This window comes from Panonychus citri, unplaced genomic scaffold, assembly GCF_014898815.1.
Source record: "Panonychus citri isolate SS breed McGregor unplaced genomic scaffold, ASM1489881v1 Contig00065, whole genome shotgun sequence".
Classification (NCBI taxonomy): Eukaryota; Metazoa; Arthropoda; class Arachnida; order Trombidiformes; family Tetranychidae; genus Panonychus; species Panonychus citri.
In genome coordinates, this window is record NW_026515470.1 from 1 (window position 1) to 66252 (window position 66252).

At 30.1% G+C, this 66252-nt stretch overlaps 10 protein-coding genes across 18 annotated transcripts; 2 read left to right on the forward strand and 8 right to left on the reverse strand.

The window, feature by feature from the left end:
• Positions 1-10382: 10382 nt before the first annotated feature.
• LOC128386231 (sorting nexin-5-like) lies at positions 10383-19568 on the reverse strand. 3 transcript variants are annotated; one of them, XM_053345231.1, is made up of 5 exons: positions 19011-19568; positions 18220-18913; positions 11573-11703; positions 11077-11253; positions 10383-10472 (listed from the first exon to the last, which is right to left on the reverse strand). In XM_053345231.1, the coding sequence occupies exons 1-5, from the start codon at positions 19122-19124 to the stop codon at positions 10398-10400; spliced, it is 1191 nt and encodes a 396-aa protein (XP_053201206.1). In that variant the 5' UTR covers positions 19125-19568; the 3' UTR covers positions 10383-10397. The 3 variants fall into 3 exon arrangements, with proteins under 3 accessions (XP_053201206.1, XP_053201207.1, XP_053201208.1); XM_053345232.1 differs by lacking the exon at positions 10383-10472 and adding an exon at positions 10919-10972 and having other exon boundaries at positions 19011-19567; XM_053345233.1 differs by lacking the exon at positions 10383-10472 and adding an exon at positions 10944-10967 and having other exon boundaries at positions 19011-19567.
• Positions 19569-19752: 184 nt separating this feature from the next.
• On the forward strand, positions 19753-24434 carry LOC128386230 (sentrin-specific protease 6-like). 2 transcript variants are annotated; one of them, XM_053345230.1, is made up of 8 exons: positions 19754-20685; positions 21159-21636; positions 21726-21848; positions 21938-22063; positions 22253-22438; positions 22516-22738; positions 22821-22968; positions 23311-24434. In XM_053345230.1, exons 1-8 carry the CDS (start codon positions 20376-20378, stop codon positions 23325-23327), a joined length of 1611 nt encoding a protein of 536 aa, XP_053201205.1. In that variant the 5' UTR covers positions 19754-20375; the 3' UTR covers positions 23328-24434. The 2 variants fall into 2 exon arrangements, with proteins under 2 accessions (XP_053201204.1, XP_053201205.1); XM_053345229.1 differs by having other exon boundaries at positions 19753-20685; positions 22821-24434.
• An 8787-nt stretch (positions 24435-33221) lies between these two features.
• LOC128386228 (probable serine/threonine-protein kinase DDB_G0267686) lies at positions 33222-42077 on the reverse strand. Its single transcript, XM_053345225.1, is given in 5 exon segments — positions 33222-35360; positions 41369-41549; positions 41636-41866; positions 41941-42039; positions 42042-42077. Coding segments are annotated over 5 exon segments (2379 nt in total). The 3' UTR covers positions 33222-33528.
• A 1105-nt stretch (positions 42078-43182) lies between these two features.
• LOC128386235 (28S ribosomal protein S17, mitochondrial-like) lies at positions 43183-44260 on the forward strand. Its single transcript, XM_053345237.1, has one exon. It carries the CDS (start codon positions 43434-43436, stop codon positions 43773-43775), a length of 342 nt encoding a protein of 113 aa, XP_053201212.1. The 5' UTR covers positions 43183-43433; the 3' UTR covers positions 43776-44260.
• A 39-nt stretch (positions 44261-44299) lies between these two features.
• LOC128386234 (sentrin-specific protease 6-like) lies at positions 44300-48751 on the reverse strand. Of its 2 annotated transcripts, none has more exons than XM_053345236.1 (10): positions 48578-48751; positions 48269-48491; positions 46923-48190; positions 46289-46783; positions 45839-46172; positions 45600-45731; positions 45395-45520; positions 45070-45249; positions 44784-45006; positions 44300-44698 (listed from the first exon to the last, which is right to left on the reverse strand). In XM_053345236.1, the coding sequence occupies exons 3-10, from the start codon at positions 47215-47217 to the stop codon at positions 44471-44473; spliced, it is 2013 nt and encodes a 670-aa protein (XP_053201211.1). In that variant the 5' UTR covers positions 47218-48190; positions 48269-48491; positions 48578-48751; the 3' UTR covers positions 44300-44470. The 2 variants fall into 2 exon arrangements, with proteins under 2 accessions (XP_053201211.1, XP_053201210.1); XM_053345235.1 differs by having other exon boundaries at positions 45839-46175.
• Positions 47948-51245, reverse strand: LOC128386232 (sentrin-specific protease 6-like). The gene is made up of 8 exons (XM_053345234.1): positions 50745-51245; positions 49907-50431; positions 49405-49741; positions 49166-49297; positions 48985-49086; positions 48578-48757; positions 48269-48491; positions 47948-48190 (listed from the first exon to the last, which is right to left on the reverse strand). The coding sequence occupies exons 1-8, from the start codon at positions 51031-51033 to the stop codon at positions 47948-47950; spliced, it is 2031 nt and encodes a 676-aa protein (XP_053201209.1). The 5' UTR covers positions 51034-51245.
• Positions 51246-51610: 365 nt separating this feature from the next.
• Positions 51611-54857, reverse strand: LOC128386229 (sentrin-specific protease 6-like). 2 transcript variants are annotated; one of them, XM_053345228.1, is made up of 8 exons: positions 54555-54857; positions 53723-54247; positions 53215-53551; positions 52976-53107; positions 52771-52896; positions 52416-52565; positions 52078-52300; positions 51611-51999 (listed from the first exon to the last, which is right to left on the reverse strand). In XM_053345228.1, exons 1-8 carry the CDS (start codon positions 54841-54843, stop codon positions 51766-51768), a joined length of 2016 nt encoding a protein of 671 aa, XP_053201203.1. In that variant the 5' UTR covers positions 54844-54857; the 3' UTR covers positions 51611-51765. The 2 variants fall into 2 exon arrangements, 1 of the variants encoding a protein (XP_053201203.1); XR_008324882.1 differs by having other exon boundaries at positions 51612-51999; positions 52387-52565.
• Positions 54858-55409: 552 nt separating this feature from the next.
• On the reverse strand, positions 55410-57558 carry LOC128386226 (sentrin-specific protease 7-like). The gene is made up of 7 exons (XM_053345223.1): positions 57233-57558; positions 56865-57150; positions 56666-56788; positions 56463-56582; positions 56174-56359; positions 55872-56094; positions 55410-55790 (listed from the first exon to the last, which is right to left on the reverse strand). The coding sequence occupies exons 1-7, from the start codon at positions 57525-57527 to the stop codon at positions 55569-55571; spliced, it is 1455 nt and encodes a 484-aa protein (XP_053201198.1). The 5' UTR covers positions 57528-57558; the 3' UTR covers positions 55410-55568.
• Positions 57559-57639: 81 nt separating this feature from the next.
• On the reverse strand, positions 57640-60963 carry LOC128386227 (uncharacterized). The gene is made up of 8 exons (XM_053345224.1): positions 60621-60963; positions 59995-60504; positions 59495-59843; positions 59312-59401; positions 59061-59186; positions 58716-58889; positions 58423-58645; positions 57640-58341 (listed from the first exon to the last, which is right to left on the reverse strand). Exons 1-8 carry the CDS (start codon positions 60925-60927, stop codon positions 58162-58164), a joined length of 1959 nt encoding a protein of 652 aa, XP_053201199.1. The 5' UTR covers positions 60928-60963; the 3' UTR covers positions 57640-58161.
• Positions 60964-61849: 886 nt separating this feature from the next.
• On the reverse strand, positions 61850-66227 carry LOC128386236 (sentrin-specific protease 6-like). 4 transcript variants are annotated; one of them, XM_053345240.1, is made up of 10 exons: positions 66067-66227; positions 65774-65944; positions 65478-65700; positions 64282-65394; positions 63855-64173; positions 63664-63787; positions 63448-63573; positions 63099-63284; positions 62805-63027; positions 61850-62683 (listed from the first exon to the last, which is right to left on the reverse strand). In XM_053345240.1, the coding sequence occupies exons 6-10, from the start codon at positions 63783-63785 to the stop codon at positions 62525-62527; spliced, it is 816 nt and encodes a 271-aa protein (XP_053201215.1). In that variant the 5' UTR covers positions 63786-63787; positions 63855-64173; positions 64282-65394; positions 65478-65700; positions 65774-65944; positions 66067-66227; the 3' UTR covers positions 61850-62524. The 4 variants fall into 4 exon arrangements, with proteins under 4 accessions (XP_053201215.1, XP_053201213.1, XP_053201214.1 ...); XM_053345238.1 differs by having other exon boundaries at positions 63855-64176; XM_053345239.1 differs by having other exon boundaries at positions 63855-64176; positions 66073-66226.
• Between the last annotated feature and the right edge of the window lie 25 nt (positions 66228-66252).

The window sequence follows — 66252 nt, forward strand, 5'->3', positions numbered from 1 at the left end:
ACGACAAGAAGATGTAAACAATTGTCAACAGATAATCTTGTTTAGGTTTGTATTTATCGATTGGATTAAAATCAATTCTATTTTCATGTTTATGATTAAAATTATCGTTTTTGTTGCTTGATAGATTGTGAAAATTTGTAAACTTGAGTAGAAGTGATTTGAGTCGCTTTACTCGCCTTTTAAAACAATCAATGTTGCATGGGATTAGTATTATTGATGATGATTGACGTGCAGGTAGGACACACACAAGGTTGTTGAAGTGAAACGAACATATCATTTCGGCATCACTATAACGGAAACATTTTCCGATTTTCTCATGGGAATTACAAACTCACTGAAAAATTCATATTCACAAACAGAGATAGAGAGAGGGAAAGAAGAGAGAGAGAGAGAAAAGAAGAGAGAGAAAGAAGAGAGAAAAGAGAATCAGATGATCAAACAAATGATCACATTTTTCTTCTTGTTGTTATTGTCCGAAATATTGTCATGTATCAGTTATCACAAATTATCGGAAGAAAAAATTGATGTCAAGTCATATTCAAGTTGGATTGTCACAGATTAAGGGATTAAAAGTGTAACTGTATTAATGATAATCCAAAATTCATTGATTTGATCAACTAATGATTGAATGTGTACTCCGAGTATTTTAAAAACAAACAATTTGACAATTGAACTTTTGATTTGATTAGAGTTTATTCAGAAGTTTTTACAGCTGACACAATTGATTTGATGATAAATGTTGAAGATAATCAAGATTCCGGGTAAAATTAAGTGTTGCAAATATAAGAAAAAAAGTAACGAATCACAAAAAAAAGAGTCATACACTTAATCAATAGACAAGAATAGTCAACAAAAATCAACAGCAACTTTACTGTCAAGCTCAATCTTTGGCGGGTAAGCCGAAAATGACAAACAGTGAGAAAGAGCAAATTGAAGAGAGAGAGAGAGAGAGAGAGAGATAAGAGGGAGAGGGGATGAATAATAAGTAAGAAAGAGAGAAAGAAAGAGAAAAGGTGAGACTGAGAATAAGAATTCAGAAAAAGGGAAAAGGAGATAGAAATAGGAGGTCGCTTAAGAGGGGAAAAAGGAGAGCAACGAAAAAAGATGATGAGGATAATAAGCAAAAAGCATCAGTAGAAGAAAATAAGGAGAGCGAGAGTGAGTGAGAAAGAGAGATAGAGAGAGACCAAGAAAGCGAAGAGGAGTGACAAGCCTGTTTGCATGGTTTGGTAACTAGTAAAAAGTTAGATGAAGATGCAAAAGTAAAAAATTGAACAATATTAAAAATAGCTGATTATGTAATGCAATAGATTGGAATAGGATTGAAAAGCCTTAAGAATACGGTTGATGAGAGCGAGAATCATGAAGAATAAGAATAAGAATCGAGAAGAATGAAAAAAATACCATCTCAGGCTCAACTTAATCTATTTGATGTAATACCATTTATGGTCGATAAATTTATCAATATTGTGGAAGAGGTAAAGCCCGTTACACAGAGAGATAAGTGACAGGTCACAATGTTTGTGTCAATCTTTCATCGTCACCATAATCATAATGTCTTCTCGAAAAAATTATTCAATAATATTATCAGAACTTTTTTTTTCTATTAAACAAAAATAAGAGAGAAAAAAAAATATGATAACTAAACTAATAATCGTATCGTTTACTTTAATCATCACCATCATGATAATAAATACTAAGACTGAATTTAAACCGTACGTTTAAAAAGGTAACTTTCTTTTCCTGCATTAACTGAAAAAAGCAATTCAACCATTTACCTTCAAATTACTTCTCAATAGTTAATTTTTTTTGTCTTCCAAAAATCATCATCATCATGAGCATCATAAGGAATCATCATTATCCTCAAGCTGAAAACGTTGCCTAATAACATTAGTTCTGAATCACACACACACAAATCAATATTCAATTGGGAAAAAAATACTTTCAGGTAAGTAAAAGGTTAATAAGAAGATCAAGATGAGGGATGAAGATGAAGATGAAGATGATGACGATTAAAAAGAACAAAAAAACAGTTAAATAACATTTTTCTCAGTCAATTTGATTTGATTGAATCTTTTCATGCTTTACAATGAATGAAGACAAAAAAACAAGACACAAATTAAAGTAAATTAACTTAAACAGTAATCATATTAGGGTTTTTGTTGAGCCATGAAAATGAATTGGAAACATTGACAAAACAATATGACAATATTTACCTTTTAACACTTTGGGTGAATCAAGAATTTCATTCAAAGTTAATTCATGAAAATAAATAGTAATCAAGTTAATCATTATCGTTTAATATCAATCTCTTCCTGATCTTATAGATAATTATCATTAAAATGTTGCCCATTAAAATTAAATCTTCATCGTTATAATTATCGTTATCTTTACGGAAACAATAATTTGTTTCCATGTTATTATTATATTACAATCGTTGTAACTATTATCACCTTTTTTTCACTAACCCATTCATTTATTATTGATTGTTGGCAATTGATTAATTTGGTGTAAAAATCATTTCATCTATTAAATGAATCATATCTACATAGTGATGAAATTGTTATTAATCAAGCGATAATTTCATTCTTTAGCTTCCTTTTTTTTCATCTTCATAATTTAAGGTCATTGAAAGTAACAGTAATCATGTTGATTAAATGATCAAGTTAATGATAATCATCATGAATGATAAATGTTAACAGAATGTATTTTATTATCATTATTATTGTTATTTACTATTCAATGAGTGATTATATCAATACAACTGATTTTTTTTTGCATTTCAATACTACAATCATCATATTTGATATTTGATGATTAATTATAATAACGAATGTTGATTTTAATCATTGAACATTATCATGATTATTTTACCTCAATTAAATATCAAATTGAAACAATAACAATGATAATAATCAATAACCAATAGTGGATTAAATTGAAAAAAACTAAGGTGGGTGATTAGTTTTGATTTCTGATTAACCAGCACGAATTTAATATTGGATTATAATTAATATTAAATATCCTAATGATGCAATAATCATTTTATTGGCGATTTTATCAAGTTTTATTTAATGTTGAGATGTGTAAATGATAAAGGTAAATTGTAAACATGAAAGAAAGGTAAAAGTGAATTAAACAATTTTGATTTTTATCAATTAAACCAAAAAAAAAGATCAAAACAAAAGTTAACCAATCGACGTGTTGACGATAACAAACAAACGGTAAATTGTATGTTACTATTAGCACGTTAATCAAGCACCAACACCAAATTGTAACCAACACTTTGTGGTTGAATACACGATAAGTATCGTGTTCTAAAATCAATCGGCAGTTAGAGTGTTAAGGTTAAGTTAGTTATCGGTCAAAACCAGGAAAGAGATTCAATAAAACAACATGAAATCTGATTGTTACAATTAACTCAAATATCGATAACTAAGGTTTCACTAAATCAAAATAGAAGTACATTTAATTATTGATTAAGTGTCTCAGGTAAAAAAATATACACTCAAAGTCACAATTGTGAATTGTTGAAATAGAATAGATCAAATTAATTGATTCAATGTCAAATTAATTTTCATGAGAAAATAATAATAATCAATTGAAACAGTAGTGTGATGATGATGATCATCATCACCAGATAAAGGTGCTAATGATGCGATGATTGATAAAATCAAAGATGATCTGAGAAAAGATGAGGATGAGTTAACAGATATTGATTGAGCAAAGGATTGTTTACATTTGATAATGGTGAGAATATGAAAAAATATAATGATGATGATGATCATCATCATCATCATGAACATTGAGAATCTATTTGACATAATGTAATGTGTCAATATAATATATATAAGATGATATGGTCTATAAAATTGGCAACTTAAATACTTTGTAATACGATTTCACCTTTTAATTCAATTAAATTACTATTCTTTTATTGTCATCTCTCTCTCTCCCTCAAATGATCATCATTATAATCATTACAATGTTTATTATCATCTTCCTTTTCATCTGATACATTTAACTGCATCTCTCTTTTATTTCATTCAATCTTAATCTTCATCAAATATAAATGTAGTAAAAGATTTAAATCATTTCAAGGTTTACCTGTGAACTTACCTTATCCTCCTCTCCCTCCCTCTTTTTTAATAACAATAAATAATAACAATCATGAAAATAATACAATTTCATCTCCCCTGTTACTCATTGAATTCATTGATGGCAAATTGACAGACAGATAAAAAAAGGTGAACACAACTAAAGGAATCGAGGCAAGGTTACTCTTCCGATTGCGATTCTGAACAACAGTTAACCCATAAAAATAAATTGTTTGATTGAAATAAAGTGATTAGTGGATATTAACTAACATACAAAACTATTGAAAAAAGTAGATTCAAGACAATTGAATTAATAGGTAGATTAGAATAACTTTTCTCTCTCTCTCTCTCTCAATGATCAATCTAATGTTCATCAAGAATGAAAAAAAAATATACCAACAGTAGGTCAAAGTTTTAGTTGACTAAGGATGAACCTTGAAATAAATATAAAAAAAAGTTACAACGTAGTTAATCAATTAAAAGTCCGAATTGTCAACAAGAAAAATTTTGATAATTGTAACAGCAAACAACGAGAAAGAAAAAAAAACTGTGAGCTAGTCGTAAATCGTAATAAACAAAGTAACTCATGAGTTCTGAAGGAAACCGGAATCACGGAGGGGTTAATGTTTCGACGTTGCAATGTCATTTATTCAGAACTTGGATCAGTAAGTTTTTGTCTTAATTGCTACTGATTGTAGTAAAAATTTAGATAAATTCAATGGGAAAGTGAAAAATTCAGTTTAAAGATGATTACTCAATTATCTGAGACTCATATTAAGACAGCTTATGAATGCGATATGAATTTTAAATGTTTCAGTCTCTCTCTCTCTCTCTCTCTCTCTCTCTCTCTCTCTCTCTCTCTCTCTCTCAAAAATAATGGTGTGAGTCATTTCAATCAAGGTGATAATTTACCTATGAAGAAAAAAATGTCTTACTCAGGTAACAGTAAAGATAATTAAAAGAAACGATTAGTGAATTGATAGTAAACAAGAAAAAAACGGTTCCACTTCAGGTAACTCTGGATTTTTATGCATATACAGGTAGAGGGGTTTATCTAATTTCTTGAATTTATTTAAGATAATCTTGTTATCGGAAGAAAGTTCTACCTGCTAATTTGAAAGAGATGAAAAAAAAAATTCTAAATTCAACCGAAAATCTAATAACTCAACTGTATGCAAAAGAGGTTACATGAAAGTGGAAGTAGCATATTGTTGATCATCATCATTGGGAAACACAAATACAAATATATCAATGATTTAAAGGGAAACCCGGAAGGAGAGACACATACACATGATGATCCAGTTGAACTTCACTTTGACCCTTTTCAATGAGTAACTTTTTTCACTTCATTTTCATTTGCAAATTTGGTTCCTCTTCAATCATCTGTTGTTAGTGTAGTAATCGTTAATTACTAGTTAAACGAGGTAAGACCATTAATCAGATTTTATGCAAGAAGTGATAATAATACAATTAACTAAACATGCAAACAATACAATCACACACAAGACTTTGAAAGTTGAAAGAGGTAAAAGTTGAATTAACTAATCAACACGGTTAATCAATTATCATTGTCACTTTCAGAATTAATTCTCATAAATTTTAATCACATTTTAAAATCTAAAATAGTCAATAATCAGATAATATTTACTTTTCTCTTATTATTATCATGACTTGAAAGTAAATGATACGATTAACATGATAAATAGTAAATTAACAAACTTGAAAAAATAAATAAATTACAATAAGAAATAATTAAGAGTAACAATTGAAATCTTTCAACAACCCAAACAATTAACACGCTCATTTAGACTCATTGATTAACTTTAAAGGCCATTTTGAACAAACGAAAACGACATAATAAGATTCAAATGTAAATCATCATAATCATCATACGATTCATTTGATTCTAAGTTCGTAAAGTCAATTGAACGTCATTTTCTGATTGCATGATATGTTACCATGAAACGTAATTCAAGTCAACTATTAAATTACTTGTTATATTTAACTAACTTAAACTAATTTCATTTAATTGTTGATTGTCAAAGTCAATCAAATTATTAACGCATTATGGTGCGTTAATTGTGTTCAATTACTTCATTGATTAAATTAATACACTTCGGGAATGACTTTCGCTACTTGGTTGTAGTTGATACAATAGTTTACTCAATATAAGGAAAACAATAAATTACATGACAATTGTTGATTTGTAATGTAACTGATTAACATTTGTGTTTATGTAACTTATTTAAAATGTTAATCTAATTCAAAAATGCTCTAAACTGTAATCATTGATCATGGTGCAGATTAATAAACAAAACTACTGGTGAAAGTAAATTAATCCATCAATTGAGTTATTTATATACAATCAAATGATAACAATTGGGTTTAATCAGGACCAAAAAAAAGTTTCAATAGTAAACCAACAAAAAACTATAATAATAAACATCGCAAGGAATAAGTTGTTATTTTGATAATTCAGAATAATATGAAAGGGAAATAAGAGATTAATCATTTAACAATAGTACGATGTCCAATCAACGAGTTTATCAGACATTTGATTGTGTTAATTGTCCGAGTGAAAGCTTAATCAAGTTAATCTTGTATAAGAAAATTACGATTTTGTCCAAAAATTATCACAATTACGTTGCAACATGATGATAGTTACTTGATAACTATTGTTTTACCTCTATAGCATTTTTCGAGTCTATTTTTACATGTCCATAGTAGTGAATAGTGTTTATCGTGGAGGAAGAGGAGGTGGTGGTAAATGTTGTTGATTGTTTACCGTAAACAATAAAATAACAACAAAGTTTCACGCACTTAAACAATTGATCTAATCGAAAATTTAATCGAGTTAAAGATTTTTCTAAACTTATCGTCAATTTAGTCTTAATCATCAAGTTATCTGATGAGCGTGACCATAAAAAAGATAACGGATTAAATAGATATCAATAGATGAGAGGAAGAGTTTTAATCTGAGTGTGTGGTTTGCTGATGTGATTATCTTATTTTCAACACCAAAATTATAATCAACATCATCATCAATGGATTATTAAGATTACGATTAAGAAAAAGTAAATGTAACGGAAGTTTACTGGTAAAATTACAGGTAATACAAAAAAAAGAAGTGGAAAAAAGTATTATTAACAATCAAATCGAAAAGGAAACTTAAAGGTCAACAAGGTTGGTAACCTTGTTATTAAGTAAAAGCGATTGGACAAAGTTAATTTTAAATGATTAACCAGCAACAATTGATAAATCATAGAAATACAATTTTGAAATGTGGATAATCACCAAAGTTAAAATTGAGAAATCAATGAGATTAATCTGATTAATCCGTCATGAATTCACTATAATTCATCAAAGGAAAATGACCAATGGAAACTCAGTCTCACTATTGTCAGTTTCATCTTCAATCTATCTCATAATATCTATAGTTTAATAACTTCCGGATTCTTTAATTGCGAAGTTTTATCGAGAACTAATTTATAGTTTCGATTATTGTTTAGTCAATTATTGATAGTATCTAATAAGTTGACCATTTTGTCGTAGCGTAAAATAGTAAGCTAATCATTCAGTTGTGATTATCAAAAAGAGAAATGGAATAAAAAATAGAAAACTAGAATAGACAGTAATTCATGTCAATCTTTGACAATGATGATTAATTACATTGTGATTAAATTGATTGATTAATGTGGGAAAATTTGGGAATTTGATAGAAGAGTTAATTGTTACTATTAATTACATGATAAAGATTGAATTGATGAGAATCATAATTTCAAGTTGAAAAACTATTAACCTAAACCAGTTAGACTAATCAATTAATAGTATTTAGAGTGGTTAGAGAGAGAGAGACGATTATTGAAATCATTAGGACAGGTAAATGAATTGAAACAAGAAATATCACCATGAGGATGAGGATTAATGATGAATATAAAATAATCATCAATAAAAAAACATGAAATTAATGTAACTCAAGATGGAGACAAGATAAGTATGTAAACAATTTAAGTGACCATCGCAATCAATAAATTGTAAGAAATAGTAATAATAAATTGTTACATCGTGACAAACAATCAGGTTTCAGGACAATCTAATTGGTGAATGGTGACCAAGAATATTCAAAAAGAAAACCAATCCTAAAAAAAGTATCATTAATGAACAGCCAACAAATCATAATGGTCAAGATCATTATGATTAACTGATTTGTTAACAGTTAATTGATGACAAATGTTCAACTGGACATTGATTAAGTAACAATGAATGGGAAATAATCAAGGTAACATTAATCAAGATTAGAAATTGATTATCGTGTCGGTTTCATATTGTCTGATTGTGATTAAACCTTTAAAATCATCACTCAACCTCTCAGCTGAAAACCTTATCCTAAGGGGATCCACACCTAATTGTTGTTGTTTCAAGAGGACTCGATTAATTATCAATATAAAGAGCAAAACTAATTATAATGATGACAATTAGCAATCAATGATACGGTAAGTTTTCACCAAAATCGAGTTAATTGCTGATGATGGTCAAGATGAAGTGATACTTAGGTAGAAAAAAACAAAATGTTGATGAATGGTTGATTAGATGATAATCATAAATTGATGATAAAAATGAAGGCAAAAAGGTTATCAAATTAAGATGGAGATGATAAAGATTAGAGGCTTAGAATTTTCCTTTTTTCTTCACAAAGATTATGAAGATTAAGAGAAAATGCTAATAATCAACTGATTATAATAAGAAACTGAATAGGGTGAAATAAGTTTACTGATTGTTAACAGAGTATTTAATTTGCTTCGGGCTTGACCTGATTATTGACCTGATCACACGCAAAGTGTTTGATCAGCAGACTCTATCTCTCCCTCTCCAGTCATCTTCATCTTTTCTGCTTCTGTCTAATTAACGGATATAAGGTAACATGAGGATCGTAGGAGGTCAAAGGATATCAGTATCTCGATCATAATTAACATTAAGTGTGTGGTAAACGTAGAGGCCATTCATTAAAACGCACATACATAAAAACATATGATAGTCATGATTAACCAACACACACATATAATATTAAGTTAATGATAACAGAATCAGTAATAAGTGTATGAGACTTGAAAAGTTTATCAGGCTAATAATGGTGATGATAATATTATGATAGTTGTATCATCATCACCCAAAATTAGATTGTTAAATTCAGGAAAAGATCATTTCAAAAGTTGCATAATTTAATCAATTACAAATCACAAGTTAATCAGAAAAAGCTTAGAAAAACAACTCTACCTGTTGCATCATGTATATTCAATTGAATTCACACAGAGCCACAACACTAAAAACAAGTTACAAACATAAGATTTGCGTTTGCAAATTATTACATCAACAAAAAAATTGAGTGATTTTTACATATTTGACCCAAGAGAGAGAGAGAGAGAGAGAGAGATGAGTATGATTATTAACAAACAGAATTAAATTTTGTATTCCATTAATATAATTTGCATTGATTAAATTTTCAATTTGATGTCTTTAATCAAAATCTATTTTAAGCTAAATCAAACCTCAAACAATAAATAAATTATCGTAAGCAATTTAAATGGTGCTAAAGCGGAAATTGATTTGCAGTAATAGGGAAATAAACAAATTGATATTATCAAAAGTAATAGTTATACCAAATAGATGATAATTTAAAAACAACAATGATTGTTCACTTCAACGGGTTAAGCAAATTGTAATCATCAAGATTAATATTCAACAGTGATGATTTTGTTACTATTTTCTGCAAAATAATTTCTCTGAAGTATAAAAGCTCATGAATTAAATTGTATTAATAATTTACAATTGTTATTGATCAAAATGTATGAGAAAAAGTGTTGATTAGTTCAAACAGTGAGTAAAAGAGGGAGAAGGGGTTGGATTAACTTTCTATTTCTTAAATCAGTTGTATTAATGGCTTAACCATCAAGGATAAGGTGCAAACTATTATATCGGTCAAATAGCCTGAAGAAATGTAAGAATTGATATTAAAAAAAGTTAAAAGTAACAAAAACAGTTACTGATTATCCCTCAGCATTTACCATGAACCCTGTCCATTTAATTATCAAATATAAAAGTTAAAAGTAAAACAACTTGATCAATATCACAATTAAATTGATGATAATGGTTTAAACTAAATTAAATCTTTAACAACAACAAAACCAACAGTTTGAAATCATATTGAACTTTTTTTTGGTTAAAGATTTTAACAGGATAACAGAAATTTAGATTGTGACTGAGAGGCACTTCCGAATTAATTTCCGTTCCTGATTTAGTTTATTAATTGTGATAAAAAAACAATTTAACTAATACGTATACATCTACATCATCATCGTAATCAAATAGGTGCTCAGGCTAAATCACCAATAACGGTAAAAAAGTAAGAAAAATAAAGGAAGAGAATTAGAAAAGTAAATCATTTTTTCGTTGCGAATCGAATAGTGAAAAACCAAATATGAAATTGATTGTTGATAATTGAAAATTTCCGATAATGATTAAAATGTAATTAGTTATAAATTGTAATAATCATTAGTTATTATTGTTAATCATTAAATAGTTTGCAATCATTTTAATACAAATTGGGCTTTTCTGTTGAAATTAAATTTTTCCAGAAAATCAGTTTTCTTGATTATCTTTACTTAAAAATTATGATTAAGTTATGATTTTTGAATTAATTTCAAATTGGAATACAATTGTTATTAACTATCAATGAAACCGATCGTAGTTAATAAACTAATTGTCACTACCGAGAATCATAAAGTAACGTGTTTAATATTAGTGTAGTTATTAGTTAATTATCTGCATTAGAGTTTTGGTCAAGCGTTTTCAATGCAAAAGTAATTAAGTGACCTTTTCTTGTTGAGTACAAACAAAATTTGCAAGTAAATTGTTGGGAATTAATAAATTGATGTAAACCACACGATTTAAGTGTTATGGAAATAATAAAATTAAGACTTACCTCATCTCGTTTGTGGGGTTTTGCTTTATCTAGATTTCTATTTGATTTCTCGTATTCAATCATTAAACCAGTTCGACGATTAAGCATTTCCTTTTCCGTTTCAATATAACGAGACCATAAATCAAAGCTTGATCCTAGAGTGGCTTCATCATTGAAATTGATAACTTCCAGACCTCTCTGTTTAAAAAAGACCATGATAAGCAATCAAAAGAATGATTAAAATTAATTGTTGCTTTGTTATAAATTTTGTACAATGTCAAGTTAATTAAGTAAAAGAAATTGTAATTCATTTCAATTTGTCACCACTAATAAGTGATGATAATCAACAGCAAAATGATCATTAATTTATAATTTATGCTAATTTTAGTTTGTCAACTAATTTAAATGATTTTCATTAACGAGATGAATATTTATCCTTAATATTCATTGACTAAATTAATCTCTGGTTGAATAGTCAAAATGAGATTAATTGATGAGGATGAATATTAATAATTACCTGATAATCATCAATGGCAATTGAGAAAAGGTTTCCAAATTTCATGGCTTGACGATTAGATTGATTCTCACTACTTCCGGGGATATTTAAATTAAGAGTTGTCGATAAATGTGATAGAGATCCACAGAGTTCTAGATAAAGATGAATACAGAAAAATCAACATTAATATAACAGAATTGAGATGATTAACTAATTAGAAACAATCGTAAGTAAACTACTCCTCATGTAAATTAGTTAATTGGTCGAGATTTTATGTGTAGGAGGAAAAACAAATTATTCTTAGACAAGATTTAAATCATATCCTCAGTAGGGTTTAAGGATAATTTAGTTTTTTTTGAAAAAAAGTTGATCACAATTAAAGGGATCAGTTAATCCACAATAAAAGGATAAGATTAGAGTAGTAAATAATAATATCGAAACGGTAAATACTTTTTCCACCCTAAAGAAAGACCCAAGGAAATTTTGATTGATTGATTGTTGATTATAAAATATAGATTATAAAAATTAGAAATCAATTGATCAGGTAAACAACAACAACAACAACATCAATAACCAATTAGATGAATCAATTGTAATTATAACAACGAAAATGATTACAATCAATCGTAAACAATAATTATTGGATTAACTGGATTTACCTTTAAGTTTAATCTCTTTTTTCCAATTATAATTTGGTTAACCTTTAAATCGATTAAAAAAAGAAGACACAAACTAATTTATGGTACAAAAAGTTAATTGTGATTAGGAGAGAAAAAAGAAAACTTTACAATTTAATCAACAATCAAAAGGCAAACAATCTAAAAGTACCAAAAATAGATGATAGTAAATGATTAATCATTTGGATTAGAAATTATTGGAAAAAGTTTTCGAAACTTTGTCAAACTGTAAATGGAGCTATCTCGTAATTAATAATATTTAATTACAATCAATTTAATTGTATAATTACTTTTATCAACAGTCCAAATAATTGATAAGTTTAATTGATAATTTATTGAGATTAAAAAGAGTTGAAAATAAAGTATGAGAAAAAGTGAAATTCAGAACGATAAGATAATTGAAATTATTTGATATTAATTATAAATCGATTATCAGTAATTAAAAAAGTTCAATTAGATTCTGATTGAGAGAAATAAATTCAAATCAATAGTTAATTATTTAGAATGGTCAAAAATAATCATAGTTAAATGATTTACAATTAACAAATAATCAATATCAGTCATTTCCTGATCAATTAAGATAATTTAAATCAAAGAAAATTAATAAAGATCAAGATTGGGATTAAGATCGAGTATCAATAAAGTTTTAATTTTCTTGAACAACGAAAAAGTAATTAATCTTAAGGCCTAACAGGTCACTTTCGGTAATCGTAACTGACGTATCATAATCAAATTGACTGTTCTTTTTTTTTCAACTAATTTAAGTTTATTTTCTCACTTTTTTTCAATTCTTTTTATCATTTCCATTCACTAATTTGACAGAAAACAACAGTTAATTATATTATTAAGAAATGATGAGGAATATAAATACATTACAGATGAAAACATCATCATTATGATAACAATAATGATTGTGCTAATGTAATAATAATGATAACATCGTGATTATAGCAATAAGAGTAGGGACCACACCTTTAATTTGATTTAAATAAGATGCTTTTGTTTTGTAAATATATGATAAGATGATAAAATTCAAACTAATTGACAAGTTTATCGTTTATTATAACATGAAGTACATACTATTCATGATAATTAGTGAGAGTATAATGATTAGATTAACCTAGAGTAAATAGTTGATTGGGATGATGATGATGATGATCAACAATTGATATGAATAATTGATAAAATAACAGCAACAACAATCAACTGGACAATGGTATATATTTATTTGAATGATGATAATACTAATGAATCAGATTCTGTTCATGATCATGCTGATAATAAACATGACAAGATTGAGGAGATTTCAAATAAATTGAAATTAATAATCTATTCCATAAACAATCAATGATATGGTTAACAGTAGGCTAAATGATAATTTAATTTAATCACCATAATTGGTTTAATTATATGCAGTATTTATCCTTTTCAATTTCAATTTCACTTCCTTTAGATCATCATTTGTAAATCGTTTCCGTTTTATCACTTATTATTATTATCATTAATCATCATGATGATATTTCATCTTTAATCATATTCTGTGTGATTATAATTATCTGATTATATAGATTGTTTAAAAACCACTAATCACAATTTACAATTTTTCCCCTTTAAGTAATTCTGATTGATTGATTGTTGTTAATTTAATAATATTAATAATGGGAAGAGAAAGTTTAATGAAAAAGGAAAACGGAAACAGGTAAATTGTGATTTAAAGATTAAGATGTAAGAGTTGATAAGATTAAAATGATTAGCGAAATTGGTTTTACAATTAGAGTGATAACAGTTGGAAATTAATGATTGTGATAGTCATATATCATCAATCAACGGTCACAAATTGTTATTTGGCAAAACAATTAACGTGAAAATTTATCAATCTGATTATATTGACACTCGAAGTGATCAAAAGTCATATCGAGTATTTCGGAATCGAGTAAGATTGTTAGACAAATTGGGTCTTGAAAGTAGAAACGATTTCGATAGATGATAGAAAATGTTTGGATTTTTAGTACCTTCATTGTTTTCCTAATATCATCAGCTGATAGGAGATTTACATGTTATTACATTGAGAAAAATCAATGATTGATGAAACGAAGAGTAAAACTGAAATACTATCAGAGTGTGAAAAGATTGTTATTATTTAACAACAACGTTTTCGGCTTAATTTCTTAACTGAATTAGCTTGACAAGAAAGGTAATTAGTGATTAGTGATTAGAGGGGAAAGCTAATAGAAAGTAAATTGATTGAGATGATGATAAGGATGACGATGATGAGCATGATGAGAAGGTAGTGAAAAATGAAAGAAAACAATTCTCGCAAGTAAAAAGATCATTTAACTTTAGAAAAAGATTAAAAAAGTGGTAAACGAATTAACTTGACATATTAACTTTTTGTTAATTTTTGATGCTTTGTTTTTGTAAACTATCAACAACTATCATCATCGTCATCATCATCATATAAGATGATTGTAATTGAAGGTATCTGAAGATGGAGAGACAATAAACGAAAAAAAAAACAGCGAATGAGCGAAAATATAACGGTAATGATCAATATTGGAATTGAACAAAAAAAGATGAGCAAGTAAAACAATTATTATAATGGTTGGTAATAATAATAGACATGTAACAATTAACAGTTAATGTGGTAATTGCTTATTAGTAGCATTAAAATGGATTAAGAGAAGGATAAAGTTGACTGAGTTTTGTTTAGAGTGAAAAATAGTTGATATTGAAAAAAAAGAGTCACTAAATTGAGAGTCAGGTCAAAATTTCAGGTAATCAAAACAATTATACCATTTAAAAAAAGGTAAATTATTAATTGTCTTAAACCTCAATTGATACTCAATTAGATTTGCAATTGATTTTCAAGTGTATTGATAATTTAATCATATATGCCCAATACATCATCAATTGTAGTAATCACCATTATAATTTGCTAATCAGTCTATCGTGCAGCAATTTAATTAGATTCATCTAAAGTAGACTATATAATAGCTGAGAAATTAAGAATAATGAAATTAAATTAAAATAAAATAGATGCAAATTAAATTGTTGGTGTTACCTTGAAATAATTAAAGACAACTGATATAACTACTGGTTATAATGGTATAGCGATTAACATGATAAGATTAATTGATTAATAATGATTCAAATACAATTAACAGAATGAGTGATGAGAGGCAATGATCTTTAGAGTAACCACCTTCATGATTATTCATACTAATTATCGGTGATATCATAATCATAATCATCACCATTAACCATCATTACCATTATTCTAAGTCAATTGATTAAGGATAAAATTACATTTGATTTAATAAAATTACAAATTAACCATGAAGTAATATTTTAATTATCTGAGTTAATTTGATTTTAATTTCAAAATAAATCATCAATTCAATGGTCAAATACACCAACGGGTGTGTTGGTCAAATGATGAGAATGATAGTAACTCAACTGACCCATTCATTTTATAATCTACTCTGATAATGATTAGTCAAAACAGGGTAAAAATATAAATACGCACACACACAAAATCTTGATTATATTGTATACACAGTAATCAAAATAATCAGAGTGAGTGTTAAATAGTAACAATAACAACGAACAATTAACAACATCATTATTATGTTTTTGTTATTATTATCAGTAAACAACAGAAACCGACAAGTAAATACAATAATACAAAAAAAGGCAATACTGTTAATCTAGGTAATAATAATGACAGTTAATTTAGGAAAAGGAAACTAAGATTGGTGAAACAATTTTGTGGCAAACTCATTTGTGGATTATCAAGATTAACACGGACAAGGAACACTACCCTTTGGATACAATCAAATTAACTTAATCCACCAACCTGCAAAAATTAAAATTGATGTAATTAAGTAACTATTAGGGATGAGTTTATCTATCACATTATATGAAGACTTTTTCTGATTTTAATGTTGGATAACAAAATTGCAATTATTATAAATGTTTATGCATAGATGGTCATCTTTTGTGTCTTCTTAATCCAAGAGACATTTTAATTGTTAAGTTAATTCACTTTATTCACTAATTAATTTTATGATTAAGTTAACCAGTAACTTTTCTGGTGATTTCTTGAAGTGTCAACGGTTAATCTTGACACTTTCAAGAAGATATCAACATGATAATCTTGCAGTTAAGTGATACAATTATTTGGGGCATCATCTACTATTTAAAAACTATAATATGTTATCATGAATGAAATAGTAGAGTGAAAAGAAAGAGCCTGAATCTTATGTTTGAAACTACTGGTCAACAGACTCATCAAATTGTGTAAATAATCAAGCTGATTGTTATCATTTTTTTTAGATGACCAATTGAAAATGGACATTCTCAATGAACCGATAACTTAACAACAGTAAAGTTTGATTGCTGTTGTGTTAAGTTAACCATTTATAAATTATTTTTGATTATTGATGATAATTCATCAAACTAGATTAATATCCTTTTATTTTTATTTTCTGCCCTAAAATTTTCCAATTGTAGAGTAAATTAACTTTTGGAAGTTAATTAAATCTTCAATTTTTCAACAATTACCAACTAAAACTAATAAATTTCTCAACTAATTTGTTACATATAATAATTTTCAACGTGATTATGTTGATAAAAAAACAAAACTATCGAGAGAGTGAAACAAAAATTAGTGAAATGAAAGGTAAAAATTGAACTTGATTCTCACAGTAAACACTGCACATCAAAGCAATTAACTAATTGCAATTAATTAGATTGTTAAATCTCATATAATGAGAAGAGGGTATTTAGGAGGGTATGAGGTGAACTGTAGGGTGGTATCATCATGTTCATCAATAATTATCGTTATGATCAACAGAATGACAAGTTATCCGATTACAATTAGAAAAGTGATTTGTAATTTAAATCAAGGTAATAATCAAATAACAATAATAAGAAATCATGAGTTGATTATATTTATATTGTATTAATTAAAGAATCACAATTATAACAAAGATGATGATAAATTCTAATCTAATTTTGTATAATCAACTTTACTCTCTCACCGTCCAACAGGATATTGCCCTCAGGTAATTTATTGATTCTACTAATAATTTTTCTTAATTATCGGTGCTCACTTGTTTATCATTCTCTGTCACATTATCGATTGGATGTTAACTTTTCTCAAGAAATGGATAAGCTAATCATCATCATCATTAGTATAATTAGATTCTGATTAACTAACAAACTCATTATTATTATTATTATATTTTACTTATTTTAATTCAATATATATTTTAATGTCCACCTTCATCATCATTATCAGAATGATAATCAAATACAATCATTATCATTTTGACATTTTCTTTTTTTCTTCTTTAAATAAACACTGAATTTATACCTTTGGCTATCCAAATGTATTCGTCTCAAGGTGAGATACAATAAGATGATAACAAATTGTATCAATTATAAGTTTCTGATTCAAATATAATTATAAATTGTTCATAATTATGGATTCAGTTTAGAAAAAAATAAAGTTTCTCCAATCAAAATATTACTAATTCTTTACTCAATCAAAATCATCAATAAAAATAATGCTTTTAGATGAATAATTATTTCATCTACTATGATGATGATTGGGTATTAAAAAAAAAATCCGAATCGATAATCAACAAATCACAATCATCATTTTCCTGAGTTGCCAAATAAACCAGAAACTGTCAATTTGATCAATCAAAAGTTGATCAAGTTACCTACTTCTAATTACAATTCTAATATGATATTCTTTACATGGTAAATCTTTTCGATAGAGAGAAAAAGTGAGTGAGTTAGTGAGAGAAAACAATGAAGGGCGTTTATTAATCTGGGGCGTTTTCTGTTGAGTGTATTAATTTTTGTCTCCACTAATCAGGGTGTTAAGGGGAAGAGGGGAAAAAGAATTGATTTAAATATGTAATTAGGTGAGATGAGAGAAAAAACAATAAATATGAGGTAATGAATAATGGATAAACTTACTTAATCTTGCATTGATAATCGAATTAAAAGCTTTGGAAGTTGATTTAATCGCATGGGAATATTGGTTGGCCCAGTCTCTTTCTTTTTGAAAATATTCTTCACAATCTTTATGTGTTGACCTTCCTCGGGAATCAATGTTTTCAGATAATTTACCCAATATATTTGAAGATTTGGGTAATTTAACTCTTGGGGGTGGATTAAGGGAGCAAAGAAATTGTTCCCAAATCTTATCATGGCCGAAAATTGGATGATTAAGAAGTAATCTTAAATATTCTTGGATTTGCCAGCAATCTTTGTACCATTCATCACCGATTAGAGTTCTTGTATTGGGACCAAGTTTTTCTCTACTCTTTTCTTTAGCATGTAAGGGATTGGTCATTGATTCTTCGGGTAATGGTGGCATAATTAAACCATAACCAGGAGCAACTGATGCAGTTAAACTTTGATTCAATTGTTGAAGATCATCATATATCCTTTCAACTTTCCACTCTTTACCAGAAGATTCATCCATTAAAGATGTTGTGGTCAGTTTATAAATGACACTTTCACCATCTTTTGTTATACTATTGGTTGACACTTTAACTTTATATTTTGGTCTAAATGGTTCTTGGGCTACCTCTGAAGAAGAGCTTGTAGATACATTGGAAACAATTGAAAGTGATTGAGGTGATTGACGATCTTCCGGATAATTTTCCTGGAAAAAAACACAATCAAGAAGAAAAAGAAAAAAGAAAACAAAAATTAATAGATAATAACACTTAACATATTCACATTAACTAATTAAATCTTACCTTAGATGGTGATGGTTGTTTCTCATCGTTTTTCAAACCCACAGGATCTTCAAGTGAAATATTGGAAACATTTACCGGTTCAATACTAGCGATTGCAGAATCAATAGTATCCATATTAGACAGAGAAAAGAATAGAATTTTTCGGTTTTCTTTTTAGAATAAAACAAAAATTCGATTCAGAGGTAAACTAAGCAATAGAAAATAATCAACTGGTTGTTGACACAATCAAAAGTAACAACAATCCAAAGGATTAATAGACAGTTAATAAAAAAAAGGAAATGTTAATCAAAAGCTAAACAACAAAAAAATTAATCGAGGTACAAAATCAATAAAAGTAAACCATTAAAATGAGAAGAGAGAGAGAAAGAGAGACAGAGACAAAGAATAAAAAAGAGAGAGTGAGAGAGAAAAAAGTATCCAAGGTTAACAATGTAACAATAGTCGTTTGATGGGATCGGTTAATTAATTGGTGAGTAACAACAAATGAAAATCAATGTAAATCACAATAATTGAAATTAAATCAACGAATAGATCACGAACCAAGAGAGAGAGAAAGAGAGAATAACATTGAGAGAGAAAATAAATCCAAAGAGAAAAAAATTTTGCTCCATTTGAGTTACTGTTCCATAGAAACACCAGATGGAAGCACATCGAAAGGTAAACATATGTTCTGTTTCCATGGTAACAGTAAATCTCCGGTCGGGAAAGAAAGAGAAAAGAAAGAGAAAAAGAAAGCGAATCTTTTTGATGAAAGGAAAAAAAGAGAAATATTTTCATTTTAATTCTTCTGTGTTTATGTTGTTTTCTTGTGAATAATTTTTTTCTCTTACCAATTATCTCAACTCTCTGAATTTCTCCTGAAACTTGATTACGTTCAATCAATGGTTTGGTTGTGAATGGATGAGACAATTTTCATCGACTAATTTATCTTTCGCTCTGAAAAAGAATCGTTTTCTTTTTCTCTTTTCCATTTGTGTTTCTTTCTTTCTTTCTCTCTCTCTCTCTTTCTCTTTCTCTTTCATATTTTTCACAGCATTTTCGCCTCTTTGTTTGCATCATTTTGTCTACTTTTTTTGTTGTTTTGTTTTCATCTTCATCCAATCAATGAGGATTTAATTTATTTACAGAACAAATAATTTAAATCGCAAGTCTAAATGAACTTCTAAGAAAATTCTAAAGAAGAAAAAATTACCTGTCTACTAATTGGTTCTTTTTTCTTTCTTTACCTCTTTCTCTCTTTTTTTGTGTCTTTTTTTTCGGTTTTCTCTCTCAACTTCTTTTTTCTTCTTCCTGTTTTCTACTTTTAATTGTTCCAAATTCTCTCTCTTTTCCTATAAACATCTTAATCTTCTGTACGACAATTTAATGTCTCACATGGAGGTTAATCAAACTTTATCAGTTTACAATAATATTGTCTACTTTGGTGTTCATAAATTTTGCTGTGATGAAATTCGTTTAATTTCAGCTGGCATTAAATTTTCCCAAGTTTGTCAAGTCCAAGAAAGATCTCGTTTCAACATCACCATTCCACCAATTGATATAAAAAAGGCCTATTTTGACAGTAAAACTGGTGAGAATTTGTCAACCCTGATCACAGAAACTAATCCTGATTCTGGAACTAAAATAAGCAGCGCATTGAAACTAAAACCTAATCAACATGATACAAACACTCAAGGTAATTATTTGTTTTCTTCTCCCTCTCGCACTTGTCTTACTTTGGCTGTTCTCTAATGATTGTCCTTCCATCGTTTATCGCGATTAACTGTCAAAATCTCTTATAAATATTTCGTACGATTGTGAAAACTCACCGTTCAAATTATGATTTAGGTTAGTGATTAACTGCCATCTCTTGACATCTCTTTCATTTTCTTTATTTTCTAATCTCACTCACCATTTATCATGCGTTTGCCTCTCTTATATTTACTGTCTCGTATTTTTAACTAACATTTAGTAGCCGCATGCTTATTTTTTTCTTCCCCCTAATCTAATACTCTTCATGGAATATTAGACAACTTGAAGGATTTGAGCTTTTCTTTTTTGATCCTCTGTCGCTGTTTTCTTTTGTCTTACACTCTTATTTCATCTTATTTTTTTTATTAATTTTCTACTCTGTGACTTTTTTCTTCTTCTCTTCAATTAAACTATTAGGATCGATTCGTGTTCTTGTTCAATTTAACGGACAAGGTGAAGAAATTTACAAAATATTGGAAGGATATTTTTCCGTCTTTAGCCAAGTGGATTGGAAACTTGAGAGAGCCCTATCGCGAAGCGTTCTTAAATACCTTGATTTCTTGATCAATTATTCTCAACAACCAACACCAGATTTGGAAATTTCTGCCAGCAAGGAGAACGACGAAAAGACAACACAATCAATCCTGTGTAAATCGAAAAAAACATATTCAAGTTTACCACAATCAACGAATACAACAACATCATCAATGTTCTCATCTGCCCTTAGATCATCTTCTCCACCTTCTAAACAGTCTCCTATCCTGGTTAAGAATAAAACGAACGTTTTAAGGCCCAAATCAGATGAATCACCTTCCATAATTGATATTGAAATCGATAGTGATGATGAAGATGACACTGAAAACCAGCGTAGTTTGAATGGCTCAATATCTAATAAGTAAATGACTTTAAGCTGCGTTTAATTTGTAACAAGCTCTATGGCTTATTTTTAACTGTCATTCTTATAATTCTTTTATTTTGACCCAGTGATGACCATCTCTTCAGTTACCCACCCGATGAAATTGATCGTATCTCAATCCACCAATCGGATCTTGCTTGTTTGGAACAAGGGCAATATTTAAATGATACAATCTTAGGTTTCTATCTTAAGTAGGTTATTTTTTTATCTATGGAAACATAATAACCTTAATTCGTCTCTGTCTTACTCATGTTGATCTCTTTTTCTCTTCTTTTCATAGATACATCGAAAAAGACTTGACAGCGCCAGATATTGCCGAAAGAAGCTACATATTTAGTACATTTTTCTATTACAAGCTCACCCACAGAACTCGAGTATCGGAGACTCAAACTCAGGACAATCAATCGTAGGTGTCACCTGAATTTGTGTACCTGTTGATTTAATGTTGGTCAAGTGGTGATTTCCTTATTTGCCAATGACCAACAGCCAATCAAATAAAAATTATTGGTTTTCCGTAATTATGGCCTTTTGGTCATCTAATCGGCATTGATAATCTGATACTTAATTGTTTATTTATTCTCTCCTATCTATTCAGGCTTTCTGATAAATATTACAATAGAGTCAAGAATTGGACAAAAAATATTAATATATTCGAAAAAGACTTTATAATTATCCCAATTAACAAATCCTGTCATTGGTTTTTGGCAATCATATGTTATCCAAGGAAGGTTCCATTCATGGACGAGATTTTACCGATAGAAATTGAAAAAAATCCAAAAAGGTATTAGATTAATTTAACCAGTTCAATTTGAGATACATTTCTAATCCTTTTGAAATTGCGTCTCTCTCTCTCTCTAGACCTTGTATACTTTTCATGGATTCACTTCAAAGTGCTCATAGTAAATGTGGATTAGCTGCACCAATTAGACACTTTCTAACCAAAGAATGGGAATCAAAGAAAACGACAAAGAAAAATTTTAGTAAAAGTGTAATGCCTGATATTTATCTCAAGGTGCCTAAGCAAATTAACTCCTTCGACTGTGGTCTCTATGTGCTACAATATATTGAAAATTTCTTAAGAGTAAGTTAATTTGAAGGTCAAGTAAACTTTTTCTCCTCGCCAACACAAATTAATTTATCTTTTTATCCTTAAACATTTCCAGAATCCTGATTATTTACTTGAAAGAATTTGCAAAGATCCTGCTATCAATCTAGAAGATTGGTTTTCTCTTTCACTGGTCTCTTCTAAGCGACGAACAATTAAAAGATTGATTAAACAGCAACGAGAAGCAGGCGAGAATAAGAAAAATGGTAATTGTGAAAAGATGGAAACTGATGATGATAGTTGATGACTGATTTTCTTCAAACTAATTTCGGTCAAATAAACCGCATCAAAATAAGTTTGACGTCAAATTTTCACTAACCGGGGAAATTTTCATGATTAACTCTCCCACTTATTAACTCTGCTCATCATGGAATAATTTTCAACCGTCTTCCCGAAACGATTAACCTCTTAAATCACCGATTAATGATATCCAGTGTCAATAACTAACATCTAAATCACTGCGGACCAACATTCAATATACTGATGACTGACACTCCCTTGCTCTCTCTCTCTCTCTATCTTTTTCTTCATCCATCTCTCTATTTCAGACTCGATTCTCTTTTGATTATGTCCATCGTAAATACGTGTTGTATTGTATCCGAATTTGTCATCTTTAATTACGCTATCAAGAGACATTAACATAGCTATACATCTTTACTATCATCATCGCCGTCATCATCACCATCTTTCACAATTGATTATATATAAACATAAACAACCATCATCAAAATGCATCATAACAACAACAACAAATCTCTTCGTCATCATTGGAAATAATTTAAAGAAAAACGTTGAAGACGTTTCGTTCATTACAATCAAAGATTCATCACTGTGATTCACATTTAATCCTATGGAATTAAGATTAAGAGATGATATTTATACATATATAAATGATCGGAGGAGCTACAATATTATCTTCAATTAGCTAATTGTAAACAATCATAAATCTAAATTATATCGATTGAAAAAATTATATTGAACTTTCTATAACATTTGCCTGTTGAGTTATATTAGGATTAAGCTGAAATGACCTCAAACAAGCTGGACAGATTAACATATTTGGATGATCCTGTTGCCATTTTTTGTAATCCACTCGGAGATATGTCAAACCGATTACTGTTGAAATTAGAAAAACAATAAAATACATAATGATAAATGTTACAAGTAACTTGTTCCATTTTGGCAATAGAATCGGATTAGATTGTTGATATTGAATAAAGCCGAGGAAAACAGTGTAATAGCCAATGGTCAACATGAAAGAAGTGGAAATGATTGAACGATATCGATGATTCTGTTTAAAATACAAGCGAAAAGTTGGATGATTTGGTCTAATTGTAAATTCGGGAGAATATGATTGACAATTTGGACACCGATAGCCACCCAAAGTACGAATACCAATCATAATCAGTGGATTAAGAGAGAGGATTAAGCGATTGTTAAAAAGAAAAAAAAAGAAAAGAAAATCGATTAACTGTTTAGTGACACAATTGGAGAAATATCTTCTGAACCATTTATATAAACTTTTGTGTAATAATTTCGTACCAAAAGATTTAAATTAATTAATCATCAGGATATTTAATCTACAATTAACATCATAATTTAATTATAATCTCCTGTTAATTGATTGTTACACTAAAAGAAACAATGAAAAGATTGTATCTGTTATTGACAAGTTAATGTTTTCGATTTAATTTCTTACAATGTAAATTCATCCATTTAGAAATTAATCCAACACCAGTGAGAAGTTAAATTGTAATGTTTTCGGTAACAAAGTGATTAACTCTTAACTCTATCACATTGAGAAAACTAATCTTATCAAATCTATTATCATCTCGACATCAAGGAACAGGATAAATGACAACAATTGACAATTCAATTGCAGATGAGACAAGAAGATGATTTAATAAACGATTATGTGTATAAAGTGAAAGGGGTTTCGAAGAGGAGGGAGAAGAGAGAAAAAAATGAAACAAGAAAAAAATGTTCTAAGGAAAAGTTCTAAAAGAAGAATCGAAAAATCGACGAAACGTGTAAAAGGATTATTTCTCTTTAACCGGTTGTTTATGTGAATTCGAAAGTGGTTCATGCAAATGACTCGAAATTCCCTTTATCCGATATTCAATCAGCCTCTTTTTTTTTCGAAAAAAACAAAATTTTCAACTTGATTTGCCTTCGTTTCTTTATGCAAGAGTGAATTTAGTCAATTGATAAACTGTTAGTAAATAAACAACAACAGAGCGAGTGAGAGTTAGAATCGCCCTAAGGGCAAAAGCATTTTCTTTATGCAAAATGTTTTACTTTTTTTTTTGCTTCTTTTTTTTCACAGATGAAAAGAAATCTATTTGTTTTAAATATTCAATTCTAAAAGTTAATTGTAATATATTTAGATGGAAGAAGAGTTTTGTTGATCAACAGATTAATCTAAATGAAAATTGATACAATTTGCGATGAAAACAAATTGAGATTAAGCATCAATTGAATTTTCTTATGATGAAATTGATTCTCTCATTTGTGTCGATTAATGAAACAATTACTTTTAAATCTTATCGAGGTTCTTTTAATACCTTTCTTAGGGTTTCGTCTTAATAACACAGGTAAATCTTGAAGATGATCAAAATCACCTCTTTAGCTTTGAATGAGCAGCTTTCATGGTGATAATATTAATAATAATTCATGAAATCACATTATATAGATACGATTCTAGGATATAAGATATTGAAAGAAAAGACAAGAAAAAAAAACCATGAAGTTGATGAAACTTTTATCATGATATTTATCATGGTGAAAGTTATTTGATATCAAGTATACAAAGCAAGAAAACTAATAATCTTTGGATTCTCCCGATGATAATACTGTTAAGTATTAATACCTCATTGTTAGTTTTGTATTATCATCATTAATATATTAAACTTTTCCCCCTTTTATTGTTATTATATTTATCATACATTCTTGAAATTCCCGCTTTTCAAAAGTCTATCAGTTTAACTAACTAATCAACTAATCAACTTCTTGATTGTATAAGCAGAGAGAATGAAATTCAATACAATAGGCTGGAAACAATTAACTCTCTCTCTCTCTCTCTCTCTCTCTCTCTCTCTCTCTCTCTCTCTCTCTCTAAGAGTTTAATTTTCAACAGTTAATGAAAAAATTGAAGCTCAACTAAATATAATTATAGTTAATAAATTGTAGTTATTAAGATTTTCTCAATACCCTCAATAAGGTTGAAAAGTAAATTCCTCTCCTGATTATCATAACAATAACTAATCAAGATTAACTCCCGACCAAACATAATATATTCAATCTTAATTGTTAATATCGATTGATAGAAATAAATTTTGATCGACTTGTATCAACATTTACATTTTTAATATAGATTGTCAGCATTTATCATGGAAGAAAACTTGGAATTGAAACTTTTCCTCAGATTATAAAAATCATTCCAAATGATTAGCAAATCGATTCTCAATGCTTATCATTAACACGTTATCATCATTATCATCTATCTGTCTATTAAATTAACTGATTGAAAGATGAAAATTGTAAAAAAATATAAAGGTAACAATCAATGAAACTGTTTAAAGCTCTCATTGTATTCAAATAATTGAGCAACTACGATTGATTGATAATCTTTTTGTTTGATTGTTGTTATTTCAATTATTTTCTGTCAACAATCAGATAGTAAATATAATATTTCATTGAAGATGATGATCAGTAAAAAGTGATAACAATAATAATAATAACGTTTTTTATTTTTACTCACAAATTGTATTGAAGAAAAACAAATTATTCAAACATATTGGTTGATTATCATCACCATCATCATCTTCATCATCAATTGATAAGCAACAATCAACAACAATTTACAAAACAATATATACATTTATATAGATATTTATTTGATTGAGATAAGGACAATTTAGCTTTTGTTATCAATCAATGGACAATATTATGAGCACGTTAAAAACCACCATTGAAACCAAAGTGTAAAACTTTTCCCGTGTCTCAATCAACGTGCCAAGTAAATTTGATAATAATCAAAAATCCTCTTCAATATCATCATCATCTTATACAATTAAATGGATGCGATTATTAAATTAAACAATCGTACACATTAAGTGAATTAAAATCGAGATGATTGATGAAAAAAAGTTACTAAAGTGTTTTGTATTTACTATTGTTATCAAAGTCTTCATCTTGTTTTGCTTTTTGTGTCACATTCAAATTTGTCGATATTCAATCTCACTCACTCCCAATGGTTTTATCATCATTCTCACCTTTTTAGATTCATCAATTATCATCACAATTATTGCTCTCTTTTGTCATCTTCCATTCATATTTATCATGTTAACAAAGTCCATCTTCCGTTTTTTTATTAATAATACAAGTTTATTATTATACTCGTGGTATATTAAACTCCTCTCTCTCTCTCTCCATCTTCATCCGCTTTATCATCATTGGCTTCCATCATCCACTCAATTTATTTATCATCATCATCATCAGTTGTATAATTTTAACTTAAATGTTTCTTATGAAAGGATATCCTAACTTTTCATTCATTCATCGTCACCATCATGCTAATGGTGGTTAGCAATTAGTCAACTAAATACAATTAGAAACAAAGATAATTGGTTCAGTCAATACTTTGAATTGTAATTAGATTGAATGAATATTTCGCTCGTGCTTCGATTGGTATTATTGACCAACAAGAGAGAGAGAGAGAGAAACTGTTGAAAATTAAACTCTTAAGAGAGTGAGTGAGAGAGAGAGAGAGAGAGAGAGAGAGAGAGAGAGAGAGAGAGAGAGAGAGAGAGAGAGAGAGAGAGAGAAAAGTTTTTTTTTTGACAAAAAGAAAAACTTTCTGATCTCATTGACACTTTTGGATCTATTTGTTAGGATAAAAAAATTGCTCGAAAAAGTAAAAGCACTTAAAAGGTTCAAAAGTAATGCCAACATTGTGGACTGGACTTAAATCTTTACTGTTTATTAGTAAAAAAAACTTTCGTTTCTTTTTCTCAAGTGGTCAAGTCATAGAAATATATACAAATATCAACAACAAGAGAAAACAAATTGAACAATAATCATAATTGTCAAGAAAAAAAATGAAGAAAAAAAACTCAAACATTGAAACTTAATGGAAAGGAAAATGATATTTTGTTTTGTTATCCAATTTATCAAACGATTATCATCATCATCATCATCATAATAATCAATTGATATTATGGATTAAGAAATAAAAACTGGACATGCGAATAAAAGTTTTCTAGTAAAGTAGTTGTCACAAATTGTCACGCCTTCTCCTATCCTAATAATAGTGAGATGATAAAATCTCACTCCCTGTTATCCTAATCACTAATCAGTTGATTGATAAATGAAAACCTATTTAACACCTTAGACCACTTTCACCCTCGAGTATATCACCAAAGGCCATCTAAAGATCATACCTAGTGTCCAAAATGTTGTAATTGTAAAGAGTGATGAAGATAAAAAAAAGTAAAGTTGAAAATGTTACTGAATGAATAAGTATAAGGAAAAAAAACTAATCCATAAACTTGAATGTTGATCTTGAAAGGTTATAAATAGCAGGAATTATTATATAAATAAGTAATCAATGCATATATATATATATAAACATAATCTATGGTTAAGTAGCTGTATCAGTAGAAATGAGCATCCATAATGATCAACAATTAACCTATTCAAACGTATTGTATTATTCAAATCCACTTGAGTTGCAAACATTTTTGTTTCATTTTGAGAAAACCTTTGTACCTTTAAGCTTTCAAGTGGACATTATATTCATATAATATAATATTATCCAGCTAATTTTGATTATCGTAAAAAATATCATCCATTTTTTAGTTGTTGCTGTTTGTTGTTTGATAATTGTCCACCATAATGGTCAAGGCTATTGAGGAAAGATTAACGAAATCGTTACGATTTCTTAACTATAATAATGATAAAACTTGTCTCTTTGTTGTAATTGTCTCCATTGTCATTTACATGGTTATTATTGTCCATTAAAAGTTATTAGTTTGCATATTATCATGATATTATTATGTGTTATTCAAGGATAAGATTCTGGGTAAGATTTTTTTTTCATAGTACATTTTGTATGGAAAAGTTTATATTAATATAATAAGATTTTTTTTATTACTATTAATATGGTCTTTTATGATCATTATTATTATGATGATGATCGTTGCCTCTTATTTGAGATGAACTCCCATGGTATTGGGTAAGGTATTCATATTATCACCATGATTATGAATGATTCAGTCTCAAGGAATTTCAATCGTCAGATTATTTTGCATTATTATGATATTAATAATGTTAGTATTTTCTATTCTCTCGCTTATCAATCATGGATGATGATATTTCAGCATCAACATTTTCTCGAGTTTATCATGTCTCTCTCTCTCTCTCTCTCTCTCTCTCTCTCTCTCTCTCTCTCTCTCTCTCTCTCTTATTTGTCAAGAATTCTATAAGTAAAAATATTCTTCAAGTTATTTGAAATAAATCAATAGAAAAAACGAAGACGAAAAAAAAAGAAAAAGCAAAAAAAAAGAATAAAAAAGAAAATTTTCCAATCAAAATCAATAATGTCCACATACTCATAGAAAGTCCTGTTCTCACTAACTGACCAATACATGATGCTAATCAGGGTGAAAATATAGTTCCATTAGCTTTGATTATAGAAGAAAAAATCTCTCTCTAATCTGAAAGATCGTAAGTTAATCAAATTAACATGATAACAATTTCTGATATTGGAAAGTGATAAAGTCTCTGATGGTTAACTAAAGCAATAGGGGAAAAAATAGTTCGATGTTGGAAATTTGATCTTGTCAGATTTTCTGATGAACTTTTTTGATATTTTTCTTCTTCTTCTTCTCTAAATTGAATAGTTTGGACACAGAATATCAAATATTAAAATATAAGATAAATCGCTATTCGGTTCATGATATTAGGTTAACCGTGAAAAATGTGATTCTATGAGTTTGATTGTTGTCAAGAATTAAATTGTTTGTTGTTAATAACAAAAGAGAATTTATTTTATTTTCGTTATCCTGATGATAATAGAGTGATTTTGACATTTGATTGTTTGACAAGAATCTTTGTGATAACAATTATCATCATTTCCTTTTATGATTAACTTTCTCCTTTTCTTTTTGTACTGTGTGATTGTCAGAATTATCAGAATCAGAATATCTTTTGTTCATTGATATTGAGATGAGAATCACCATGTAAACCCTTTACTCATCTGATTTTTTTTATATATTAAATGAATAAATCCCAAAGACAATGGAATAGTAAGAAGAGAGGAAAGTAAAATAAAACTTCAATCAGATAATAATTCAAAGTTTTACCATGAAGAAAAAATAAGTTCATTCACTCATGAGTTTTTCCAACATCATTATTATTATCACCAACTAATTAATACGATTATTCAACATATTATTTGATTATAACCACAAAATTGTACATTATGAGTCAATTATTATTCAACATTTTGTTTAGTATATTTTTCACGGTTTTATACTTATTTTAATTTCTCACAATTGAGCGTTGATTATTTGGTTATTGTCCTTGTTGATTGTGATTAGTTATGACAAGGGAATTGACAATAAATTTAAATAGTTTTCGCTAATTTGATCCATGAAATTAAATCAATTGTATATTAAACTTAATCAAATTAAATTATGATTAGTAAATCTTTCAACCGATATTTCAATATTTTCTCAGTTTATATAATATACTCGAAGAAGAAGAAGAAGTGGAATAAAAAGTTCTAAACCTTTGGAACTTTTGATGGACTCGAACTTTTATATCTTATAGAAAATTCATCTTACCATGAGATTCTCAGAAGTTCATGATTCGTTAGATGAATGCTTCAAGCTAAGAACGAAAACCAATAACTTTAAAAAGAAGAGAACGAGATATTATTCTTGAATAGATGAGAAAAAAATCTCCATTCAATGACCATTAAAAGTTGAGAATACTGATAAAAAAAAGAAGAAAATGAAAAATTGGAATCGAATACATTAAACATTAGAACCAAATAACCTGTAGTATAGGTGATTCCATATGAAGATGATAATGATAATGCTCGATATGATTTAATATATAATATCTATTTGGGAATGGATAATATACAAAAATGGAAAATAAGAAGAAGAGGAAAAAAATTCTGACTAAAGTATTCTCAATATTATCATTCTGCTGTGACTGTGTGTTTTGTTTCCTTGTCAGAAACATTCAAAGTCATGGTAAAGAAGGCGAAGGAAAAATAAAATAATAATCTGAAATTTAGATTAACCTTTGAAGCGGCTATTGCCTGGGAGGACCAGTTGAAATATCATCTATGATAATAATAATAATGATAATAGTCAATATAACAGCAACAAAAGTCAAACCAAATCTAGAGCATATCAAGAAACTCAATGGGAGTGATGATGATGATGATGATGATCAAGTGGGAGGTGGAAAGGCGTTAACATGGGAATGGATATGGGAACAAGTTAAAGTGTCCATAAGAATCGAGAATAGCCCTAACAATGATAACTATTTTATTATATATCGAGAAATACATATTATCATCATCATCAGAATATTTTTTTTTGCGAAGTTCTTAAGGTGGAGATAATTTTATGGGTTCGGTGGGATAGGAAAAGAAAATGTTCTTAAGGTTATTTACTAATATATATATTTTTTGTTCTCAAATAACAATTGGTAAAACTCATAAAGATTAAGAATTGAGAGAGAAAAATCATATATAGTATTTATGTGTATTATTTTTATTATCATGTGTCGACGGTGGGGCACTGAATAAGAGAGAGTGGGAGGAGGAATATATTCAAAGCTTATTCTCTACAATTTTATAGGATGAATCCAGCATTCGGATATATATAAATGTCTCTGAATGAATTCTGTATACTCGGTTATTTGCTGAATATTTCACTCTAACCTATTGTTCATATACTTTTTCGATGTTCATGTTATTAGTTATTATCAGAATTTTCTTCATCATTTTTATCATCATCTCTCCTGTTTCTTTACTCATTGCAATTATATCTTCCAACTGATAATATACTCACTTGCTTACTCTCTCTCTCTCTCTCTCTCTCTCTCTCTCTTCTCTCTCTCTCTCTCTCTCCTCCCTCTTTGATGGATTGAATATTTCATTGGAATGTCAAATACTTACTCTTAAAGTTATCATTATCATCAATATTATTGTACCAACAATAGTTTAATGTGTGATTATGAATATAAGTTTGTGTTTGTTTTTTTCCTTTCACTATTTAATAGTTGATTGAGTTTCAAGATAAATGATGATAGATTAAGATTCTTATTACTTGGTGTGAGATATTGAGAAATAGGATGAAAGAGACGAGAGGATGAGGAAGAGAAAGAAAGAGAGAGAGAGAGAGAGAGAGAGAGAGAGAGAGAGTTGAGGATGACGAAAGAAAACAAAGAAAATTGTGTCAAGAATTTTTTTCTTTCGATTATCATTTTCGTCATGGATAAATATTAATTTTTCAATTTTCTTATTGAAAATAGTATTGATGTTATCCTTTATGTTACCTAACCAATTGGTTTACTTGATAGAGTTTCTTACAATGAAATGATGATAATAAGATGATTGTGATTAAATTAAAGGTTAAAATAGTTGAAGTTGAATTGATGAGATTGAAAAAAGATGAGGATGCTACGAAGTATGTTATTAGAAAAGGATAAGAGCTTATGGAAAGAAAAGAAAAGTTATCATTCGTTGGAAATGATTCAGTGATTCTAACATAATAAAGATGATAGTGTTATTATTATTTTCGATTGGTGAATACAAATAGAGCTCGTTATTAAGGCTGGGAGAGAGAGATAGAGAGATAAACATCGACTGGTTAGAGTATTGACGGTGATTAGAATATGATAATAAAGATGACAATAGGATGAGCTCAGGTAAAAAAGGGAAAAGGTAAATGTATTTAGTTATGGTTGATAAAATAATCTCAATAGATAAGTTTGTTGCCTTTGGAGATTTACCTTTAAACATTTTCTATTGTTATAAAGTAGAGAGAAAGATTTTCATTGATTATTATCATTGACCATTTATCTCATCAATAAACGATAATGAAGGATTTTTACATCAGATATCAGGTTGTGTCCATCTTAATCTCTCTCACTGACCGACGACCTCCCATGGATAACGAACAGTCCACATAATCAACTTACCGTCACCTTAGAACGCGTTTCATGTTGACCTTTTACAAAACTGACCATTCAAACTGCACCATAAGTAAGTTATGTTATTTATGTAGACATTTTGACCTTAAGCTGATATTTGGGGAGAGATGTGATATGGCATTGATTATGAGAAACTTTTTCATCGAGTTCATTAATAATATTATTATCATAACTAATTGTTTGAAGAATTGAAATGAGAAACTGTTTTTACATCATTCTGAATTGAAACTGAACTTTATTTGTGAACTTTAGTTGCAACTACTACTTTTTGATGAAGTTGCTTCTCTTAGTATGTACACTTTTGAGCTAATTAGTGTTAATGGTTACATTTTAATTTAGTTTTGATTAATAATAATGATTAAAGATTATGGTGATTAAGTTAAACAACAAAGGTGAGCAACATTGGAAATACAAATTGGGTTTGCAAGAGAGAGAGAGAGAGAGAGAGAGAGAAGGGGGGAAATTTGAAACTATTGTCAACTAAAGTTTGACAGTTTTTGTTTTGTCAATTTATTGTATTAATTAGTTTTCTAGTCGATTAATTTATTTGAAAGGGAAGATGTTGATGCGTTTGAAGGTGATGAGGATGAAGATGATGGAGATAAAGTATTAGCATTTGGATGAGCTAATGATGGTGTTGACGATGAAGGAGGTGGAGGTTGAGGTGATGTGGAGGTGGGAACATTTTTTTCTTCTAAAATCCAATCTGATGTATTTCGTCGTGACGGAGATGACGAATTTTTAGTTTTATTGAAATTTTGAGAGAGAAGATGAGGAAGGGCCATTAGATCGTTTTGTATTCGAAGTGAGGCCATTCGAGCCGAGTAATTTGGTGAACTTATCGGAGGGCTCAAGGAGGAAAGTTGATGGCTAGAGACTGGAGTAGATCCAAAGAGTGGATAACTGTTTGTTGTATTGATTGCTGATATTGTGGAGGATGAGGAAGTTGGTGAAGTTGATCCCGAGGACACGACCACTGCCGCTGCCGCAGCAGCAGCCGCCGCCGCCGCTGCTGCTGAGGGGAAACCTGGAAAAAGGTTTGCATAAGGTGAGCCAACATTGAGAAGAGTCCGTTGAAAGGGTGACAATGAGGGATGAAGAGATGCTAAATGATGAAGCCCTCCGGGAGAAACAGGTGATTGATTTGGTTGTTGTGACTGTTGCTGATTGGATGAAGATCGTCTATGATGATGATGATGAGAATGAGAATCTCGATGATGAGGATGATGAGCTGAGGGTGAAATTAACAATGGTGATGTTAATGAACTTTTATCTTGTCCAATGAAACTTTCAGCTAATCCTGGAATCAAATGATTGAAAAATTGTGATGGTGATGTTGTTGTAGTGGTTTGATGTTGCTGATTATTTTGTTGTTGTTGATGGTGATGTTGATTAGATGAAGGATTCTGTTGTTGCTGATGATTATGATGATGATGATGATAGTGATGAGATGGAGGAGGAGGAGGAGGAAGAGGAGGGTGAGATGATATTCCTGCTGCTGCTGTTGTTGATGAGGATGATGAATGATCTTTCAATAAGTTTGTTGATGACATTTTATTTGTTGATAAATCTCGAGGTGAATTACCATTAACATCAGATGAAGATGATTCCAGTTGAGATAAACTATTTTCATCAATATTTTTACCACCGGTATTATTGCTAATGTTATTGATATTATTATTAACATTGGTAGCATTGTGACGTGACTGATGATGATTATGATAATGGTTACCTATTGAATTATTATTATTATTATTGTTTGGTGATAAATCTGAAGGTGATGTTGATGCTGATCGTTTAGCTGAAATAACTTCAGGAGTAACATTAACAGCCATTGAACTGAACAATTGTTTAATTGCTGTAACCTCATCACCTCCACAACTTTCCAATACTTTGATTAGTGTTGATTGTTTATGGAAAGGAAAAAGTTCTGATAATATTTCGAGAGTTGAACGTTTAGGTAACCGATCCAATGGTTTATTATTATTACTATTAACACTGTTGGAGCTTTTTTTTGAACGTTCGTCGAGTTTAATTTGTTTACAGTTGTTGTTGTTTTCTATCATTGATTCTGTTTCCATTGGTTTAGGAGATGAAGATAAATCATCTTCATCATCATTTGTATTATCTGTTAGTCCATTTTGGACAATAAAGGGTTGACCAATAGTAACATTTTCTACACCTTTAACAGGCATAAGTGTTGAATGGTTTTTACCTTGTTGTTGATCAGGAAAACCAGGTAAATCTTCAGATTCACTTCCTTGTTCATCTGTTTCATCATCATCAGAATCACCGCTAATATTACCAATCGGTTCACCGGCAGAATCGGATAAACGAGGCCGTTTATTGGGCAAAGGCCAATCTGTGTAATTACCGAGAAAATAAAATTATCAACATTTCTTTAAGGCAAATAAATAGATAAATCATCAAGTTATCGATATAATATTATAATAGAAAGTGTGAAAATCAATGATAACAATTAATATCCATTGGAAATAAATAACATTTGAACCATTTTCAAAAGCAATTACTTTTGATTAATGATTAAAAATGATTATTAAATATATCTTTAAATTGAATATGAAATTGTGACCATTATTTATTGATAATATTAGCTTAGTAACCAAAGAGGAGATGATCAATAATGATAATATTTTTATTTACAATGTGATAATAATAATCAACATCTTATGATATTGATAACGATAATGGTGCTAATAATAATGCTAATAACAACAACAAACTCACAATGATAATGATATTATAAGAGGGATGAATGATTTGTTAAACATGAAAAGTTAATGGTAGTAAAGTAGTGGTCAAGCCGATGTGGGCCACCCCACACAAAAGTGAAAGGGATAAATGACCAAGTAAACAAAATGATCACATTGTTATTTATGTTCATCATAAAACTTTTTTCTTGCCTTCTTCTTGTGGTCAAGAGTATTCAATTGGTCAAATAAAGATATTGGAAAGGAAACAGTTAACGATAACAATGATATCCTTTTCCTTTCACCTCTTCCTTTTCATCATCATCATCATCATTATCATCCTCCACATTCTCACTCACTTTACTCTCATAAAGGTATCTTCTTCACCAACATCTCTCTCTCTCTCTCTCTCTCTCTTCTCATTTTATAAGAATCAATATATTCATTCAGGGATGGAAATTTTTTTTCTCTTCCAAAGTAAACATTTTCTTTTATTTTCTAATAACTTATTATATGTTTGATATTATATTTTTAATTCATTATATATTATTATTGAGAAAGTCTCATGCCTTTGACCAATCGATTTGTCCATCATATATTGACAAAGTAAAACCTAACAATCCTATTATGACCCTAGGTCATTATCATTATTTATTGTTGTGGTCATTGTTGTTATTACTTATCAATAAGTGTTATGATTAGTGATGAAAGGCAACACTGTAGGAAGAAAAAAAAACTTTAAATGTAATAAAAATAACTGAATTTTGAGTAAAATATTAAGATGACCTTAGTAATGGTCAAAAGGTTAAGAGAGTGTAAATTGTTGCTCATTGATAAGTAAGTCTTAATCAAACTAACTTATCAATAATTTGTCACTGATTATTATTAATATTAAAGATAAGTAATCATAATCACACCAGTATAACTAATTGATGAGGAAAGTTTTTTTTTCCAATTGATTGTATTAATAGTATTTACTGTAAATGTATTAGAATGAGAAACAATCAAGCATAGATACGCATTTAACAAACGTCAATCAAATAATCAAATGAATCCAAATTAAGATAAAAAAAATGTTGACACTGATTGTGACAAATGATTATAATCATTCAAGTTTAATAATAGTTGAAAAGTTAACAACAATAACAAGAAAGTGACAAAAAGTGTATCCATTTTATTTTCAAGGTGCCAACATGAGTGCTAATCATAAAGGCAACAGGATAAGCATATGAACAAAGGATAATAATGATAATTGTATCAAAAGATCATCCATTTCTATGGAGTAACTTTGGAAGAAAAAAGTTACTTAAACTTTGATAATAGTAAATGAAAGAGGAGTGATGATGATGATAATGTGTCGATTTGTCAATGATGTGTATTGACGCTAATCCAATCATGTGTATCTCGCACTCGAAGGGAGGGATAGAAGAAAAAAAGAAGCATTTTCAATGTTTCACCACAAACAAAGTTTTCTTCTTCTTCTTCCTTTCCCATTTTTACCTTTTACCTGGATTTTTACTCTATTTTGGTGTCACCCCCTCGTCTCTGTCATAACCTTTACCACCTTGAAAATGCAAATACAATTGATCACAATGATAACTTTATAATAGCACATGAAAGAAACTGTCAAACAAAAATCAGCACGTTAAGATGATTCCATTGACAAATCATTGTTATTATTACATTTTTTATTTTGTCATAATCGTAATAATAACAATCAATAGTAGTATGTGTGTCCACATACATTAGAGAGAGAGAGAGAGAGAGAGAGAGAGTAAAAGTTTCTCCTCATTAGAAGATATTAAGTTTTGAATGAATTAGAACGAAAAAAAGTTCGATTTTTTTAATATTTGTCTCATAATAATGATTTTATTGATACAATGGAAATGTCATTCTCATAAATATATAAGAAAAGTAAAACAGTTTCGTGATTGACTGATAACTTTTACCTTGTCAAGACCAAAGATGTAACAATGACAAAAAATATATTAATAGTAGACGCGAGTCAAAGGTATTCAATGGTATTATTATTATGAATCTTATTGTTATCATTATTGAATTAAAATTAAGCCCTAAAGGCATTTTTCATGGTACCTCCACAGGAATATAGAGAGAGACTAATGAGTCCTAATGGTTGAAAATTATTCATACATTATCAATATAAGAATAAGATGCTTCTCAATGAAGGAAAATACTATTTCAAAATTTTATCAACCTGATGATAACTTTATCAATTTGATAACAAAATAACAAATATAAGTAATAACCATTAGCTATTATTATCTACCTGTAAATAATTTCCAGGTAATCTATTTATGTAGATCTATGTCTGTGTGTGGTGTTGATGAGGATGATTCTATTTACCGGATTGATTGAAAGAAAATCCTTCTAATTGTATTTGTGCAATCAATTGATCAACGTAAACCAAGCACATATAAACTCAACAGTGTGTTTGTTTATTGTCATTTGATCGTCTTGATTTGACAAACTAATAATGATAATAATAGATTGAAAAGTAGGAGTGATGAAGGTACAGTCGTGGTGATTTTTTCTTCTGCAGGCCTAACCTCATAAGTATATATACAAAATTACCATTGATTTTTAATGCTATTATTAGATTGATGATAAATGTGTCTACTTGTGTGAGCCCTGCAAATGTTTAGCAACTGTATTTTAGAGCCTTGAATATTAACAATGATAACATGATAATAGTAAAGATGACAAAAGACATGACAATGTATTTTTTATGCATGAAGATAAAAAGCAAACTACATATACAACTGATAGTATTATAATCATCATTATCATCATCATCAGCATCTTCATCGTCAGTTTAACAAAGATATTATTATTAGCATTTAGATCACATTATCAATTGGTTGGTTTAAAGCTCAATTAGGGAGTTAAATTGTTAACAATGAAGAGACACAAATTAAATCAACCCAATCTCATCCGGGAATCTCACTAATACTATTAACAGGTAAAAGGAGACAAGGGGAAGAGGTTAGGAAGATAAAGAAGATAAAAAAAAAGGTAAGCTTTAAGTTCATTCAAGTAGTTGGAATACACTTACGGTTCTTTTAATCATTTCTTTATTTTTCTCTTTCTTTACCTTTCGTCCTCATCATCCTAATCATCATCTTCTCATCTTGCACAAGATAACACATTGTATTCATTATTATGTGTATTTGTATGGGCACAAATAGTTACTATAGTAAAATGCTGAATATTGTACTTGGATAGACGAGGGTATTCATTGTAAGTTATTAGAGTATATCATTGATTAGTATGAAAGGTAAATTGTCATAGAAAAATTTATGAACTCACAAGAATAAGTCAATTAGGTTAAATTGTTAATTTCAACATTTCTCATCCTTTTACTACGATTAATTCAACTGATAGTAATTTGACAGAGTTATAATGAAGATGATTATCATAATGATCATGATCACATATCATGTAGATTTAAACAGCTTAACTTTTTGGTTACTTGATTAACTTAATCAACTAAAGGTAAATGCGATAATCGTTGGACATTGTATTCACCCATAGTTATCAATTGATCTTATGGATACATTTTTAAATATCCTTAATTTTCTGATTGTTGTCATTCATTGACATATAATAGATTGTAAAGAAAAAAGGTAAATTCAAAGTTTCCGTTGACTTTGATAATACAATTTACCTATGGAAAAGGTCAAGAGCTTTTCTATTAGCTTACTACTGTTTTCTTTTGCTGCAAAACAAAACAATCACTTCCGTTTCCTTATATCTTGGACTTTATATTACATATGGATACAAAAAATACTCTTATTGTCATTTATTATTACAATTGCAAGGACAAAACGACTACATCAAGTATTTATTATTATTATATTCAATTGATGAGGATAACAAATATTGTATTTAAATTGTTGTTGAAGTTTATTTTCATCTCATGCAAATTGTGTTAATGTTTTCACTTTAGTTGTTGATGTTATTTAAAAGTATCATTGACACACCTTTGATTATCTCGTTTAAATATTCAAATTTTGTGTGCTGATTGAGAAAAAAATTTATAAACAAAGTGACCAATGGCCGAAAAGTTATTTATTTACTGGAAAATATTGACTATATAGCTAATTAAAGTGAATCAATTAATTGACCATGAAACCGATGTTTGTACAAGATTTTGCTTTGATTGTTGTCTTAAGATGTATTGATTACAAGTAGTGGTCAAGTTAAAGTGAAACCTTTTGACCACTATCATAATCAATGACCCTTTTATACTTGATGGGAATCAAGAAAATCGGACAATAGGACATGAGAATTAATTTTGTTTCAAATTGTCCGAATGGTTTAATGATTGGACACTTTGTTTGTGTACAATTTCAGGTCTAAATTCAATCAATAGGAGAACAGTTGAAAAGCCATCGAAAGTAATAACAACAATAATAATGATGATGATGATGAAAGAGTGAGAGAGAAAAAAAAAACTTGATGACAATAATATAAATGAAAACGAATCGACAGAAAATAATATCAACCTCTTATCTGAAAGGAAAATGTGACAAAATCAAGTCTCTTATGTGTAGTTATTATTATCAACTTCGAATGATACTTGAAAATGTTACAACAAAAAGAAAACTTCCTTCGAGTTCTGAGTGTCGAGAATTTTTGTAAGTTCGTAATGTGATTCATGTCAAATACAGTTGAGAAATCGAGATGATATATTATACATGGAACTATGTGCTGATGATGGTAAAGAGGAAAAGGAAATGATGAGAATAAGTAGAGTAGAAAAAAAGTTCGACCTTACATATTATTTATATGGTAAATTTGTATCAACAGTTTTACCAATTGAATTATTTTCAAGTAACAACATCAACACGATTTTAATAATATTAATCATATTGTATCATTAATTTGAGAACCAGCTCAACAATTTAGCTATGGTTGACATTGGCAAAGTTAAATTGAATGGTTACACTTTCAGAGAGAGTGAATCATTTTATCATCACTATGATAATATGTAAATGACTTTCTATGATAATCTGTTATTAACATTGGCACATAATATGACCACAGGCGCTTAAACGGTTAGGGAAGTGGAAAGGGAAAACTAAAAAAGTTATCCAATAGTTGATAGATAATATCAAATGAGATTAGTGATGGTTTTCAAAAGCAAATACATTTATCTCAATGAAAATCTTGATGTGATTATGGTAAATGCTTTCATAATGATATCTAATGTTTGGATACAGATTAGCATCGAGTTAGATGAATTACATTTTCGAAACAATTTATGAATAAAGTTGATTAACTTTTTTTCTCTTCTACTATTGAGTGGAAACAAGATTCTATCGTTTTTTTTAATATCTTCTTGGAATATTTGAATTCTGTGATGATGAAAAAGGTTTTCTAAAATAAAGTAAATAAAATATTCAACTGACAGGAAGATTAATCAACTTTTCATTAACAATTAATGATCAAAGAGCTTGTGTTTGTATTAAATGATAGCGATAAGCTTGAGATATATTTTCTTAATGGATTATTAATATTTTATGCTGATAACTTTGTGTTAATCTGTATTGGGTTTTAATTGTAGTCATTGATTTTAAATACTCGTGGGATTAAGTTTGACTTTTGAATTGAATTAGATTAATACTGTGTCTCTTACCTGGTGTATTGTTATGAGTTGGACTAGATGGTTCTTGGCTCTTTACTCCGGTTGTGTTTCTTACATGAAGATCCATGGGCTCTTTTTTACATGAAGACTTCTTTTCTTTACGATTCACTTTGGTTCCATTTGATGATTCATTCTGATTTTCTTCATCGCCATTTGATTTACTATTATTTGCCTAAAGAGAGAGAGAGAGTAATTGTTATTAGGATGATTAGATGAGTTTCTCTGGTCGGTTTCTTTTTCTTTTGTGTTTAAACTCACTGGTACTTGGATGATCTGGGCCATTGCGGCGGAAAATGTTAGTCCCGCTCGGTGCATGGCCATTATACCTTCGTGGCAGCCATACAGCATTGATAATTCTCGAGCTTCGTTTTCTTCTTGGGCCTGTTGCCGTCGAAGAGCAACCTGAGCGGCCATAACTCGCTGACGTTCAGCAATAAGAGTACATTTTGCACAAGAACAATCTTTCCATCGACAATAACGTTTGTGTCCCTTGGATAGAAATCATTTCACGAATTAGGATTTGTCTCTTTTTTAGCTCACTCGATAAAATAAACTATTCTTACCTTTAAAGCTGAGACAACTCCATGGTTTCGACATCGAGCACATTTAGGTGTACGTTGATATCTTTCAGCGGCAGATCTAAGCAACAAAGCCGATGGACTTGCCGTTGAACTGGACTTGTGGGTGATGAACTATCCATTATTCAAATTGATAACTGTTACAGATTTGAAAGCTGAAAATTACTTAGATTTGAAACTTTTTCGTATATTAAAAAATTTTGATAATCACAAAACTTAAAAGTTAAAATAAAGCAAATTTAATCATAAGATGATAACTATATGGATGAAAAAACACTTTAATCACAATTAAATGTTTTCACTTCGACGGGACATTTGCAAGTAACTATAAGAGATAAATATTGAATGGAATACACAAATTTTGTTTGATCGAAACTTATTTTCATCTATGAGAATACTAGAGAAAGTAATAGTGGCAATAGCGAGAGAGAGAGAGAGAGAGAGAGAGAGAGAGAGAGAGAGAGAGAGAGATATTTACTCTCGAAATAATATCATATACTCTATCATTGTTATTACTTCAATAGAATATTATTATTCGATGAAAATGGTGATGCGCGAAAAAAGAACCAATCATATTTGGACATTCGAGTTATATTGTTAGAACATGATTCTCATTGGCTAAGAAGACAACAGTAACTATTACTTCAACTGTAGCAATTATCATTTTAAATAAACATTCGAAAATCAATCCGATCGCAATTAATTAACCAATCTAATCCACTTCACCAAAAATAATCGCCCAACAACTTTCACGGTCTAAAATCACTATTATATTACAGCATTTCTCAGTGACTTTCGCCGAGTTCTAGTTCGAGAACTAATTAATCGAGTTCTCATTTGGTTTAGTCAATCCAATAGATGGCACATTTTTCACGATGAGTTTTCATTGACTTTCGGAAGTTCTCAATTCATTTGGTCAAGTTCTCGATGAGTTTAGCCAATTAGCCTTTACATTGAGTAAAAAATTAAACTTTTCCAATTCAATTCATTTTTAATTATTTTTTTACCTTTTGAAACAAAGACTATTATAGGGATTGATTTTTATTCATTAATTTTTGCTATGATTTTCACAGTTAATTGTTGATTAATTACGTCAACAATTGATTCTCATTTGTTTTCCCAAATTTAATCAAAAGGCAAAACACTAAAGAAATTTGATTGATAAATATTTAATCATTCCGATACTTTTTTTACTCTATTAACAGATAATCTGTAACATTAATTAATTTATCTTTATTAAAATGATTTACTAATCAAATTTAATTTCTAAAAAGTGAAAACAATCAAACTGATTAAATCAATTGATTGTTAACCTTTTACTCTTTTGAAATGAGCGCTTAATGTTCACCCAACTTGTTGTCATGGTTACGGTTGCTGTTTGTTTTTCTGAGTTCATGTTGACAATTTAATTTGATTTTCTTTCGTTTTAATTGTTTAATTATTGGTTTTGTTTTGTTTGTTTCTTCATTTTTACAGAAATGTCTCTTTTGATGGGAAAGGTGTGCGAAGCTGTGGGCAAGAATATTGTTCGTGTTGCTATTCCTCAATTGAAGTTCGATTCATTTCTTGTTACTCATTTCAGAGATTCAAGTGAATTACATGCGTTGGATAAAAAAGGAGAGTCAAAGGTTGGCGATTGGGTGCTTGTCTCTAAATTACCAGAGAGGATCAGTTTAAAGGTCGAACATTCTGTTGAACAAGTGGTCTATAAATGTGGGCACATAATCGATCCATTAACGGGCAAAAGATGTTTCCAATACCACTACGATGAAAGTGGTTCAAAAGAAAATCAGAATTCTAGTCCAAATGAAAAACTGTAGAGGAAACGATTGATTATTGATTAAAATCATTGGAATCATTTGAATATCATCCTGCCGTCTTCATCTCTCGGTGCAGCAACATCAGGTAATCATATAGCCAAAGATAGATTAACATCAATAGAAATTCGTGATTTATTACGTACAGAAATAGATAAAGAGTAATGGACCAATAAAAGCCCAAACAATCACATCACCGTAACCATTACACCAAAGATATTTAAAACAAGCTCATCCTCATAACCATTTAAAGGTTAATCGGGTGATGGATCGCCAGATTCAATAAGAATTAGGGTGAAACCTTTGGTCTTCCTTCGAGGATCCCTCTTAAACCGGGTGGTTACAATGATCCTAATTCACCTTTATCAATACCAACAACTGATAATAGGAATGAAATAATTAACAATTGACAGCTAAAACATCAACTATTCAATCAGATACATATGAGTTACGAGTTGGACTGGATGATTCTTGGTTCTTTACCTCGGTTGTGATTCTTAAATGAAGATACATCGCCTCTTTTTTACATGAAGATTGTTTGATTGATAAGATTTGAAACTTTTTCGTTTATTAAAAAGTTGGACAATCACAAAACTTTAAAGTTAAAATAATGAAAAGTTCATTATAAGATGATAACTTTATGGATAAAAAAACACTCTGATCACAATTGAATGTTTTCAAGAATTAGTAAGTAGAAGTTAATCAGTATCAGAAGAAGAGGAAGAAGAAGAAGAAGAAGAAGAAGAAGAAGAACTGCAATTATCAATTTCGCAAAGACTTTTTTTCTTGATTTCTTCAGCTTTTCGCTGTTGTTTGATCAATCTTTCGATTGTTCGTCGTTTAGCCGAAACCAGTTTGTGAGAGAACCAATCCTCTAGATTAATAGCCGGGTCTTTGTAAATTCTTTCAAGTAGCTGTTCAGGATTCTGAAAATGATCAACGAATGATACGAATTAATTTATGTCAGCAACAATAAAAAGTTAACTCGAAAGAATTAACAAATTAACTTACTCTTAGGAAATTCTCAATAGATTGTAGTACATAGAGACCTGAGTCGAAGTGATTTGTTTGTTTAGGCACCTTGAGATAAATATCAGGCATTACCCTTCTACTAAAATTTTTCTTCGTCGTTTTCTCTGACTCCCATTCCTTAGCTAGAAAGTGTCGTAATGGTGCAGCTAATCCACATTTATGATGAGCACTTTGAAGTGAATCTAAGAAAAGTATTCGAGGTCTAGAGAAAGAGATATAAAGTAATGAGTTTCAAAACTGATGATGAATAAAATAAATCTAATACTTTTTAGCACTTTTCTCATTGAATGCAACTTCGTCCAGGAGAGGAACTTTTCTTGGATAACAAATGATTGCCAGAAACCAATGAAAGGATTTATGAATTGGTATAATTAGAAAGTCCTTTTCGAAAATGTTCACATTTTTTGTCCAATTCTTTACTCTATTGTAGTAACTATCAGAAAGCCTGAAACCAAAAGGATCGAGTTACTAAAACTGATTATCATTTTATTCACTGTTGACTTATTACAGTTGAAAAAGAGAACCTTCGAAGAAAAAGCTCGATCAACAGTACATAAGTCATCAGGAATGAGAATTCAACTCGTACGTACGTTTTTGCACCCTGGGTTCTAACCTCTGATATTTGAGGTTTATGGGTGAGATTGTAGTAAAAAGATGAACTGAAAATGTAGCATCTTTCGGCGATATCTGGGGATGTCAAGTCTTTTTCAATATACCTATGAATCGAAGATAATGTGATGAGTATTAGTAAAAGATTAAGCCTATGATTAATGTTCAACGATAAAAATGGCTTACTTAAGATAGAAACCCAGGATTGCATCATTTATTTGTTGCCCTTCCTCCAAACAAGCGAGATCCGACTGACGAATTGAGATATGTTCAACTTCGTAAATGGGAATAGGTGGATAACTAAAGAGACGATCGTCACTAGATAAAGAGAGGATTATTATATAAATTATTAATACACAATAAGAGCGATCACCAAAAAGCTAACAAAACTCATCACCGCTCAATTGTGATCTAGAATAAATTACCAATTTGATACTGCGGCATTTGAGTTTCCAATTTCATCTTCACTGTTCATCTCAACAATGGAGGTCGTTTCATCTATTTTCGAATTCGAGGTCTTCTTTTTACTCTTAGCCAATTTAGGAGGAAAAGGTGATTTAAAAGTGGATGAAGACGTGGATGATGTTGCTGTCGGTTGTTGAGAAGAGTTATTTAATAAATCGAAGTATTGATGAGCACTAACAGATAGATTTCTATCAAGTTTCCAAGTGACAGTATTAAAGATGGCGAAATACTCTTCCAATATATTTCGAATTTCTTCATTCTTTCCGTTCAATTGCACTGCCACACGAATGGTTCCTTCTGTCACAATTAGAACCAAAATTGGTAAGAATATTTGTATTTCTTATATTCTATGTGTATGAGTTGCTAAAGTGAATAAGAATTGAACAAAGAATAATGAAATAGATACATACCTTGATTCCGTTGTATTTGTAAGGCTTCGCATATTTTGAAACTCGAACTTGGAACGGTTTCTATGATCAGGGTTAAAAATTCTGTTCTATCGAAATAGGCTCTTTGTATATCAATGGGTGGAATGGTAATAGCCAAACTCGGTCTTTCTGGTGCAGATACTTGAACAAACTTAATACCTTTTGAGATTAAATGAATCTCTTTACAGGTGAATTTATAAATGCCGAAGTAGACAGAATTGTTGTGAACTGATAAAGTTTGATTAATCTCCATGTTAAACACTGAATTGTCGTAATTTGGACTTGAAACATTCGTTTTTCGTGTTGATGATTGTTGAGAATGATTGTTTAAGAAATCAAGGTATTTATGGACACTTCGAGATAAAACTTTCTCAAATTTCCAAGTCAATGAAGTATAGCACGAAAAATATTCATCCAATATTTTGTAAATTTCTTCACCTTGTCCGCTAAATTGAAAAAGAACACGAATGGGTCCTCCTGGTTGAATTGAAAAGAAAATCACAATCACAAAATTAGAGAAAATAAAAGCAAACAAGAGAAAGAATTTGAAACAAAGAAACAATGGTGATATTAAAAAAAAGCTCTTTATCATTAAAGTTAAAGGTAAGAGAAATACCTGAGCTATCGTCTTGATTGGGTCTTATTTTCAATGCGCTCCTTATTTTAGTTCCAGATTGAGGAACGGTGTCAATTATCAGGGTTGACAAATTTTCACCGGTTTTACTGTCCAAATAGGCCTTTTGTATTTCAATTGGTGGAATGGTGATGTCGAAACGAGATCTTTCTTGTAATCGGCCAACTTGGGAAAACTTAAAGCCTGCTGAAATTAAACGAATTTCATCACAGCAAAACTTATGAATACCGAAGTAGACGATGTTATTGTAAATCGACAAATTTGGAAAAACAGACATTAGACTTCAAATCGTCTTTAAGACAATGTCTTATAAGAATGACTGTTTGAAACAACACAAAGAAGCAATTTTCTACAAGAAAATCTCAAGGAAAACAAGTTGAGAGGGAAGAACGAGTTCCAAAAAAATCCAACTCATTGATGAAAGTTGAGCCTGCAGAAGTGATTAAAGAGTGTAACGTAAGGGTGATTAATCCTGCAAATAATTAGCGGTTAGTTTGATTTTCCAAAAAAGATCAGTTTAAAGGTCGAACATTCATACTCTCTTCAACTTCTGCTTTAAACATTATCTCCAGCGTTGGATTGGCGTATAAAAATAGATCACGATTGATTAATCAGTAACAAATTTAGTTGAATTTTAATTTTTGATCAACAATATGGTTGCTATCACAGTCATTGACTTACAGCCATTGAAAATATTCAACTACTCACTGGCTGAGGATTCTGAACGGGTGGATTTACACTCAAAGCAATTGAATCAAACAAATAAACTTGTCAATAACGAAGATAATTTTAAGATAGTTTCGTTTACAGTAACAACTATTGGTTAACGAGATTATAACAATATTATGATGTTAACTGATTGACGATTGAATATGTATTATTCCCCTTTCGTTTGGGAAGAGTTTTGGAAATTCATGATAAACAGAGTATATAAATGAAAGAAATGGTCATGAAAGAATCTCTGGAATTTTGATGTACTCATTTAGGTGCAGTTGATTCATAAAGAATTAGTAAATAGAAATTTCGGAATCAGCAGAAGAATAAGAGCTAGAAGAAGAAGAAGAAGAAGAAGAAGAAATTTCATCATCCGTTTCGCAAAGACTATTTTTCTTGATTTCTTCAGCTTTTCGCTGTTGTTTAATCAATCTTTCAATAGTTCGTCGTTTAGCCGAAACCAGTCTGTGAGAGAACCAATCCTCTAGATTAATAGCCGGGTCTTTGGAAACTTTGTCAAGTAAATGATCAGGATTCTGGAAATAATCAACAATGAATGAATTAATTTAGGTTGCAAACAAGAAAAAGTTAATTCAACTTTAAAATTAACTTACTCTTAGGAAATTCTCAATGCATTGTAGTACATAGAGACCTGAGTCGAAGTCATTGTTTTGCTTAGGCACCTTGAGATAAATATCAGGCATTACACTTCTACTAAAACTTTTCTTTGTCGTTTTCTTTGACTCCCATTCCTTAGCTAGAAAGTGTCGTAATGGTGCAGCTAATCCACATCTACTATGAGCACTTTGCGTCGAGTCCATGAAAAGTATACGAGGCCTAAAAAGATCCGAAATTTCAGGATAAGATATCATTGAATTAGACATGAATTTCAAAACTGTTGATGAATAAAATAAATCTAATACCTTTTAGCACTTTTCTCATTGAATGCAACTTCGTCCAGGAGAGGAACTTTTCTTGGATAACAAATGATTGCCAGAAACCAATGACAGGATTTATGAATTGGTATAATTAGAAAGTCCTTTTCGAAAATGTTCACATTTTTTGTCCAATTCTTTACTCTATTGTAGTATCTATCAGAAAGCCTGAAAATATTGGAGAGTGGATAGATTAAAATTGGATAGAAAAATGAAGAATGAACAATTTTTAAGCACGATAACACAAATGACAGAGTTGCTGAAATTAATTATCATTTAAGCTACCGTTAAAATAGCGAACCTTCAAAGAAAAGACTCGATCAACAGTAAATACATGTAAGTCAACAAGTATAAGAGTTTAAATCGTACGTACGATTTTTGCCCTGCGTTCCAACCTCCGATGATCGAGGTTTATGGGTGAGATTGTAGTAAAAGATGAACTGAAAATGTAGCATCTTTCGGCGATATCTGGGGATGTCAAGTCTTTTTCAATATACCTATGAATCGAAGATAATGTGATGAGCATTAGTAAAAGATTAAGCCTATGATTAATGTTCAACGATAACAATGGCTTACTTAAGATAGAAACCCAGGATTGCATCATTTATTTGTTGCCCTTCCTCCAAACAAGCGAGATCCGACTGACGAATTGAGATATGTTCAACTTCGTAAATGGGAATAGGTGGATAACTGAAGAGACGATCGTCACTAGATAAAGAGAGGATTATTATATAAATTATTAATACACAAAAAGAGCGATCACCAAAAAGCTAACAAAACTCATCACCGCTCAATTGTGATCTAGAATAAATTACCGATTTGATACTGCGGCATTTGAGTTTCCAATTTCATCTTCACTGTTCATCTCAACAATGGAGGTCGTTTCATCTATTTTTAAATTCGAAGCCTTCTTTTTACTCTTAGCCAATTGAGGGGGAAAAGGTGATTTAAGAGCGGATGAAGACGTTGATGATTTTGCTGTCGGTTGTTGAGAAGAATTGTTCAATAAGTCGAAGTATTGATGAGCACTAACAGATAAATTTCTATCAAGTTTCCAAGTGACAGTATTAAAGGTGGCGAAATACTCTTCCAATAGATTCCGAATTTCTTCATTCTTTCCGTTCAATTGCACTGCCACACGAATGGTTCCTTCTGGTACAATTAGAATCAAAAAACGTATAAATTGATAAGAAGGTAAGTAGCTTTAGATAGATTTAAGAAAACAATCAAAGCTAAGTATCTATTATATTCTATCAAGTGTATTAGATCCGTAGAGTGAATAAGAATTTCACAAAGAATAATGAAACAGATACATACCCATGTGATCACCTTGATTCGGTTTTATTTGTAATGATTCGCATATTTTGAAACTCGAACTTGGAACGGTTTCTATGATCAGGGTTGACAAATTTTCACCAGTTTTCCTATCAAAATAGAGTTTTTGTATATCAATTGGAGAAATGGTAATAGCCAAACTCGGTCTTTCTGGTGTAGATACTCGAACAAACTTAATACCTTTTGAGATTAAATGAATCTCTTTACAGGTGAATTTATAAATACCGAAGTAGACAGAATTGTTGTGAACTGATAAAGTTTGATTAACCTCCATGTTAAACACTGAATTGTCGTAATTTGGACTTGAAACATTCGTTTTTCGTGTTGATGATTGTTGAGAATGATTGTTCAAGAAATCAAGGTATTTATGGACACTTCGCGATAGGGCTCTCTCAAGTTTCCAATTCACTTGGCTAAAGACGGCAAAATATTCTTCCAATATTTTGTAAATTTCTTCACCTTGTCCGTTAAATTGAACAAGAACACGAATCGATCCTCTTAGTTCAACTGAGAAGAAAAAAAAACAGAGTAGAAAATTAGTATAACAAAGCGATGAGATAAAAGATAGAACACAAACAAAAGAAAAGCTAAAACCACTCCAGATAAATTATATCCCGAGAATTGTATTACAATTAAGGGGAAGACAAAAAAATGAGCAGTTAATTGCTAAATGGGCGTAAACATACGAGACATTAATTGTGATAGAAAAAAAAACAAAAGTCAAGTGGGAAGTGACAGTTCACCGAGATAAACTGTGGTGGAACAAAAATTAGATAATAACCAAAATATCACTTTGGTGATATTAATAAGAGAGAAATACCTGAATTAGCAGATCGATTAAGTTTTAATATTTCACATATTCGAATCCCAGATTCAGGAACAGTTTCTGTGATCAGGGTTGACAAATTGTCTCCAGTTTTACTGTCAAAATAGGCTTTTTTTATATCAATTGGTGGAATGGTGACATTGAAAAAAGACTTTTCTTGGATTTGACACACTTGGGAAAACTTAATGCCCGCTGGAAGCAAACGTATTTCTTGACAGCGAAATTCATGGACATCAAAGTAGACAGTGTTGTGGAAAACTGATAAAGTTTGATTAACCTCCATGTGAGATATCAAATTGTCGCAATCAAGATGACAAGAAGAGAGAATAAGGAAACATCAACAGTGTAAAACTGGAAGAGAAACAAGTTGATAAGGAAGAACGAGAATAAAAAATAGAAACGATTGCTCGATTGTTGAAGAAAAGAAAATGATTGACTGAAGATTGAATATCAAAAAATTCAGCTCATATTTGGAAAAATTGAAAATCAATTCTAATTTAGAATCTATAAAGTATTGATTATAAATAATTACGGAATTGTTAATAAAAAGGATTGAAAAAAAGCTAAAAAGGAAAAAAAAATTTCTCCCGCGAAATTTGAAAGATCGATTTTTTTGTGAATTTCGATCCATCAAAAACTAAGAACGGAACTTCTGTGAGAGGAGCATTTTGCACCATAATTTCTTCATCTTTTCTCTAAAAATTTTTCTCGTCAATTTAATAAACTCGTTAAATTGAAGAATAACAACTTTAATAGAACAACAAATGGATTTTTGAAAATTTGATTTTCTTCTCTCTTGAAAATCCTTTCGGTTCATGATTAATTCACAGCATAGTTGTTTATGTACATCATTTTCTGGTCTTATTTACAATTAAATCTCGATTATCATTTAATACCTTAGTCTAATTATTTACACTTTCGTTCGATCAAATTTTTGATTGTTCGTCGTTTAGAAGAGACCAGAGAAAAAGAAAACCAATCTTATAGATTAATAGCAGGATCTTTGTGGATTCTTTCAAATTTCGGAATCAGCAGAAGAATAAGAGCTAGAAGAAGAAGAAGAAGAAGAAGAAGAAATTTCATCATCCGTTTCGCAAAGACTATTTTTCTTGATTTCTTCAGCTTTTCGCTGTTGTTTAATCAATCTTTCAATAGTTCGTCGTTTAGCCGAAACCAGTCTGTGAGAGAACCAATCCTCTAGATTAATAGCCGGGTCTTTGGAAACTTTGTCAAGTAAATGATCAGGATTCTGGAAATAATCAACAATGAATGAATTAATTTAGGTTGCAAACAAGAAAAAGTTAATTCAACTTTAAAATTAACTTACTCTTAGGAAATTCTCAATGCATTGTAGTACATAGAGACCTGAGTCGAAGTCATTGTTTTGCTTAGGCACCTTGAGATAAATATCAGGCATTACACTTCTACTAAAACTTTTCTTTGTCGTTTTCTTTGACTCCCATTCCTTAGCTAGAAAGTGTCGTAATGGTGCAGCTAATCCACATCTACTATGAGCACTTTGCGTCGAGTCCATGAAAAGTATACGAGGCCTAAAAAGATCCGAAATTTCAGGATAAGATATCATTGAATTAGACATGAATTTCAAAACTGTTGATGAATAAAATAAATCTAATACCTTTTAGCACTTTTCTCATTGAATGCAACTTCGTCCAGGAGAGAACTTTTCTTGGATAACAAATGATTGCCAGAAACCAATGACAGGATTTATGAATTGGTATAATTAGAAAGTCCTTTTCGAAAATGTTCACATTTTTTGTCCAATTCTTTACTCTATTGTAGTATCTATCAGAAAGCCTGAAAATATTGGAGAGTGGATAGATTAAAATTGGATAGAAAAATGAAGAATGAACAATTTTTAAGCACGATAACACAAATGACAGAGTTGCTGAAATTAATTATCATTTAAGCTACCGTTAAAATAGCGAACCTTCAAAGAAAAGACTCGATCAACAGTAAATACATGTAAGTCAACAAGTATAAGAGTTTAAATCGTACGTACGATTTTTTGCCCTGCGTTCCAACCTCCGATGATCGAGGTTTATGGGTGAGCTTGTAGTAAAAAGATGAACTGAAAATGTAGCATCTTTCGGCGATATCTGGGGATGTCAAGTCTTTTTCAATATACCTATGAATCGAAGATAATGTGATGAGCATTAGTAAAAGATTAAGCCTATGATTAATGTTCAACGATAACAATGGCTTACTTAAGATAGAAACCCAGGATTGCATCATTTATTTGTTGCCCTTCCTCCAAACAAGCGAGATCCGACTGACGAATTGAGATATGTTCAACTTCGTAAATGGGAATAGGTGGATAACTAAAGAGACGATCGTCACTAGATAAAGAGAGGATTATTATATAAATTATTAATACACAATAAGAGCGATCACCAAAAAGCTAACAAAACTCATCACCGCTCAATTGTGATCTAGAATAAATTACCAATTTGATACTGCGGCATTTGAGTTTCCAATTTCATCTTCACTGTTCATCACAACAATGGAGGTCGTTTCATCTATTTTCGAATTCGAGGTCTTCTTTTTACTCTTAGCCAATTTAGGAGGAAAAGGTGATTTAAAAGTGGATGAAGACGTTGAAGATTTTGCTGTCGGTTGTTGAGAAGAGTTATTTAATAAATCGAAGTATTGATGAGCACTAACAGATAGATTTCTATCAAGTTTCCAAGTGACAGTATTAAAGATGGCGAAATACTCTTCCAATATATTTCGAATTTCTTCATTCTTTCCGTTCAATTGCACTGCCACACGAATGGTTCCTTCTGTCACAATTAGAATCAAAAAACGTATAAAGTGGTAAGAAGGTAAGTAGCTTTAGATATGTTTAGGGAAAGAACAATTAAAACTAAGTATTTATTATCTACTATCAAGTCTATGAGATTCGTAGAGTGAATAAGAATTGAATAACGAAGAATAATGAAACAGATACATACCCATGTGATCACTTTGATTCCGTTGTATTTTCAATGCTTCGCATATTTTGAAACTCGAACTTGGAACGGTTTCTATGATCAGGGTTGACAAATTTTCACCAGTTTTCCTATCAAAATAGAGTTTTTGAATATCAATTGGAGAAATGGTAATAGCCAAACTCGGTCTTTCTGGTGCAGATACTTGAACAAACTTAATACCTTTTGAGATTAAATGAATCTCTTTACAGGTGAATTTATGAACACCAAAGTAGACAAAGTTGTTGTGAACTGATAAAGTTTGATTAGACTCCATGTTAAAAACTGAATTGTCGTAATTTGTACTTGAAACATTCGTTTTTCGTGTTGATGATTGTTGAGAATGATTGTTCAAGAAATCAAGGTATTTATGGACACTTCGCGATAGGGCTCTCTCAAGTTTCCAATTCACTTGGCTAAAGACGGCAAAATATTCTTCCAATATTTTGTAAATTTCTTCACCTTGTCCGTTAAATTGAACAAGAACACGAATCGATCCTCTTAGTTCAACTGAGAAGAAAAAAAACAGAGTAGAAAATTAGTATAACAAAGCGATGAGATAAAAGATAGCACAAACAAAAGAAAAGCTAAAACCACTTCAGATAAATTATATCCCGAGAATTGTATTACAATTAAGGGGAAGACAAAAAAATGAGCAGTTAATTGCTAAATGGGCGTAAACATACGAGACATTAATTGTGATAGAAAAAAAAACAAAAGTCAAGTGGGAAGTGACAGTTCACCGAGATAAACTGTGGTGGAACAAAATTAGATAATAACCAAAATATCACTTTGGTGATATTAATAAGAGAAATACCTGAATTAGCAGATCGATTAAGTTTTAATATTTCACATATTCGAATCCCAGATTCAGGAACAGTTTCTGTGATCAGGGTTGACAAATTGTCTCCAGTTTTACTGTCAAAATAGGCTTTTTTTATATCAATTGGTGGAATGGTGACATTGAAAAAAGACTTTTCTTGGATTTGACACACTTGGGAAAACTTAATGCCCGCTGGAAGCAAACGTATTTCTTGACAGCGAAATTCATGGACATCAAAGTAGACAGTGTTGTGGAAAACTGATAAAGTTTGATTAACCTCCATGTGAGATATCAAATTGTCGCAATCAAGATGACAAGAAGAGAATAAGGAAACATCAACAGTGTAAAACTGGAAGAGAAACAAGTTGATAAGGAAGAACGAGAATAAAAATAGAAACGATTGCTCGATTGTTGAAGAAAAGAAAATGATTGACTGAAGATTGAATATCAAAAAATTCAGCTCATATTTGGAAAAATTGAAAATCAATTCTAATTTAGAATCTATAAAGTATTGATTATAAATAATTACGGAATTGTTAATAAAAAGGATTGAAAAAAAGCTAAAAAGGAAAAAAAAATTTCTCCCGCGAAATTTGAAAGATCGATTTTTTTGTGAATTTCGATCCATCAAAAACTAAGAACGGAACTTCTGTGAGAGGAGCATTTTGCACCATAATTTCTTCATCTTTTCTCTAAAAATTTTTCTCGTCAATTTAATAAACTCGTTAAATTGAAGAATAACAACTTTAATAGAACAACAAATGGATTTTGAAAATTTGATTTTTTCTCTTGAAAATCCTTTCGGTTCATGATTAATTCACAGCATAGTTGTTTATGTACATCATTTTCTGGTCTTATTTACAATTAAATCTCGATTATCATTTAATACCTTAGTCTAATTATTTACACTTTCGTTCGATCAAATTTTTGATTGTTCGTCGTTTAGAAGAGACCAGAGAAAAAGAAAACCAATCTTATAGATTAATAGCAGGATCTTTGTAGATTCTTTCAAATTTCGGAATCAGCAGAAGAATAAGAGCTAGAAGAAGAAGGAGAAATTTCATCATCCGTTTCGCAAAGACTATTTTTCTTGATTTCTTCAGCTTTTCGCTGTTGTTTAATCAATCTTTCAATAGTTCGTCGTTTAGCCGAAACCAGTCTGTGAGAGAACCAATCCTCTAGATTAATAGCCGGGTCTTTGGAAACTTTGTCAAGTAAATGATCAGGATTCTGGAAATGATCAAGAATAAACAAAATGAATCGATTTTTTTGAAACAAGAAAAAGTTGACATAACCTTCAAATTAACTTACTATGAGGAAATTCTCGATACATTGTAATACAAAAAATCCAGAGTCGAAGTCGTTAATTTGCTTAGGCACCTTGAGATAAATATCAGGCATTACACTTTTACTGAAGTTTTTATTTGACATTTGAAGGTATTCCCATTCTTTAGTTAGAAAGTGTCTTATTGGTTCAGAAAATTCAAGCTCGCTATTAACTATTTGAGCTGAGTCCATGAAAAGTATACAAGGTCTGGAGAGAAAAAAATTTCAATAGGATTAGATATGAATGTCTCATTGAAGAGATTATGAAATCAATCTAATCTCAATACCTTTTGGGACTTTTTTCGATTTCATTAGGTAGAATCTCATTCATCGATGGCACTTTTCTTGGATAACATATGATTACCAAAAACCAATGACCAGATTTGTTAATTGGCATGATTATAAAATCTTTATGGAAGATATTGACATTTTTAGTCCAAGTTTTCACTCCTTTGTAGCATCGATCATAAAGTCTGCTTAGATTTGTGAGAGAAAATATAAAATTACATGGAAAATTATTAAAGGTGTAAGATAATTGCTAATCATTAGATGACACAAAAGGATATTCGCTCGTACAATTTGCTATCCTGAGTTTGAGCCTTTCGCTTTCTTTGGGTGAGCTTGTGATAGAAAAATACACTAAATATGTAGCTTCTTTGGGTGATGTCTGATGCTGTTAAGTTTCTCTCGATGTACCTGTGAAAAGAGGAGAAACAAGATGAACATTAGTGATTCGAACGGAGGCTTTGATTGAGAATTGAAAGATAATTAGCACTCACTTGAGATAGAAACCTAAGATTGTTTCATTTACATGTTGTTCTTCGTCCAAACAAGAAAGATCCGATTGGCGAATTGAGATACGTTCAGTTCCATCGGGTGGATATCTGAAGAGAAGATCATCACTGGAAAAAAGAATTATAAAAATGACAATTAAGAATAAGCTTTAAAGCTAAGTTAAGTTAGAGTTAAGATAATCACTTAGTTGATGTCGAGCCTTTTAAGCGACACTGGTTTTCAACAGGGTCATCACAATCGATTTCAATGATGGAACTGGTTGATTTTGGTTTTGAAACATTCGACCGCAGTGTTGATGATGATCGTTGAGAATAATTGTTAATAAAATCTAAGTATTCCTCGACTCTTCGACACGGAGTTATCTCAAGTCTCCATATTAGTGAATCAAAGGAGGAAAAACTGTCTTCAAATAAGAATTCAAGGTCTCCCTTTTCATCGTATAATCGAACACCAACAAGAATGGTTCCTTCTAATTACAGTATTGAGAAGCACAAAGTATCAGAAAAAATATAAGAAAATAAGAGAAAAATCAGAGAAGATCAATTAATTACCTGTGTAATCACTTTGTTTCGGGTCTATTTTTAGCGTTTCTCTAATTATAATTGCAGATTCAGGAACAATTTCCAAGACCAGGATTGAAAAATAATCATCACTTTCATAGTCAAAATAAGCTCGATGTATATGTGTTAGTGGAATGGTGATGTTAGAACGAGATCCTTCTGATGAAGACAATTGAAAAAACTGAATACGTTCTGAAATTAAACAAAATTGATCACAGAGAAATCCATGAACACCAAAGTAGACAGAATTGTAGTAACTAGATAAATTTAAACGAAAATCTGACATGATGTTTTCGCATTTAAGATGACAACAGAAAAAAAAACGAATAAGAAACAATTACATTGTAATACAATGTAGTTGAAACAGAAAGAGATCTGGAATCAAGAAAGAGTAGCAAAAGCTAATCGATTTTTGAAGAAGAAAAATCGGAAGAGATCGACGTTCAAAATATCGATTCAATTTATTAATAATAAAGAGTTAGAACGGAACATCTCAATATTTCGTCAATAACAAAATGTATCGAATTTAAATTAGACACTGAGTTGAAAAGGTCAGTTTTGTTCATGTGAAAGTGTCAAAGTAAATCACTTTTGTACCGAATACTTAATAGAAATTGTAAGCAGTTTAGCTCTTAATTAATGGTGGATTAATATCTTAGATTAACTTTTTCATTGTTTCTTTTGCTGTAAAAATTAAATAGCAAGATTATAATTAAATTACGATATCGATTAACCATCTTCATTGATTAATTCATCTTAATCAATTGGTACGAAATTATCACACGAAAGTTAATATAAATGGTGCAAAGGTTTTTCTAAAATTGTCAGTGAGTTAATTATGAAAATTTCCCCGATTGATGAAATTTTGATACTCTGTTCGAGTGCAATTGATCCGAAATTAGTTAGAAGAAAATCAATTATCAACTATCATCAGTTTCCATCGTTTCACACTCATTTTTCTTATTCTCGCCTGATTTTCGCTTTCGCTTGATAAAACTTTCAAGTGTTCGTCGCTTAGAAGAGATCAGTGCCTGAGAGAACCAATCTCTAAGATCAATAGAAGTATCTTTGTGGATTCTTTCGAGTAAATCATCAGGGTCCTGGAAATAATCGAATAAACAAAATGAATTAATTTGAGTTGTCGAAAAGAAAAAGTTAACTCAACTTTCATATTAACTTACTCTCAAGAAACTTTCAATATATTGTAGTACATAAAGTCCAGAGTCAAAGTCATTGTTTTGCTTAGGAACCTTGAGATAAATATCAGGAATTGAAATTTTACTAAAACTTTTCTTTGCCATTTTCATGGATTCCCATTCCTTGATCAGAAAGTGCCTGATTGGTGACGTACATCCCTTTCTACACTCATTTCCTTGCAGTGAATCCATGATCAGCATGCATGGTCTAAATAGAGAAAAATTTTAAGAGGATCAGAGATGAATTTCAGACGAATTTGATGTAATTAAACAATTACATTTTTCTTTTCCTTTCAATCGAGCCAACGAATGGAACTTTTCTTGGATAACATATGATTACCACGCACCAATGACAGTTCTTTTTGTTAACTGGAATAATTAGAAAGTCTTTTTGGAAGATGTTAATATCTTTCGTCCAATTCTTTACTCTATTGTAGTATCTATCAGAAGGCCTGGATAAATTTGTAAGAGAATTGATAAAATTAAACAAAGTCTCAAAGATTATCAATTCTGATTAGACGAGAAAAAGTTATTGAAGTTAATTATAATCTGATTGACTGTTGACTATTGGCAGATAAGAACCATCACTTGACCAACAGTCTCAAAATTTAGGTTGCACGTACGTTTGACAGTCCAAAGTTTCAACCTCGTTTGCTTGAAGTCTATGAGTGAGCTTATGGTAGAAAAATGGACTAAATATGTAACTTCTTTCGGCAATGTTTGGAGCTATCACGTCCTTTTCGATGTATCTGCAAGAGAGAGAGAGAGAGAGAGAGAGAGAGAGAGAGAGAGAGAGAGAGAGAGAGAGAGAGAGAGAGAGAGATGACATTGGTGCTTGAAATAATTGAAGTTTCCAGTATTGGAAATTACTTACTTAAGATAGAAATCTAAGACTGTATGATTTAGAGACTGTCCTTCCTCCAAACAAGCGAGATCTGATTGACGGGCTGGGGAATGATAGTCACTAAGTAATGAAGAAAATTACATGTATTAAAATAATAATCAAGAATGATCTCTAGAACTCATCGTAGATTAAACGCAGCTTAGAGTAAATCACCTATTCGGGCTCGTTAAGTTACGATCAGTGGCATTTTCAGCACCACTATTTATTTTGCGCCAAGTAATAGTTGTCGTTTCATTTAAATTTGATATTATTGATTCGGTCTTGAGCCCAATCTGAACAGGAATTTTTTTAGATGCAAGAGGTGATCCAAAGGTTGATGATGATGTTGTTGTTGGTTGTCGAGAATAATTGTTTAAGAAATCAAAATATTGATGAACACTTAGAGATAAGGTTCTGTCAAGTTTCCAAGTGACAGAATTAAAGATGGCAAAATATTCTTCCAATATTTTCTGCATTTCTTCACTTTTTCCCTTCAATTGTACTGCGATACGAATGGTTCCTTCTAATTGTAAATTGGACAAGAAACAATCAACAGGGAAATAAAAGAAAAGATTAAATTATCAAAGCTAAATTATAATTCAATAGTGTATTAGATTCATAGAGTGAATATGAATTAAACAAGAAGTGATGGAAAGTTGCAGAACGAAGCATACCCATGAGTTCACATTGATTCGCTTTTATTTTTAATGCTTCGCATATTTTGAAACTCGAACTTGGAACAGTTTCTACGATCAAGGTTAACAATTCGGTTCTATTATCGAAATAGGCTCGTTGTATATCAATGGGTGGAATGGTCATAACAAAATCTGGTCTTCCTGGTGAGGAAACTCGAACAAACTTAATGCCAGCTGAGATTAAACAAATTTCTTTACAGGAGAATCTATGAACACCAAAGTAGACAGAATCGTTGTGAACTGATAAAGTTTGATTAACCTCCATGTTAAACACTGAATTGTCGTAATTTGGACTTGAAACATTCGTTTTTCGTGTTGATGATTGTTGAGAATGATTGTTTAAGAAATCAAGGTATTTATGGACACTTCGCGATAAAACTTTCTGAAGTTTCCAAGTCAATAAAGTATAGCACGAAAAATATTCATCCAATATTTTGTAAATTTCTTCACCTTGTCCGCTAAATTGAACAAGAACACGAATGGATCCTTCTAATTAATTGAGAAAAGAACACAAAGTAGAAAATTAGTACAAAAAATAGTCAAAAAGTTTGGTAACAACCTTTGAAGATGATCAAAGTGAGTGAGAGAGAGAGACAAATACTTACCTTGAGTGTTTTCATGGGCTTGATTAGGTTTTATCTGTAATGCTTTGCATATCTTAATTCCAGATTCAGGAATAGTTTCCGTGATCAGGGTTGACAAATTGTCACCAGTTTTACTGTCAAAATAAGCTCGTTGCACATCATTTGGTGGAATGGCAACATCGGAAAATGAGAAATCTTCTAGTCTTAATACTTGGATGAACTTAATTCCTCTAGGGGTTAAACAGACTTCTTTACAGGTGAATTTATGAACACCAAAGTAGACAGAATTCTTGTAAACTGTTAAAAGTTGACCGTCCATGTGAGACATCAAATTGACAAAGACAAAAAAGAGAATTTGAAACAATCAAAAGTAATAAAAACAGATAAGAACGATGAAGACTTATAGAGAGATCTAAACAATACAAATATTGTAGCAAAAAGTTTTCACTATAAACCAGAAATTCTGGTCCAGAACTTTATCTAAAACTTTTTCGTTCCAATTTGTCAACAAAAAGTAAACACTTGACTTAAGTGACTGAACCAATAAGCAGTTCGCTTTTCTCTCCCGCGAAACTTAAAATCGAATAATCGATTTTTTTGTGTGAATTTTGATTCTTTGAAAAATCTATGAACGGAATATGAGAGAAAAAACTTTTCCATTTTCCCGTTTCTTTAAATGACACCTAAAATAAATTTCGATTGATTAATAATTTTAATAGAATGTTAATTTTTGACCAACAATTAAGTTGCCATCATAGTGATTAGCAATTTAACTTGCCAACTTAATTGGTTTCTGGACAATTGGGTTTTAATTCTGAGAAATTGAATCAAACACATTAACTATTCAATAACAGCTACTGGGTGACAAATAATATGTTGTTTTTTTGAGTATGGCGTTTAAATCTAAATACTAACTTACAATAACTTTTTTTTCTGCTTATTTTTACAGTAATTAGTTGAAGTTTTTTTATATATAAAATTTTCGAAAATTGGACATTCTATCGAAAAGTTACAGAGGGTTTCATAAAATAACAAAAAGTGCGATTAGATGATTACTATTTAGTGTATAATCTATTTCAGGGTGTCATAATACGCTAAATAGAAGTATCTATCGTTATTGATCTCAATTTTTTACTTAAAGTTCCGAGAAAATGAGTTATCAGCTAATTAAGTGCTCAATTTGCTTAAATTTCAGGTTTTTTTCATGATTTTAACTATCAAATATTATTCGCTGGCCACCTTTGGAGCCTTGAGGCACTCACCCTGTAGATTGAAAATAATTTTGAAAGGAAGGATATCTAACTTGCAAGTCTAGTGCTTAATTCGTTACTAAAATTATTAGGTTGGAATCAAAGATAAAGAAGTTACAGGGTATTTAAAAAAAACAAGGTATTATTTGTCACCCAGTATTACAATCTTTTCATTGTTTCTTTTGTTGTAACAATTAAATAACAAGATTATAATTAAATTTTGGATTAACCATGATACTGATAATTGATTCATCTTAATCAACTAGTACGAAATTTCTAAACAAAATGTGAAATAAAGGACGTAGCATTTAGCAAGTTAAAAACGGGAGCTGATAATGTAGCTTAATCTTACCTGAAAATGAAGATAAAGCTGATGATTAGATAATGAAGATGGACAAAAATACCTATGTGGTAATATCTTCATTTTCAGGTAAGATTAAGCTTAACACTTTAAATAGAGTGAAATTTTTTTAAAATTATATGTTTAAATGCAAATTACAATTGGGATTCGTGATTTGGATTGTTATATCTCTCCATATTTTCCCGAATTGATGTTATCTCAACTACGTTGATCATGGAGTTTTCCATGGTTAATTACTGAAAATTTTACGTTGAATAATTGGAATTTAATTAGCTGGGAGAGAATCAGTTATCAACCATCGTCATCAGTTTTCATCATTGAACTCCATTCTTCTTTTTCTCAGCTACTTCTCTCTGTTGCTTAATCAATCTTTTAATTGTTCGTCGTTTAGAAGAGACCAGTGTAGATGAGAACCAATCTCCAAGATCAATAGCAGGATCTAAACAGATTTTGTCAAGTAAATAATCAGGATTCTGGAAATGATTAAAGGATAAAAAGATGAATTATTAATAATCTGAGTTGTCGAAAAGAAAAAGTTGACTTAACCTTTTAAATGGTTTTATCAAGTTAAATGTAACCTTCAAATTAACTTACTCTCAAGAAATTTTCAATACATGTAATCACATAAAGGCCTCCATCAAAGGCGTTGTACTGCTTAGGCACCTTGAGATAAATATTAGGCATTGCTTTTATACTGAAGTTTTTGCTTGATGATATCTTTACTTCCCATTCTTTGGTTAGAAAGTGTCGTAGTGGTGCAGCTAATCCACATTTATCATGAGAACTTTGAAGTGAATCTAAGAATAGTATACGAGGTCTAAAGAGAGACGAAATATCAAAATGATTAGAAATAAATTTCAAATGAAACTAGTGAAATTGATCTAATACCTTTTCGGATGTTTTTCAATTTCTATCGGTAAATTCTGGCCCGTGAATGGAACTTTCCTTGGATAACATATGATTGCCAATAACCAATGACTGGATTTATTAATTGGAATAATTAGAAAGTCCTTTGCGAATATATTAATATCTTTCGTCCAATTCTTGACTCTTTTGTAATATTTTTCAGAAAGTCTGGATAAATTCAGAGAGCAAATAAAATGCAAATTTAAATATCAGAACATTGGTGTTGATGAGATGAAAAAAGGTCATAACTGCAGAAAAATTAGTATCCACTAGATTTACTGTTGAGATTTTCAAATAAATCAACAGGCATGAAAATTTAGCTCATTCGTACAATTTGTTATCCTGAGTTTGAGCTTTCGGCACTCGCATTCGTTGGGCGAGCTTGTCATAAAAAGATGAGCTAAAAATGTAGCTTCTTTGAGCGATATCTGGTGCTGTTAGGTCTCTCTCGATGTACCTGTGAAAAGAAAAAGAAACATGTTAAACATTAGTAATTCGAATAGAGACTATGATTAAATTTCCAAAGATAATAAATATTAATACTTACTTAAGATAGAAACTTAAGATTCTATCGTTTATTTGTTGCCCTTCCTCCAAACAGGACAGATCAGATTGACGAATTGAAATACATTTTTTTTTCTCCAGGTGGATAACTGAGGAGAACATCATCACTGAATAAAATAGAAAAGAATTAACATAATCGCAAATAGATTAAGTCATAGAGCTTGAGTAAACTACCTATTTGATGCTGAGTTGTTTGAGTTACGCTGGTTACTATTACGATTTCTTACACTCATGGAAGATGTTTCCTCTGATTGAGATGTTAAAATGTTCGTTGAAGGTGACTGTGCAGGCATAGAAGATGTCCCAAGATTGGATGTTGTTATTGTCGATTGCTGAGAATAATTGTTTAAGAAATTAAAATATTGATGGACACTTATCGATAAGGTTCTCTCAAGTCTCCAAGTTACAGAATTAAAGATGGCAAAATATTCTTCCAATATTCTGTAAATTTCTTCACCATTTCCGTTTAATTGAACAACAAAACGAAGGGATCCTTCTAATTCAAGCAAGAAAAAAGAGAAAAGCATGAAAATTAGTATAAATGATAACAATATAAAGCACAGAAAACCCAAATTTTTCAAGTTATAGGGAAGAGAAATACCTGAGTTATCATCTTGATTAAGATATTCATTCAGATGCAATGTTTCGCGTATTTTTCGCCCTGATTCAGGAACAGTTTCAATAACCAGTGTTGACAAATTCTCATCAGTTTTACTGTCAAAATAGGCCTTTTTTATATCAATTGGTGGAATGGTGATGTTGAAACGAGATCTTTCTTGGACTTGACAAACTTGGAAAAATTTAATGCTGAAATTAAACGAATTTCATCACAGCAAAATTTATGAACACCAAAGTAGACAATGTTATTGTAAATTGATAAAGTTTGATTCGCTTCCATGTGAGATATCAAACTGTCATATGAAGATGAGAATTTGGAACAATTTAGAAAAAAGAAAATACTATTTTCAAAATAGAAAAGGAAAACAAGTTGAGAAGGAAGAACGAAAACCGAAAAAAAATTTTCTTAATTTTTTAGAAATGAAAGTTGATCGACTTTCAAAATATCGATTGACAAATGATCCACTTCACTTTCGGCCAGAGTTGATAATCATAATTTAAGTTTAAAATTGATTTAATTAAATTGGATTAAGTAATTAATTAAATATTTAAAAAATTAGACAAAAACAATAGAAAACCAAACAAAAGAAATGAAAAAATTTTCAAAACTATTTTTGCACCGCGAAGTTTGAATTCATTGATTTGGATATCAATTCATTCACATAATGAAGTTTTGAAATTACAATTGAAGACAATGAATAATAAATGTATCATGGACGATTAAAAACTCAATATCAACTATTCAACCAAATAACCTGACCAAAACTAATCTGATCATAATGTTAACTGTTGGTGGATCTGGTAACAATAGTGTGATTTAAAAAGTTACCGATACAATTGATTTAAGTGCAAATATAATTTCAATGTCATTTTGATTTCGCTTAACTTAAAGACAAGAACCGTTAATATCAACGATTAGAAGAGAACCAGAGGTCAAATATCATTTGCATCTACCACTTTTTTCTTAGTTTTTACTCTTTCGTTCAATCAATCTTTTAATTGTACGTCGCATAGAAGAGACAGATGAAAAAGAAAACCAAACACCAAGATTAATAGCAGGATCTTTGCAAATTCTTTCAATTAGATAATCAGGATTCTGGAAATGATCAAGAATAAACAAAATGAATGAATTTGAGTTGTCAACAAGAAAAAGTTAACTGAACCTTCAAATAAACTTACTATTAGGAAGTTTTCAATATTTTGTAGTACATAAAGTCCACAGTCGAAGTCGTTAATTTGCTTAGGTAACTTGAGATACATTTCAGGCATTGAACTTTCACTAAAATTTTTCTTAGTCGTTTTCTTTGATTCCCATTCTTTAGCTAGAAAGTGTCGTAATGGTGCGGCTAATCCACATCTACTATGAGCACTTTGCGTCGAGTCCATGAAACATATACAAGATCTAGAGAAAGAGAGAGACGAAATTTCAAGAGGATCTGAGTTAAATTTAAGATTAAATGAAATTGATTCAATACCTTTTGGGATATTTTCCAATCACTTCAATAAATTCATCTCTACTTGGATAGCAAATGACTGCAGCAAACCAATGGCCGTTTTTATTAATTGGGATAATTATAAAGTCTTTCTCGAAGATATTTGTACCTTTAGTGTATTTCTTGACCCTATTGTAGCATCTATCAGAAAGTCTGGATAATTTTGAGACATCAGATAAAAAGGGACGAAAAAAATAGAAATTCAAATATCAGATGATTTATGTTGAAAAGATGACAGAAGAAAAACACTCGACAAATGGTAAATCGACACTAACACGTACGGTTCATTGTTTTGAGTTTGAGCCTTTGATTCTCGAGCTCTATGAGTGAGGTTGTAATAAAAAAGTGTATCGAATATATGGATTCTATCGGCTATTCTCCGTGCTATCAAATTCTTTTCCATGAACCTATGGAAGGGATGAATATACGCATTAGAATACCAACAATTTTTACAAAGGTTT

Bases quoted from the DNA above. Each gene is read 5' to 3' on its own strand.
- LOC128386231 (XM_053345231.1), bottom strand. From the start codon at position 19,124: ATGGATACTATTGATTCTGCAATCGCTAGTATTGAACCGGTAAATGTT. The intron at 11,704-18,219 runs GTAAGTTTATCC...ATCTTTATCTAG, and splicing joins GATTATCAATGCAAGATTAA to AACTCTGTGGATCTCTATCA. The intron at 10,473-11,076 runs GTAAGTCTTAAT...TTGGTGATTTAG, and splicing joins AACCCCACAAACGAGATGAG to CCTGAGCACCTATTTGATTA.
- LOC128386230 (XM_053345229.1), top strand. From the start codon at position 20,376: ATGTCTCACATGGAGGTTAATCAAACTTTATCAGTTTACAATAATATT. The intron at 21,849-21,937 runs GTAGGTTATTTT...TTCTTTTCATAG, and splicing joins ATCTTAGGTTTCTATCTTAA to ATACATCGAAAAAGACTTGA. The intron at 22,739-22,820 runs GTAAGTTAATTT...AAACATTTCCAG, and splicing joins ATATTGAAAATTTCTTAAGA to AATCCTGATTATTTACTTGA.
- LOC128386235 (XM_053345237.1), top strand. From the start codon at position 43,434: ATGTCTCTTTTGATGGGAAAGGTGTGCGAAGCTGTGGGCAAGAATATT.
- LOC128386234 (XM_053345235.1), bottom strand. From the start codon at position 47,217: ATGTCTGTTTTTCCAAATTTGTCGATTTACAATAACATCGTCTACTTC. The intron at 45,521-45,599 runs GTAAGCCATTTT...TTCGATTCATAG, and splicing joins ATCCTGGGTTTCTATCTTAA to GTATATTGAAAAAGACTTGA. The intron at 44,699-44,783 runs GTAAGTTAATTT...GATCATTTTCAG, and splicing joins CTATTGAGAATTTCCTAAGA to AATCCTGAACAGCTACTTGA.
- LOC128386232 (XM_053345234.1), bottom strand. From the start codon at position 51,033: ATGGAGGTTAATCAAACTTTATCAGTTTTCCACAACACTGTCTACTTT. The intron at 50,432-50,744 runs GTATTTCTCTCT...TTTTCTTCTCAG, and splicing joins TAATCGATCTGCTAATTCAG to TTGAACTAAGAGGATCGATT. The intron at 49,742-49,906 runs GTATGTATCTGT...TAATTGTACCAG, and splicing joins GAATCAAGGTGATCACATGG to AAGGAACCATTCGTGTGGCA.
- LOC128386229 (XM_053345228.1), bottom strand. From the start codon at position 54,843: ATGGAGGTTAATCAAACTTTATCAGTTTTCCACAACACTGTCTACTTT. The intron at 54,248-54,554 runs GTATTTCTCTTA...TTTTCTTCTCAG, and splicing joins TAATCGATCTGCTAATTCAG to TTGAACTAAGAGGATCGATT. The intron at 52,301-52,415 runs GTTGCATTCAAT...GGATCTTTTTAG, and splicing joins AAAGTTCTCTCCTGGACGAA to GCCTCGTATACTTTTCATGG.
- LOC128386226 (XM_053345223.1), bottom strand. From the start codon at position 57,527: ATGTCAGATTTTCGTTTAAATTTATCTAGTTACTACAATTCTGTCTAC. The intron at 57,151-57,232 runs GTAATTAATTGA...TACTGTAATTAG, and splicing joins GAAACAAAGTGATTACACAG to AAGGAACCATTCTTGTTGGT. The intron at 56,095-56,173 runs GTATTGAGATTA...TTTTCTCTCCAG, and splicing joins ATCGAAAAAAGTCCCAAAAG to ACCTTGTATACTTTTCATGG.
- LOC128386227 (XM_053345224.1), bottom strand. From the start codon at position 60,927: ATGTCTCACATGGACGGTCAACTTTTAACAGTTTACAAGAATTCTGTC. The intron at 58,890-59,060 runs GTACGTGCAACC...AAATTTATCCAG, and splicing joins GAAACTTTGGACTGTCAAAC to GCCTTCTGATAGATACTACA. The intron at 58,646-58,715 runs GTAATTGTTTAA...TTCTCTATTTAG, and splicing joins ATTGAAAGGAAAAGAAAAAT to ACCATGCATGCTGATCATGG.
- LOC128386236 (XM_053345240.1), bottom strand. From the start codon at position 63,785: ATGATGTTCTCCTCAGTTATCCACCTGGAGAAAAAAAAATGTATTTCA. The intron at 63,285-63,447 runs GTACGAATGAGC...GAATTTATCCAG, and splicing joins CAAACTCAGGATAACAAATT to ACTTTCTGAAAAATATTACA. The intron at 63,028-63,098 runs GTATTAGATCAA...GTCTCTCTTTAG, and splicing joins ATTGAAAAACATCCGAAAAG to ACCTCGTATACTATTCTTAG.